Here is a 72,089-nt window from a genome sequence, read left to right on the forward strand (position 1 = left end):
GCCTCAGATGCTAGAGAGCACTTGATTGAACAGAAAATCTGATGAAAGCTGAAGATTATCCATATTGGAGGAAGTGAGACTTAGGTTTGAACGCTTATATCTTCTAAATGTGATTATTTAGACTCCGATCAATATTTCATTTCATAATATTTACTTATGTGTCAAGTAGCCGTGTAATAAGCAGGATAATGTACATCCAGCCGTTTGTTATCTCAGAATAAACCCCCTTCAGGATAATGCAAGACTCTGCTTTGGGGTCTTCATCACCCTGTCAGGGTTTATTCTGAGATAACAACCGTTATAATAAAAACACAACTGTTCATTGTTAGTTCATGTTATATGAGTTCCATTTAATAATGCTAACAGATAAATACAAATTTTAATTTGATTAATGTATTAGTAACTGTTGAAATTAACATGAACTAATATTAATATATACCTTGGAAGTATTCCTCATTCTTAGTTCATGTTAACTTATGTAATTAACTATTATGAACAAATGGAACCTTATTTAAGAATAGGGTATATAAATGTTTAAATATGCTTGTATTTAAGTATATTTGTAATTACACATTTGTAATGACGAAGTTGCAATTTAGTACATTTAAAGTATTCCAAGAACACAAAACAGATCGGCACTGATCCTCAACACACTCGTCTCCATACGCGCGTGATGACTGATCTTCAACAGATGAACTGGATAATATCCTGAATGTTCTGACCCAATCCTCCACCTGACCTGTAATGCCTGAATCATAATCATACACTGTTGGTTCGTTGGCCAGAGGAGAACTGAGCGACTGAGTCTGGTTTCTCCCGAGGTTTATTTCTCCATGCTGTCACTGATGGAGATTTGGGTTCTCGTCACTGTCGAGCCTTTGGCTTTTGACTTGCTTAGTTGGGGACACTTAATATTCAACAATATTATTGCTATTCCTGCATTGACACCATTATAGGAGAACTGAACTAATTTATATATTTATATATAATATATATATAAATTTATATTTATATATAAATTAACGAAATTAATAACTTTTTTACAACAGAAATGAACCATCACTGAACCTAAGCTGGACTGTGACACTTTTCTTCTGGAAACAAACTCTGTTGCATTATTTTTCAGTTATCTCTGTAAATCTGCTATTGAAACACTCTGTCCTGTAAATATAACTGTATATATAAATAAAGGTGACTTGACTACAGTTAAACATTCTATAATCAAATAGTTTACATGTGCTTCAGTATGGTAGTCAACACATTAAAATAATTGTACTTTTTTAAAGCACAACACAAGATTATTAAAAATGTTTTAAAAATATTTAAAAAGCACTTTGACTATTAAGTGGACTTAAGTGTTAAAACATGAAAGAGTGTCTCTTTAAGTGCACTTAATTGGCCTTTTATTTAGTTAAAAAAAAACTTTTCAAGGTTTTAAGTACAGTATATGGGACATTCAATACATTTAAGAGCACTTCTTTTTCACAAGAGACAAATGTCACTGAAATGGATAATAAATTGTTTATCCAAAGGTTTTTTCCCATTCCGGCTGGTAAAGACAAAGAACTGATTCATAAAGAAACACAGCTATACATCCATGCTAATAAACAATTTTATTCTTTTCCTTTTTTGATTTTACCGACAATTTTCGAGATTTCTTAGAGGTTACAACCACGTTTCTTACGTACAGTACACCGCCATCATATTTCTGTGGTACACTGTTTGTCTTCTGAGCTTTCCAGCATGTGACCAACGTTCTCACAAACCCTAATGCATGCTGAAGTGTTGAGCGCTACACAACTGGATCAACACATTACACTTCACCCCATTACACAGCCAAAAAAGTGTTCGGTTCCCACCCACTACTTTACAACTCTGTGGGAAATTGCATGATTCTGGTTTTGGAAAAGCAGTTTATATTATAGAAAATAGTTAAATCTTTAAAAGGTCCCTCTTGCAGAACTGGTCAAGACCAGCAGATCTCATCCTTAGTTGTCCAAAACTGAAGAAAGCGACCTCTGAATGATTCTCAAGGTCACTCGGGTTCGAGAACAGCTCGTATCGGCTCTTTCTGACCCGGGACTTAACCGTTCGGCCCTTATAAAGGACGTCATGAGCTCAGTTTGACCTACAGTTACTAAAACCCAAAATCTGCACAATCCACAAATCCAACACACTTTTCAATTCATAACCTGTCTATAAAGTAACCATACACAATAAAGAAGTCATGGTGAGGTGGGTCTACACACCCCCGATGCTATGAATATCAAACAGATCAAACATGCAATACAAAAATTAGACCTGTGTAGAAAAAAAAACATATTTATATGTTTATATATTGAACTGGATTTCAGCCAGGGTAATAAAATCAATAAAAAAACATGTCGGCCACAACGATCATTCGAATGAAGGCAAAATGATCCGAAAATACTTGATGCGCGATATTCCCTGAAAATATTGCGGGACTAGAGTAGTATTGCTGAATCCTTGGTGTATTTGTAGTGCTTCGAATTTTTAAATTCCTGAAAAGAAAATATCTAAAAACTATTTAAAAAGAAGTTCATACAGTGGCTCTTGATAAATACTAAACTGCAAACTAAGTAAATGCACCAGATGTCAAGAGCACAGAATAGAAAACAGGAATACTGTAGCAGTACAATAAAACATATATGATATGAAACGCTTGTCTACATGAGCATCGTGAGCTTGCACAATAGCTAAACTGGAATAAAAGTAAAACACATCTGTAATAGTTACTCGTTGGATATAATTCACAATGTAAAGCTTTGACAGGCACACTGCTGCTGATTTGGCAAAATGTGAATTATTAAAGCAGGGTGAATCTCATGAAAACCTAAGGACCATTATGATTTTTGAAGCATCTGAATCAGCTGGTTTTATACAAGCCAAAAATAGCATCACTCAATCCACCTAAATACATTAATTTATTCCAATAAAACTAGTTTTATGGTTTAAATAAGACAGAAAGAGCTTGTTAAGGTGGCAATTGCATGTTCCCAGTTTTTACAGTGCACATCTGTAATACTGTAACACATTTGAATCTCTCACTCTCGAGTTTGATTGTAATTCTCATTCTCAGTGATGATTCTTCTAATTAGTGTTTGGGGGAAACATGCTTATATATTAATCAAAAATTCCTAATGGTCCTAAAAATTGGCTTAATTTTCTTTAAGCATTTATTCTTATTTCTTATTATTGTTTTAGACATGTTCTTATGGAAGTTATTTCTGCTACAGAATAAAAATTGAAAAATTATAACTGTTTATATCACAATTCTGACTTTTTTCACGATTCTCATTTCCGCAATTCAGGTTTCAGTTTTTTTTGGGTACGTTTACACAACAATGTACCAAAAATTTACGATTTTATTTTCACGTTTTTCGCATACAGACGACAACATCATCAAAACGATCCCCATTCACACGGATCCGTGAAAACGACTAAAAACGCAGTATTTTTCATTCCAGGCCAGTAGGTGGCGACGTCACTTTATAAAGAAACACTATAGATTGAGCACAAAATACACATGCGCATGATGTCACCATTTTCACAAATTCACGTTTCTGTAGTTTAAATGGAGATGATAACGCTATCGTTTTCAAAAACTTGCACTTTGAAACCCGTTTTCAAAACTTTGCATTTTCAGGCCCCAAAACGCCATTGTCGTCTAAATGAACGGGCAAAACGGATAAAAGCTTTTCCGTTTTTAGTTGAAAACTGTGTCATGTAACCTGACCTGAATGCACACACATGCAGAATTTCAGAGAAAAAATCTGAATTGTGAGCTATAAACTCACAATTGAATTTGAAAAATACCCAATTATAAGACATGAAAGTCACGTTTACTCTTTTTTTTTTCCCCATGGCGGAAATAAGACTGCATGCATTATTTTCGTGAGATTCACCCAGACTCTCTCTCTGTGTTAAATGTACAAACACACAGCGCCTGTTAAACATGATCCGAGAGCCGGACTCACTTATACGACACTATTAATGCGTTTCCACTCTCAATGTGATCCTTCTGAACACAAACACAATCATAATCATAATCATATCTACCCAACATCAGTTACAATACAAACGCGTTTGTCTTCCTCTAATGCTTTGATTGACACATGCTTGCTCATTTGTTCACAGGCTAAACACTTTGGTATTGTTCTTAGACTCGTGGTGATTCTAACACCTAAAAAGTGAAACTAGAGGAAGAAGCTGATTGAATATATAATATAATATCTATATTTGTGTAAAACAGTCTTTAGTGTGCCGTATGGGCCTAAAGCCAGGTGAGGAAGGGCTCGCTCTTGTTCAGGACCGACTCCACGTCGTTGAGGATGGGCATGAGGTCGGCCCCCTCCAGGGTGCCCAGGTCCACGTTGGTGCCGGGCATGGAGTCCAGGAAATCTGGGAAGCGGCTCTGCTGGGGGACGTTCATACTGACCGGCACCATGTTCTCACCTGCACACGCAACACAGGAGCTCAGTCAGGAATACATATCACCCTTTAAACATACAGAAAACTAGCTGACAATGCTGAAAACAACATTGATAATAATAATAAATGTTGATTTGATGACAACAATTTGATGACTTGAGCATCCAATCATCATATTATACTGATTTCTGAAGGATCATGTGACACTGAAGACTGGAGTAATGATTCTGACAATTCAGCTTTGATCACAGGAATACATTACACTTTACTATATATTCACATAGAAAACAGTTATTTTAAATTGTAGTTATATTTCACAACATCATTTTTATTTTTAATCAAATAAATGCAGCCTTGGTGAGCAGAAGAGACGTCTTTTAAAAACATTAAAAATCGTACTGATCCCAAACTTTTGACCGGCAGTATATGTATATATATATATATATGTCCATGATCAGTGTATACAGGTGCTGGTCATATAATTAGAATATCATCAAAAAGTTGATTTATTTCAGTAATTCCATTCAAAAAGTGAAACTTGGATATTAAATTCATTCATTACACACAGACTGATATATTTCAAGTGTTCATTCCTTTTAATTTTGATGGTTATAACTGACAACTAATGAAAACCCCAAAATCGGTCTCTCCGAAAATTAGATTAGTGAAAAGGTTCAATAATGAAGACACCTGGTGCCACACTCTAATCAGCTAATTAACTCAAAACACCTGCAAAGGCCTTTAAATGGTCTCTCAGTCTAGTTCTGTAGGCTACACAATCATGTGGAAGACTGCTGACTTGAAAGCTGTCCAAAAGACGACCATTGACATCTTGCACAAGGAGGGCAAGACACAAAAGGTCATTGCTAAAGAGGCTGGCTGTTCACAGAGCTCTGTGTCCAAGCACATTAATAGAGGCGAAGGGAAGGAAAAGATGTGGTAGAAAAAAAGTGTACAAGTAAAAGGGATAACCGCACCCTGGAGAAGATTGTGAAACAAAACCGATTCAAAAATGTGGGGGAGATTCACAAAGAGTGGTCTGCAGCTGGAGTCAGTGCTTCAAGAACCACCACACACAGACGTATGCAAGACATGGGTTTCAGCTGTCGCATTCCTTGTGTCAAGCCACTCTTGAACAAGACAGCGTCAGAAGTGTCTCACCTGGGATAAAGACAAAAAGGACTGGACTGCTGCTGAGTGGTCCAAAGTTATGTTCTCTGATGAAAGTAAATTTTGCATTTCCTTTGGAAATCAAGGTCCCAGAGTCTGGAGGAAGAGAAGAGAGGCACAGAATCCACGTTGCTTGAAGTCCAGTGTAAAGTTTCCACAGTCAGTGATGATTTGGGGTGCCATGTCATGTGCTGGTGTTGGTCCACTGTGTTTTCTGCGGTCCAAGGCCAATGCAGCCGTCTACCAGGAAGTGTTAGAGCACTTCATGCTTCCTGCTGCTGACCAACTTTATGGAGATGCAGATTTCATTTTCCAACAGGACTTGGCACCTGCACACAGTGCCAAAGCTACCAGTACATGGTTTAAGGACCATGGTATCCCTGTTCTTAATTGGCCAGCAAACTCGCCTTCCCTTAACCCTATAGAAAATCGATGGGGTATTGTGAAGAGGAAGATGCGATACGCCAGACCCAACAATGCAGAAGAGCTGAAGGCCACTATCAGAGCAACCTGGACTCTCATAACACCTGAGCAATGCCACAGACTGATCAACTCCATGCCACGCCGCATTGCTGCAGTAATTCAGGCAAAAGGAGCCCAAACTAAGTATTGAGTGCTGTACATGCTCAAACCTTTCATGTTCATACTTTTCAGTTGACCAACATTTCTAAAAAATCCTTTTTTTGTATTGGTCTTAAGTAATATTCTAATTTTCGGAGATACTGAATTTGGGATTTTCATTAGTTGTCAGTTTTAATCATCACAATTAAATGAAATAAACATTTGAAATATATGTTTAATGAATGAATATAATATTCAAGTTTCACTTTTTGAATGGAATTACTGAAATAAATAAACTTTTTGATGATATTCTAATCATATGACCAGCATCTGTATATATATTGGTATGTCATCCGATCAGATACTGTGTAAGAATTTAGCAATGGCATGTAATAATAACATCGCAAAGCGTTGTGTGTGCGTCACCTGTGTCCATCTCCTCCATGTTGTTCAGGAAGTCCTCAGGAGTGGTGGGAATACTGTAGCATCCCAGTCCGAGTCCACTGTCTGTGCTCTGCTCTCGGGAGTGATACGGCCCACTGCACACACACACACAAACACACACTCTTTAGCACAGCTTCACACACTGGAAGTGAGAGGGTACGGAGGACACCTGCCTGTTGAGGAAGGGATCTGAGCTGTTGTTGGGCATGTTGGCCTGGGTCATGACTGGAGAGCTGATGGCTGGAGCCACGGGTGCCATGTTCTCAGAGTCCATGGGCAGCTGTCGGAGCGCCACCTCCTGGAGAAACACACACACACACTGTAACCCGGCCGCAGGCACATTGACAATCGTGAACAAGAGGAACTCAAACACTGAGAGGAAGAGCTAAAATAAACCTGACAATCTGTGCTGATAAAACTGCTTTACTAGCAGTATTATAATAAACTAAATATACCTTGTATTTCCAGTTATTAATGCTGATGTGAGTATCAGGAACATAGAAATGTTGATTATAAATTCTTTACATAATACATTCAACAACTCAGATTAAAACTAGTTAAATCTAAATAAAATAGCAGTTGTAAAGACATTTATATATATATATATATATATATATTTATATATACTAGTATATATATATATATATATATATATATATATATATATATATATATTTATATATACTAGTATATATATATATATATATATATATATATATATATATATATATATATATATATATATATATAGTCTTATCGAGTTGGGCTGGTGCTTTCTAGTGGTAGCTATATTGTGGAGCAACGAAGTCTTTAATATTTTCCTATTCATATGAAAATATGAATATGAGAATATTAAATACAATAGACAGTGTATCAATACATCCTACTAGAAATTGTATTTACACACAAACTCACTCGCGCTCAAACTACTAATTTAGTTTAGCCAATATTAGAATTTTTTTTGCATGCATAATTCTTTATTGTGAAAAACTAAGCAAAAGCTTAGCATACAGCTGCCGTGCCAAAAGCCAATAAAAAACAAGATGTAAGCAACATGTTATCATGATTTTTACCCTGACTTTACCATGAATTATCCAAATTTACAACTTTATTGCCATGACAATATAACACGTAAACCCATAAGGTGACTGGATTATTTGAGCTTTAAATTGTTTATTTCCTTTTTACAGTTTTAACAATGAGTTTTATCAGAAGAATTAGTGTAAATGCTTTTATAAAACGATAATCTTCACAGTGAAGCTTTTAAATGCACTGGTCAGAGCAGCTCAGGCTGTTATATATAGAGATTCAGGGTGGAGTGAAGAATCCAGTCCAGCAGAAACCGTGGAACACATCCAGCTCCAGAAACCAGTGAATGACTTACACACACACATGCAAAAACTGCATGTGTTCTCACACAGAAAAGCATGTCCATGATCAGAAACTGAGTGAACAGAGCCAGAACTGTTGAATGTAAACACAGTATGTGTTCTTGTCTGAATCATTCCTATAAACATGAGCTTGATTTATGTGTGTGGACCACTAGGGGGCGTCAAAGTTCACATCAGAGCTTCCCAGCCCTTTCCCTGAGCTGACCCTTGTGTTAAGTATGAGAGTCATATATTTCATTCCCCATTTCAAAGCACTGCTTATCAAAGACTATAGACATTAGCTTGATCCAGCCTGAAATATTTAGCTTTCTGTCATTATTTGAGCGTTTAGAAACAGAACTAATGAGAAACTTGTTGTCAGATTTCATTGGTGATTTAAAATATGAAATTTAATTGTAAGCTTGGTGAACAGTTTTGAAGAATTTGATGTTTCCCCACTCAAAAAGACAGAAGCTGCACTTGCATGACTGAGAGGCGTTTCAAAGTTGGCCGCCGAGGGAAATGACTTATCTTAAAAGGACTTTGCTTCTTATACTGTACACTGTAAAAAACGATATGATCAATTAGTCATGGCAACATATGTTTTTTTAATTACTTTACTGTCAAAATAATGTAAGAAATTTCACATTTTTATAGTAATACAAGATTCAACTCGATTTTTAAAGTCAGTTTAATATAATATAAGTTGAAACGACTTGTACAGGGAAATTGATTGTACTTGATTTAAGGCAGCAACTGATTTTTAGCAGTTCTTAAGTTTTACCCCCGGTTTCCAGACTAGGCTTAAGCTAGTCTCAGACTAAAATGCATGTTTAAGCTGTTTTACCTGAAAGCAACTTGTACTGATATATCTTAAAATATGCCATTGTTTTGTTTTAAGATTCACACCAGTAATGTTTTTTCTAAGAAGGGAAAGCCTAATCTGCCTAATCCTTGCTTAATCTAAACCCTGTCTGTGAAACAAGACCTTAAAGTTGAAATAGGTGGACTTTCTTTTTACATTGTACACATTTTATTCACATTTTTAAAATAATCTAAAAAAGTGAAATCCTAATCAGTTCCACTAAAAGCAACCCCTACGAGAGCTCTGGTGACACCTGGTGGGGTTTGAGGCATCCAGAAGAATAAACCGTTCTACACAGCACTGTGAAGAGAGGACTTTTCTCCCTGTCCAGTAGACACTCACCTGTCTAAGGAGCTCCTCCTGTCTCCTCTGGATGCGCTCTCGCTCCATCTGGATGCGCTGGAGCCTCATCTTCTGCTGGTGCTGCTGCGCGCTCATGTTCATCATGGGCTGAGAGCTCTGCTGCTGCTGGGAGCCCTGAGCCTGAGCCTGAGCCTGAGCCTGGGCCTGGGCCTGGGCCTGAGCCTGAGCCTGCTGCTGCTGGAGGTGCTGCTGATGGGCCTGCTGGCTGAGCACTGAAACACACACACACACACACACACACTTCACTGAGCATCTGACGCATACGGAGCAAAACGTTCTTCACTGGCAAGCTCTAAGCTGATCGTCGTTTACGCGTCTACAATGAGTGACTCTGTGAGGGAGCCTTTTTCGTCTTTGGCTTTTGTCTTGTTTAGTTGAAGACATTTAATTTAATATTCAACAATATTATTGATCTTCCTGCATTGACACCATTATATGAGAACTGAACTGAGCTGGACAATGATATCACGGTTTTCTCCAGAGAGGCTATATATATATATACACACATATATATATATATATATATATATATATATATATATATATATATATATATATATATATATATATATATATATATATAAATTAACTAAATTAATAACTTTCTACAAATGAACTATCCCTGAACTTAAGCTGGACTGTGATGCTATTTTCTTCTGGAAACAAACTTTGTTGCATTATTTTCCCGTTATCTCTGTAAAGCTGCTTTGAAACCATCTGTATTGTAAAAAGCGAGATATAAATAAAGGTGACTTGACTATATTCTTAGTTATAGTTATATAATAAGTACTAATAAGAAAAGTACTTACTACTTTTTCTTAAGTCTAGACACATTTTTAATAATTTCTTCTGTGTGGAGGAATTTAAACAATTAAACTGAAAAAAAACTGGCTTCACTGTAACGTCTCGGTTACATATGATAACCCCCGTTCCCCGAAGGAGGGAACGGAGGCGCACGTCATGACCGACTAATAGGAATCTCGGTAGAGAGGCAAATGTACTTTGAGTGAAACTAAACAAGCCAATGCACATATCAGCTGCGCAGCCTCACAGCGCGGGTATATAATGCGCAGCAGGTGCCATTGCACTTCAGCCTTTTGCTGAGGAGCCAAGCCTGATAAGCTGGCCGCCCAGGCGGGCGGCGGCAGTTGTGGCGACGGGACGAGGCGTCTGTTCCCTCCTTCAGGGAACGAGAGTTACCATATGTAACCGAGACGTTCCCTATCAGTCGGTCTCTTAACGTACGTAGTGACCGACTAATAGGAGTCCCTACCAAAGCACCACAGCTGCTGCACCCCATATAGCGCCCTGTGCAAGCCTCTACACCTTCTTGCCTGGAAGGACGATAGGAGGAAGCTTACACAGAGTGAATCTGTCACTATTGTTCCATGATAACCCATACAGTGAGACATTGGATAACACTGGGAAAGCATGCCCTTTCTGCTAGGAAGGAAAATGCTGCGGAAGCCACTTTTTTCAAGGAGTTATGTGGGAAATACATATGGACTAGCCCGAAGATTGTACTACATATGAATACTGGGTGACTAGTCCAGGGAAAGAAACGGGCTTCCGTTAGGAGCAGTCGTGGAAAAATATATACATATGGGATCCCCGTAGGTTCACACATATGGGACTCAGCCTAGACCCTGTTCTCAAAGATTTAGCGAATAAAGGCCTGGCACCGGACGCTCCACCATGTCCGGGCCGAGGGTGTTGGAGGACTCAATAGGTTTTTCACTCTGGAATAATAAGGGTGCACAGTAGGGTGCAGCAAGCCGACAGTGCCGGACCTCTCTGTGCTTCTGTCCGTTTAGGGTGAGAACACGGGAGGAGACCGGCTTTATACGTAGGTTATAATATCTATCGAACGTGTTAGGTGTCGCCAAGCCCGCTGCTCTACAGATATCTGTTAGCGAGGAGCCACATGCCAGCGCCCAGGAGGATGGAACGCCTCTCAGGGAGTGAGCATGCAACCTGAGCGGTCAGGGCTTGGCTTACCAAAAACAAGGCAATGGCATCCACTATCCAGTGGGCCATCATCTGCTTGTAGACAGCCCTTCCCTTCTGCTGGCCTCTGTAACAAACAAAGAGCTGGTCTGATGTCCTGAGACTTTGAGTTCTGTCCACATATAAACGCAGAGCGCGAACGGGACAGAGCAAAGTCCGGGCTGGGTCTGCCTCCTCCAAGGGCAGTGGTTGCATGTTCACTACCTGGTCCCTGAAGGGAGTGGTAGGAACCTTTGGGCACATAGCCAGGCCGCTGAACTACGTGGTTGTCAACCGGCCCGAACTCTAGGCACGATTCATCGACCGAAAATGCCTGCCGGTCCCATACCCTCTTGACAGAGGCCAGTGCAACCAGCAGCAAAGTCTTCATGGAAAGAAGTTTTAAGTCTACTGATTGCAAAGGCTCAAAGGGAGCATCCTGAAGTGCTCGAAGCACCAGGGAAAGATCCCAAGAGGGTTGAACGACCCCAAGGGGGCTCGAGGAGGATTTAATCGTCTCACCCCCCGAAGAAACCTGACGACCAGGTTGTGCTTTCCTACCGTTTTGCGATCTATGTGGTCGTGATATGCTGAAATAGCGGCAGCATGTTCTTTGAGGGTGGAGGGAGAAAGCCTTTGCTCCAACCCTTGCTGCAAGAAGGAAAGCAAAGACCCTATTGAACAACTTTAGGGGTCTTCTCGGCGAGAAGAACACCACCCGATGAACAGGTTCCACTTCAGGGCGTACACACGTCTCTTGGAGAACTGGGCCAGGGAGGAACTGTCACGAGGAGCATGAGTTCTGGGAAACAATTCCTGGTGCGCCAATAGGGAGTCACCAGAAGGACCTGCTCCTTGTCCTCCCTGACTTTGCACAGTCTGCGCAAGTAGGCTCACTGGGGGAAACGCATATTTTCTGAGGCCCCGGGGCCAGCTGTGTGCCAGGGCCGAGTGTTCCCTTGGTCGGAGTAAAACAGCTGGTAGTGGGAGGTCTTTGAGGAGGCAAACAGGTCTACCTGAGCCTCCTGAACTCTCTCCAGATCAGCTGAACCACCTGGGGGTGGAGTCGCCATTCTCCCGGGGGCACAGTTCGTGATAGGTCGTCGGCCACACGGTTGAGCACACACCGGGGACATACATGGCTCGAAGCATACTTCAGATTCTTCTGACTCCAGAGGAGGAGATGGTGACAGGAGTGTAGAACACCTTGTTGATTGATGTACGCAACGGTCGCAGTGTTGTCCGTACGGACCAGTACGTCCCTGTCTTGTATTGGCCTTTTCAAGTGGCTCAGAGTAAGACGTACTGCTAGCAACTCGAGGCAGTTCATGTGCCAATGCAGTTGGGGGTCAGTCCACACCCCTGACACTGCATACCTGTTGTACGTGGCACCCCAGCTGGTGGCAGAGGCATCTGTGAACAACACAGCATGCCTGAACACCTGTTCCAAGGGGACTCCTGCCCGCAGGAACGAGGGTCTGACCACGGGCTGAAGGTCTGGCAGCACTCCGGTGTGATTGCCACCCGGTGAGTGCCGCGATGCCAAGCCCATCTCGGGACTCGGCCATGAAGCCAGTGCTGAGGCGGTCTCATATTAAGCAGGCTGAGCGGGGTTACCGCTGCTGCCACTGCCACATGCCCCAGGAGCCTCTGAAATAATTGAACATGTTCAAGCTGTTCAGCACCGACTGAGCGCGTTCCTCTGTGAGGCGCGCTGTCTGTGCGACCGAATCGAACTCCATACTGAGAAAAGAGATCCTCTGCACAGGGGAGAGTTTGCTCTTTTCCCAGTTGACCTGAAGACCCAACTGGCTGAGGTGCCTGAGCACAAGGTCCCTGTGTTCGCATAGCTGATCTCGAGAGTGTGCTAGTATCAGCCAGTCGTCGAGATAGTTGAGGATGCGAACGCCCTGTTCTCTCATGGGAACAAGGGCACCCTCTGTGACTTTCGTGAAGACACGGGGGGACAGGGACAGCCCGAAGGGTAGAACTTTTTACTGATATGCTCGACCATCGAACGCAAAGCGCAGAAATGGCCTCGGTAGAAATTGATATCGAGGAAGAATCGAGACATCTGGGGAGGTATGGATCGAGGCAGATGTACGAGGACTCCGCCCCTTTGCAGGAACGAGAGTCTCGACCGTAGCTCCGCGATGGTCATCTTCCCACAATGGGTACATGACTCATCCCCGAACGCTGCCTCAGCGTGTTCGAGGCCCAGACAGCGACCGTGACCATCCCGTGACCCCAGGTAATAACCACATCCAGAAACACAAAGATAGAAAGTCATCTTGAAAAAAGACACGATCTATCTGTGTAAGCTCTTTTAGGGACTGCTCTCACTGGTGCTGAAACACGCAGGGTCTCTCTCTCACTGGTCTTACCAGCCATGAAAACGGCTGTTGAGCGCTCTCATTGCGCACCTTACCAGCTGTGACAACAGCTTTTTTGTTTTGCTCGCGCTGCTGTGCTATCACGCCCGCACCAGGGTGGAGAGGTCCGAGAAGAAGGCTTGAAGTTTTCACAATCTCCTGAGAGTTTATAGAGAGCATTGAAGTGCTTGGCTCCTCAGCAAAAGGTTGAAGTGCAATCGCACCTGCTGCTCATTATATACCCTCGCTGCGAAGCTGAGCAGCTGATCCAAATGCTTGGCTTCACTGTAACGTCTCGGTTACATATGATAACCCCCGTTCCCCGAAGGAGGGAACGGAGGCGCTGAAAGGGAACCACTGACTACAGGCAAGTCACATACATCCAATTATTATGTTTACTGTAAAAAAAAAACAAGGCAGAATTTGGTTCTCATGACATGAACTGTTGGATAGTGGTTTTCCAGAGTTACTAGCTACTCAGGATTTTAACTGGCCACAAATTTTGTTGTTAAGGAAATTATGTTTTATTAAGGGTGTGACGAAACACTTAGCTCATGAGACGATACTGGGTTCACAGGAACGAGACAAGAGGATATTTCAACATTGACGAAATATACAAATAGAAAAATATTCTTTCATTTGACTTAAAGTCACAAAATGCAGGTGCATTTTGAAATATACATTTTCAGCATCATTCCTCCAGTCTTCAGTGCCACATGATCCATCAGAAATCATTATAATATGATGATTTGAAGCTTAAGAAACATTTCTGAAAACAGTTGTGCTGATTCATATTATTCATATTATTTATTTGAAATTGAAATATTTTACAACATTATAAATGTCTTTACTGACACTTTTGGTCAATTTAAAGCATCTTTGCTGTATTTATTAAAAAAAGAATTTGACCCCAGACTTTTGATTGGTAGTGTATCTTTAAGATTTCAATAAATAAATGAGGTATGTTGTGATTGGCAAACCTACATGTACCAACTGATTATTAATGTGGGCCTCTTCTAGATGCTTATATCAACTCAAAAAGAAAGGTTTGCTTGGCAAAAGGCTTGATTGAGAAAAAAAAACAATTGTGAAATGACAGTCTGATTTTTTGTCAATTATTGTTTTGTTTTCACAATAAATGCTGTATTTTAGCGTGATTTCATTTGTCTATGTATTGTGAAAAGCTATTCTGTTTCAGAGTAAAGACCGCCTGCTGTTCTCAGAGGAACGGACAGATCGGACTCAATGTTTGCTTCAAGGATGCCACTGGCAGCGTTTCAGAACTGACCTTATGATCTTCTGCACATCAAGATTCACTTCACTGCTTTACTTCAAACTGAACCAGCTTCATTATCATAATCTTTTTTTAATTGTGAAGTGCACAAGGGTTCTTCATCCCACAGCTCCTCTGAAGAGTGTTTGCGACTTGTGACCGTTTGGAATATGCGTGTATCTCTGTGTGTGCGGTGTGTTTATCTGCTGGGTAAACCACTTTCACATGGAGAAAACATTCCTGTAAAAGCCAGATGTGGGCTTAAAGAGTTGTGAGATACGGCACAAACAGAGCACAGACTCAGTGCTTTCCGGATCACGGAGCGGCTTGTACCACTCATGGATTCATTACTGTGCAGCTTATTTCAAAATAAAACGACACAAGTGTCACCATGACTGATGATAAGGTGGCTGCAAGGGCCCTAACAACCTTTAGACTCAGTTTGTATTCTCTTTGCTTGGTGCAAACCTCAACAAGTGCATAGAGTCACACTTTATTTTAAGGTGACGTAGTTACATGCACTTACTATAGTAATAACAGAAAAGTATGCATAATTACAAGAAACTAACCTTAAAACAAACCTGAACCCTACAGTAAGTACATGTAGTTGATTAATACTACTCCGTACTTATTTGTGTAATTACACAGTAACAACGTCATCTTAATATAAAGTGTAACCGTGAAAGTGAAACTACCGTGGTCCACTTTAGGCATCTTTAACTTCAATGCGTCATGGAACAGAATGCAACAACAGGTAATATCCAAAACAAGGGGTTTATTGCAGGTGTACAGATAACACACGAAGTGAACAGGTGAGTCACTACGTTGAGTTGATGATAGCAGTGAATGACAGTTCTTATCTGTTTGAGATGAGAGATGACTGGATTGCTGGAGAAGACAGATGACTGAAGACAGGATCTCACAGGAAAGTCTCTCAGAGAAAGGTAGTCCAGTTAGTAGTTCTTGGTAGGAACAACAAGACCAGACAGATGGTGAAGTGACTGGTGAGCTTAAAGTAACACTATGTAGTTTTTCAACCTTCATAATATATTTCCAAGACCCTTGTGATGGTACATCGACTTACAATAGGTTGAATGACACGTCTGCCATAGCATGCCATAGTCTGCCATGGCTAAATTATTTACGACAGCGGTAATGGACAATTCCGATTCCAACCTGTAGGGCGACCGCAGAGGAAAAGTTCCTTGGTGTTGCATTAAACAGAAGGTGCTGATGAGGGTGATCGCAGGCGTGTGTGGTGTAGGGGTGGGGGGCAGACCGAACGGCAGAACTGTATTGATAAGCCTGCCCCTTGAAAGGGGAATCTCAAGAATGGCCTGCGATGGGGGGCTCTCTGGATGTGAAAGTATGTGTCTTTCAGATCCACAGTGAAACACTGCTATTATGAGGTATCACCATATGTCATCATTCTGTTTTCTTTAGATTAGAAGATTATATGATATCAAGGGCAATGTCTATATTTAACATCCTGGGTGTTGTGACACTGTTTTTGCTTTTAGATCAACTAATAATTACCCAAAATGATTGTCTTGATAATGTCATGCATACGACTTTTTTTTCCCTGTCCTGTACTTGGTCTTGACTCGGACTTGAACCTCTTTGGACTTGGTCTTGACTTGGACTCGACTAGTCCTGGTCTTGGACTCGACAAAGGTGGTCTTGACTACAGCCCTAAACCGATCTGTTATACGTACGTTATACATAGGTTTACTGTACTGCCCTCCACAGCACAGTGTGTATCAGTGCAATGCCAGTCACAAAACATTTTGACTGTGCTCTCTGCAGATGTTCATTCACTTTTTTTCTATAAGCTGTTTTAGATTGTGGTATTCAGCAAAAATTTAAAGTCATAATTCTTTATTATTTAGTTGTGTATAAGAGCGGCTTTGTATGTTACTAATTATTCAGAAAATGCGCAAGTCCACAAGCATTATTTTTGTATGAGAGCTGCTAGTACATAATTCCTTTCCCCAAATGTGCCTATATATTCCCACCCCTAGTGTGGTAATTGTGGACCAGCTAATTCAAGGGGTTTTCTCCATTCTGTCACTGATAAGAGTTTGGGTTCCTGCCGCTGTCGAGTTTGTCGCCATTGGCTTTTGGCTTGCTTAGTTGGGGACATTTAATTTTATATTTAACAATATTATTACAACATTATTTTCCTGTTATCTCTGTAAAGCTACTTTGAAACAATCTGTATTGTAAAAAGCGCAATATAAATAAAGGTGACTTGACTTAACTTAATTAAGGACTCCAGGATTACTAGAAACATCCAGGCATGTGTGTTTGGTCTGGCTGGAGCTAAAGCTGTCATGGGCAGGATTGGATCACCTGAGCTAGATTAAGTGCAATGAAATAAAACTTTCAGGTTTTTGTGGGTGGATGCCAGGCATTGCTATGTGGTTGCTAACATAGTCTGAGTGGTTGCTACTGTAAGTGGTTTGTAGGGTGTTGCTTGTTTAATTGAAGATCTCAAGAAAAATGTTGGGTTCCATTTTATGTAACTATGTACTCATGCTAGCAATGCCAAGGTCATGGGTTTCATTCCCAGGGAATGCAATAAATGTGTACCATCAATGCAATATAATTCACTATGGATAAAAGCATGAATGTAAAACTGCTGGCCCAAGTCAAAAGAGCCGAGACCCAAGAGCCCATCTCTATAATTTTCTTGTCTAAAGGTATGGCTTCCTCCTTTAAAGTAAAATAATTCAATAAGTAATAGAATAAGTGATAGCACACTTTTCATCAACAAATGGCTTGTTTGAAATATCATGTTCGAAGTCTGTTTGTTCAAATCCCCCAATCCTACATATCTCCACAGGACCCACATCTTCTTAAATGTGTAAAAGACTCAATCAAACTTACTGGGTGGAAAAGGTTGAAGCACATCACCCTCTGTGTCTCACAGTTCTACTATAAATGGATTTCTGTTGGAGAGGGTTACATAATGCACAAGAGAACGGCTTAAAACTGGCACTTAACCAATTTCCTTGTTAGACTACATGCAGTAATTCTTCAGACTTGCTATAGACATTTTCAGGCCATCAATTGTCCAGCGAACAGGAAGACATCACGTTAACCATCCAACTGGGTGTGGAATATGATAAACCAGGTCAAAATGTCAAGAGATACCATAAACAAATCTGCATCATGTACACAAACAAGCAACTGACCAAAAACTCGTAATAAACGCCACAGTCATAACTACGCAGGAGCTGAGGACGGTTTGCTTTATTTAAAAGATATACGAACATTTATTTACAAGGAAAAGATCTTCAAAAGGTATTTTTTTATGGATGGGGTGGAGGATTTGGCAATCGAGCAGATGAGGTGAAGCAAAGACGGCCTTATATGGTAAGATGAAGAGGAGACATTCGCTAGTTCAGACTTTACTTCTGTCACTGAAGTCATCAACTATTTTTACTGCCATCGAGATATTTTGCATTGTGATATTATTTTCCATGACAATTAAAGGGATAGTTCAACCAAACAGGAAAATTCTGTAATCTATTGCTACCCATCATGTTGTTCCAAACCTATTAGACTTTTGTTCATCTTAAAATCACAAATGACAATATTTTGAAACCTGAGAGATTTCTGTCTTTCCATTGAAAGCCCATTCCACCAAAACATGCTTGCTTGATGCAGGAGAACCAGTGAGGTTTGGGCTTCAGTCAACCTATGCATTTGCTCGATGTATGTTTGCTAATCATTGTTTGTGATGGGAATAAAAGCCTGTATAAAATCTGTTCATCATATAAAGTGACTGTATCTTCAGAAGACTTGGATTAAACCGCTCGATTCATGGGTTACTTTTATGATGGTTTCATGAACTTTTTGAGGCTTGAAAGTCTCGGTGGAATGGACTTTTAATGGAGGGACAGAAATCTCTCAGGTTTCATTAAAATAACTTGAAACTTGAAAGTGTTACATGGTTGGAACAAAATGAGGGTGAGTAAAAAATGACAGAATATTTGGTAACACTATTTTTAGGTGACGTAGTTACTTGTAACAACATGCACTTACTATAGTATTTAGAGTAAATTATGGGTAATTACGAGTAACTAACACTAAACCAAACCCTAACCCTATAGTTAGTACATGTAGTTAATTAATATTACTCAGTACTTATTTGAGTAAGTACAATGCAAATTGTAACACTCAAATTTTCTAACTTTCTTCAAATTTGTTTTCGTATAAAAAGGAATTATTCTGTTCGGTGTTGTCTGAGGTGTAGAAACTCAACCAATAATTGTGAGGAAAATGTAGTCTCAACGCAAATAATAAATAGTACTAAAAATAGGTTAAAAAATTTATTGCAAAATACAATTTCTTTTCTTTGATTTTAAGGTCAAATGTGACACGGACATTTACTTTTAAATGCCATTTATCTAGAGGTTACCACTGTAAAGCTGCTTTGAAACAATATGCATTGTGTAAAGCGCTATATAAATAAAGGTGTCTGAGTCCAACAGATGTGCCTGACTCTGGGTTACTCTCTGTTCCAGTGTGAGCTGCTGGTCCAGATGTGAACCGAGGCTCTGGAGGCGTCCGACATGCACTGCCTTCCAGACCACTGAGTGTCACAACAACCCCCATGATGGAAAACACATGCGGAGCGGACGAGGTCCGTGAACGAGAGGAGAGAGAGAGAGATCGGACAGAGTCGACTGAGTTGCTAAAGCCACACCACAAAGAACTTCTTGTTTCATTGATTTCCCAGAAACGGCATCAGCTGTCTAACAGGGTCAGCAAAAAACGACAAGGAAAAAGGAAAGGAAAAAACTTCCAGTCCCAAAAATCTGTGAGATTTAAAAGGACATCCTGTCTCAACAAGAGCTCGTAATCAATAGTCTTTGATAACAAACCCCATATCTCACTCCAATCACATTACTTTATATTAGAAGGTGTCTATTTTTATACTTTTTCTGCTTTGGTTTGGTGGTATGGGTAGGTTAAGGTTTAAGGGCGAGTTAAGGGTAGGTGTCGGGTCAACAGCATAATTACAAATGTCAATTCCAGAAAATAATTACATTCAGTTTTTTTATATATATAAGTACAATGTAAAAAAAAAAATATTTACACAATGAGTGCATCGTATCAAATTATTAATTTAAAAGTTACATAGTAATTAAAGACTGTAAAGTGGGTCCATATGTGTCACTATTGCTTCTTATGTTGAATATTTATATACCATATCATAAAGACACTGAAGGACATTTGTATATTTGTCTGAGCTCTATGTCCACTAGGGGTGTTGCATACCAGAATCGGCAATAACCGTGATACTACTCTTCTGATATCTTTTAAAAAAAGAACATTTATATGTAATTTTTTTTAGAGATAATATGCGATAATATCATTAATGTGAATTGTTTTGCTCACAATACTCATATAGTGAAAATCTAATATTTTGACAGTAACTAATGTCTAGAATTATGAACAAAAGTAGGTTGAAACTCGATGAAAATGTTCCCCAACTTTATGGGGTAAACTAAACAACATATTGAGCACAGGTTATTTCTAATATTTATTTTACAGGCTAAAGGAACATGACATGTCAGTCAGCCAGCCATAACTTTACATATATTTTCACCAAAAAAATACAAATGATTAGATTAGACATTCAGTTGTAGGTCATTCGCAAAAACAATACATTTAGTACCATCGAAAAATGAACATTTGGTCATCATTTACTCACGCTCATGTTGTTCCAAAACTAATTTTTGTCCACAATGAAAGTCAATGTGGTCCAATGTTGTTTTAGATCCCATTGGCTTCCATTATATGGAAGATAATAGTTTAAAAACTCTTCAAATTGTGCTTTGCAGAAGAATGAAAGTCACAAACGTTTGGAAAGACATGAGGGTGTGATGATAACAGAATTTTAATTGTCCCTGGAAATGGTCATCAAGGATCATTGAGTTTTTATAAGGGAAATGATCACTGATCAGACCAACAGACAATAATGACAATCAACGAGTATTAGCATGTTGTATTGCGCAAATCTCAGTATTAGCATTGAGTGTTAGCGCAAATCATCTGTGGATCATTACACTCAGCAGTGATGTCAACAACACATGCTAGTCACAGCACTAGAACAACACCCTCATGCCTTTTCATCATACTGTGGGTTTAGATTAGTGGCAGTATTGGAAACGGGGGTCAATGAATGGCACATAATTCTATATTTTTGAAGGAAAGCTGTTTTGTGAATGAGAATGAGACTGTGGGATTTGAGTGGGGCGGATGTGGAAGAATTAAACGACTGGATCAAGCTAATGGGCTGATTGGACTCCGGGAACTGGAGAAGGGAGTACTTACCCCGCCGCGGGTCCAGCCACGAGGTGCTCTGGGTTTTGTGGTCAATGAAGTAAGTTTCTCCCTGTTCCCAAGCCTCGGGCAACTGTCCTGTTCAGCAACAGCACAACAGCTCGAGATCAGCCGGCAGCCTGACCCAGTTCAGAGCGATGACCGCAGACGAGTAGCGCTTCATTAAGGGCACTACTTAAATGTGTCACTGGCGCAGGAGCCTTAAAGGAACATACTTGTACCTTATTTACCCCTAAAAGGGACATACACCTTAATGGTACATAATACAAATAAACACCTTTTATGGGTAAAAAAGTACAAAATTGTCCTTTTAAGGGTACTGGCCCAGCGCCAAACTGCTATGTGTCCTTTTTTCTGACAGTGTAGTGGTTTAAGGTTTACTTAGCCCTAAAATGAATTGGCTTTTCTGTTGATGTGGCCAGGGTCAAATAGCAGTGTCCAATATTATAAAATATAATACAGACCAGTTTTCAAGATCCAATCAAATCCAAATGAATAAAATCCAAGGATGTGAAAAAACTAATTATACAATTTTCAAGAAAAGTTTAAATGTACTAACTTTTTCAATAATGTCATGAGGTGTAACCAAGTAAAAAGTAATACAATTTATTTAAACATATTTTTCGAGACAAGTTTTTTAAAATTATTTTTAAATTATTATTCAATCAATCTCATTAAGTTTTTGGTAAGTTTTGGTGGCACATTTTACAACCTTGCTTTGTCATAAAAAAGTCAAATAAACAGAAACATCTCTATGACATAATTTATGTATCAAATTTAAAAACATCCTCATCGTTTAAGATGTATATTCACTGTATGAATGAACTGCATGTTTTAATGTACGTTTAAATACATTAAAAAATGGGCGTCACATCATTGACCCAAACCACACATTCATGCTGGGCTTAATTTCAGCTTAAGAGCTAAAAAAGCAGAACAGCTGCTTGTAAAACGAGTGTGATGCAATATGTCCATTGTTATCAACTGCAAGGAGAAAAAGATACGGAACAAACTATAGAGTTCTAATAAGAGTGGAAAAGACTGGGAAAAACAGGACCTTAGGCCCCGCATTAGAGTGTCAACTGTCAATTACCTATAATCCCTAAATTTTGAGGGGGGCCAACCGTGAATACACACAACAGGTGAAGGCTCGAGCTGGTCTAAACTAAGAATAGAGGAAATCTGTTGCCCCTCAAGTTCCCAGAGACTGAAAAAAGCCAGGGATAGAGGAAGAACAAGGCATTGTGGGATTGAAGGGGCCAGGTCTGAGTCACGGCTTTCTATTGTGAGTCCTCTGAACTTGTTCTAGTGAGCCAAAATGGATGACACAGCCATGTAAAAAAAAAAAAAAAAACACAGAAAAAAGACCGGTTGAGTCATCAGAAGATCGTGCAAGGCAGAAATGAATGGTTGAGATTACAGAAGATCAGGGAGGAAAACGGCCGTTTGAACGAGTGTAGCAGGTTGGCTGACACACACACACACACACGCACACGCACACGCACACGCACACGCACACGCACACGCACACGCACACGCACACGCACACGCACACGCACACGCACACGCACACACACACGCACACGCACACACACACGCACACACACGCACACACACACACACACACAGTTCATTATTTCAGGCTGAGCAGCTTTATTCACATCCAGTGCGGTGAGATGTCATCACCAGCGCTGCCTATAACTCATGATGCGTGCTACGGTCACACTGGAAACTTTTTGATATTTTTTATTGCAATACACACACTGGACATGTTCTTTTGGGAGGTCAGTTTTTGTTTGGGAGTCAAGTATTGTAACTTTTATTAAATATCTTTACTTCCTGTGACTGCAGACTAAACTTTGTCGTGTGTACTGTAACTCTATACGCTGAGATACTGTATGTGCTGGAAGGAGTCTTTCTCCCTCCAAACTCTTTCGTCTCGCTCTTATCCCCCCCACCCCCCTTCACTGGAATCTGTTTCTCGGCTGCCAACAAAGCAGAGGCACACCTTTTTTTCCATTTCATCACAAATCAGGATTTGGGGGGGGGGGGCAAACAAAGACAGCACATTTGGAAGTCATTTAGCGTACTGACAGAGTCAGAGCAGACACTGAACAAAGTGCCTCACATACAGTACGACAGCTTTAAAAGCTTTCAGATCTGTCAGCTGGGAGACTTTGAGCCCTCAAAAGGAGCAGTTACACATTCAGAGCCACTGCTCAACAGACAGATTGATGTGTGTGCTGTTATACACACATGACAAATAGTGTTCATGTCATAAACAAATACTTAAAGTAAGAAATTGCTGGATGAAACACTTTGTTTGGTACCTAGCCCAAAAAGCTGACTAGATTTGTATATTCTTGAAGTAAATGTGCATGACGAGGGGTGAGTTTGACACCCCTGGCTTATTACCTAGCAGCTGAGTGTACATCAGATACAGATACTTGTGGGATTGAATGAGTGCACTTAACTGTCCACCATGGTTTCAGCCACCACTACAAATGCCCTATAAAAGGGTAGAGGAGGCGATTTCGGAAAGCTTCTCATGGGTTTTTAGCAAGTTACTATGTGGTTTTATGGGTAATATGTGGTGTTATTCATGTATGGATTAAACTGCTTTATTCACATGGATTAATTTTTCAACACTTGGACTTTCAATGGGGGGACTGAAAGGAACCTCTAAAGTTTGATTCATTTGTCTTATGAAACAACATGAGAGTGAGTAAATGATGACAGAATTTACTTATGAAGAGAAAACCCTTTAAGACTCGGAGCTGTTTAAATCTCTAACCCTATGAGCGTAATAATAGAGATGCTTGCCTTAGCACACACCTCTAAAATCAAAAGAAGAAATATATGCTAGCACATCAGAGCTGTGATATTAGATGTGTGTGTGGATGTCATGGACCATCGAGCGTTGGAGCGAACACCATGCCAGCTGATTGAAACAGCTCAAGAGAACGAGTGTGTTTGCATGAGTAATAGGGATGGCGTTCACACTCACCGAGGTTGGGTTGAGAGAGGGCCATGGAGCGCTGCTGTATGTTGGCGTTAGTGGAGGCTTGATTGTGCAGACCCATCTGGGTCACCGAGGGGGTCAGGTTCTTCCTGGGGTCGTGCCATGTGGTGATCTTCTCAATGTGGCTGCACAAGAAAAACAGCAAATGTTCACATTAAACACACTTCTGCAGAAGGGCATTTACAGTGTTCAGGAGGTCAAGCAAATCAGAACTACTCTAGGAACACTTGGTGATTTTCCATGTTGGGCATTTTAGCCTAATCCTTCAATCTATTCTAAAACCCATTTAGAAGGAACCCAACTATCTTTCAGAGGAAATTTTGATTTCTTGGCCGTGTCGAACTACAGCGGCGTCAGTGTTGGGGAAGCTCGCCAGAGCAACTAAAAGGACATGGTTATGGGGTAAAAGTGAGATGGGAGAAAAATATATAATCAGTGCTTTGGAGCTCACAAAATGGTACCTAACCTACAATATTAGAGAGCTAGATTTTGGTGAATGATGCTTGCCTGTGCTAACCCTGAGACAATGCTAGATTCAAATATGCTCTGAAGGCAACCCGATCTCATGAGAAAAAGCAGTTATTTTTTGAGTCCAAACAACTTTGAGTTGTTTGGATTCTTACAATTTGTAATAAAAAAAAAAAAATCAACCAAAAAAATAAACTAAGCATGAAGGTCAACCCCTTACCCCACCCCTAAACCTAGCCTTCAGAGCAAGAGCAGATCATACAAATAAGATCGCTCATTCTTAAGAATTCACCAAAACATAGTAATGCATAACAGTAATAGTAAAATGTGATAATTGCAATTGGATTGTCGCTGGATCCGAACAACATCGGTCCTGGAGAGCCACAGTCCTGCAAAGTTTTGCTCCAACCCTGATATTAACCCGCCTGTATCTTTCTAGTGGTCCTTCAGACCTCGATTCGCTTGTTCAGGTGTGTTTGGGCACACCTGTCCTTTACCATCTTTCACTTTCCCTACAAAAATATTCAGCTCACAAAATTCTTGAGTTCTTTGGGAACAAACACAAAGTCCCTTGGGTGAATGCAAAGGTTTTGCGAACTTGCAAATGTTAACTTACTCGGGGGAACGCACACGTTTTACAATCAAAAACAAAAGTTTTACAACCATAAACAAAAGTTTAGCAAGCAAAGGCAAAAGTGTTGTGAGTGAGTGCAAAATTCATTGAGGAACGCAAAAACATTTGCAAGAAAATGCAAAATTTTGGATGTCAAACAATATTAGATGATGTCAATTTGGCTGACAGCATTTTGAACAGACAAATTTAAACTAAATACAACCAACAAAACTATATATGTTGCTACTTTAAGTCAGTTACTCCAAATAGCCAGATGCAAGAGTGTTTCTCTCCGGTGGTCTGATGTTTTTCTAACTCTTGTGCTAAAGATATAAGAATCTGACTTAAACCGTTCAACTCAAGCCATGGCTGGACTCAGCTCAGCTGTTTGACCTGCAGTTGTAACTAAACGTCACGCCTCCAAACGTCCAGCATGAACAAACGCTGCGATTCGTGAATCAAGGAACAGGTGTAGTGTGTTTCCTCAGCTCGACACTCCTCCAGCCTCAGTGAACCCTTCAAAGCTGCAGCTACATGAAATTCTGGCTCCTCTGCATTTTTTCTTGCAAGGCCACGAGCGCCAGCCAGGCGGTTGCTGAATGACAATCCCAGTGTTCCTCAGTCAGTGAACCAGTTTAACGTTTCTTTCATTATCAGGTGGGCTTTATTGTCTAGTTCAGGGGTGAGATCGGATCTCAACCTTGACTGACATTTTCAACCTCGATGAGCTGGTTCAGGTGTGTTTCATTAGAATCGGAAATGAGCTCTGCAGGAATGTAGATCTGCAGGACACGGTAAATGATGAATGAAATTCAAGTCTTGTACAGCATTGGTTATGCTCCAAAATGTGGTTATCAGGAGGCTTTTTATTGACCACCAGTTGATCACCTGCAAAGCTAAAGGGGAGGTCACACCATTTCGTTCAAATCTCATGTGAAAAAGTTTCACATTCTGCTCTGTATGAAATTTCAAGTTTGCTGAAATAAGACATGCGAATTGAAATGATGTGACCAATAGAAGATTGCTATGTTACACTATAAACACTTAGCTTTAAATTTGTTATATACACTGAATTTGAGCGTGAAGTCATATCACGTCAATTGCATTTTACATTTTAAATGCAACCCAAAATTAATTCCGTCCTTAATTTATCCTGGGAAGTTCTTAGTCACGTATTTAAAAAAAAAAAAGTATTTAAGTATTATTGCAATGTGAAAAATAATGAAGTTATTTCATCATTCTTAAGGTGCGGCTACATTAGCAACATTTTGGTGAAATTTTGTGGAAATTTTCCATTGTCAGTAGTGTAGTGACGTATGAAGCACAGCTCATACAGAAGTCACTTTCACACCGAGTAGTGTTCTGTTGGTCAACATAACGAATTTGTCCAGCTTGAACACAAACAAAATCAGCGTTGGGAATGTTTTTCGGCCTTGTGAAACTCCAGAACGAAATTACTGGATTCCACCCACAACATTTTACTGAGCAATGGAGTATATAAATGTGACCAGTCCTGCTGAAAATGTTTCTTCATGCAACACTGTTATAGTATTTTTGACAAACTTAATTGATTAATATAGTACAGAAAATATGTATAGTCAACAATCACACTTAAACCTTAATTATGACCAAGCAATCAATATAAAAATCTGGGCCTAAAAGATCTATAGATTCAATTACATAATTTTTATAGAATGAATGACTCGAGGGCAGCAACATGTCTACATTTTCACGCTGGTGACATGAAGACACATTTTCCCCTAATTAACGTATGCCTTGGTTGGTTACATTCTTTACGGATCTTTAAAAAAAAAAAAATTAATCTAAAATATGCGCCTCATCAACTACACCTGCTTGTTTGTACACTTGTAAACTGGACCAAACATGGCAGTTTGTGGCCAAATGAGTCACAAAATACACAAAGCCTCAATCAGAGAGTGACTCACTGGAAGTATTCATGCTCCGCTGGGAAGACTATCTACTTCTTGCTGATGTCAGGCCACGCAGTGGCAGAACAGGAAGAAATGTGTCCATGCGCTGCTCTGATCTCTCAGCACGAGTTGTGAGGGAGTTTAAGATACATGAGGAAGATATATGAGGAAGATTCTTTAATTAGGGGAACTTTTTAGTCCTGACAAGATTATTTTAAAGTGCTAAAGTTCAAAGTTTTGTCCTTAAAAATCCTTCTGATTAACTATAATTGTGTTTCTTTAATAAGCTGTTTGTAGAATTTTTTCCAAATGTTAAATTTCCCAGAATATAAACCTTGAAGTAAAATATTTTAACATAACTCGTGTTTTTTAAACCTAACTATCAGTTGTGGTTTAAGAGACCCCAGCTGCGTGAAACACATTAACAGTGGTGTTCATTAACAGAGATAGGCTAGTTGTTTTTAGATTTATGAAGGTCTTTGGGGTCTGAAGGAGAGAAGGAACGAGCCCTCGGGGTCTGAAGGAGAGAAGGAACGAGCCCTCGGGGTCTGAAGGAGAGAAGGAACGGGCCCTCGGGGTCTGAAGGAGAGAAGGAACAAGCCCTCGGGGTCTGAAGGAGAGAAGGAACGGGCCCTCGGGGTCTGAAGGAGAGAAGGAACGGGCCCTCGGGGTCTGAAGGAGAGAAGGAACGAGCCCTCGGGGGTCTTCGGGGTCTGAAGGATAGAAGGAACGAGCCCTCGGGGGTCTTCCGGGTCTGAAGGAGAGAAGGAACGAGCCCTCGGGGGTCTTCGGGGTCTGAAGGAGAGAAGGAACGGGCCCTCGGGGGTCTTCCGGGTCTGAAGGAGAGAAGGAACGAGCCCTCGGGGTCTTCGGGGTCTGAAGGAGAGAAGGAACGGGCCCTCAGGGGTCTTCGGGTTCTGAAGGAGAGAAGGAACGAGCCCTCGGGGGTCTTCGGGGTCTGAAGGAGAGAAGGAACGGGCCCTCAGGGGTCTTCGGGTTCTGAAGGAGAGAAGGAACGAGCCCTCGGGGGTCTTCGGGGTCTGGGTGGGGCAGCTGTCCTGCACCTGTGGGTTGGGCCCCTTAAATTTGAGGCCCATCTTCCCACATGCTAAAGCTAATATGTGCAGCAGAACAGCTGTTTAACAGCTTATTGTTAATGCAAACAAATTTATTTACAATTGGTCAATGGCAGTTTTTGCTTTCTCTCGTTTTGTAGAGTTTAACAGGACTAGCGGCATAACAAAAAATAAGCCACAAGTGGTTAAATAAATATAAGGGCTCCATGTTTCAAAAGTTTCAGAGGAGCTAGCAATCAGCGAATACAGCACATTTATGCCAAGCCTTTCTAGGTGTTTATATTGTAATATGTTGTAGATGGTTGAGTGCATATTTCATTTTTTTAAGTATGTTTTAGAATTAGCAGCCGGCAATAGTACAGCACAGACATTTCAAAATAAGATTCCCTGTCTTGTTTATAATTTAAAGTCTCACATTATGCTTTTTTCCCCCTGATTATTATTGGTATTTTGGTTGGAATTGTATCGATATCTTTAACTGTATGTGGCATTTCAACATTAACTCTAAGGTATTAAAAGTAGCTTCTCTCTGAGCCACATGTCACAGGAAGGAAAGACTAAGAACATCATTAACACATACTATTCATTGTATAGACTTGTATAGAAAAAAAGAGTCTATTATCATAATTAACAATCAAATCAAAACCCATTTCATAAAAATATTACGACCCGGGCGAGCCCCCATATTTGTACTTTTCCCTACCCAGTCTAAGGTTGAACGATACGGTTTATAGTTTTTCAGAAATTATTTTCTCAACTAGTTTGGAAAAATAAAGCAGAGATTATGAGGCACAGGGGTAGCTGACGCTTGGGTTCTCGCACGGCCATGTTTGTGTACGAGCCACATGCTGTCTGCAGAGGAAACACACACATCTCAAAGAAACAATGGCTTGGTGGTGGATTAGGGGTGACACACAGGCTGAAACAACACTGACACACACTCACAGTAGCCAGATGGACACAACATCTCTGAGCGGAGCTTCCCGCTCTTCCTGTTAGTGTGCTAGCGGTGGAAAATAACACACACACACACACACACACACACACACACACACACACACACACACACACACACACACACACACACACACACACACACACACACAAGTATAGTTCCAGCGCTTGTCATGGGCCAAGTCCACGTCAACAAACATGCTTACACTGCAACAGTGATTGATTTAGTCTCAGTCTTGATTTAATCTCATGTATATATCTAAAGAGGGGCAATCAAGGAGACTTCTGGGATTATTTTCCCCAGAAAATAATGCACTGGATGCAGTTTTAAGACCGCATCCAGTGCGATGAGCAAACGTCTGTGATGGGGTTTAGACAGAGGGTCTACACCAATGATCTCTGGAGCCTGTGAGTCACACACAAACAGCCTCAATTCATGCAGTATGAAAAAAATTATATTTTTTTACATTGCTATTTTAACATTTGACATAACATTTAAAATATTCAGTATTTTCTTTTTAAATAAAAAAAAAATGAGTGTAGAAGAAGAATCAGCTGTTGTGGCCACTGAGCTTACTGTAAACATCCCAGGTAATCTACATAAAACATTTATCTATTATCCTTTGAAATTGACTGATTTTCTGTTCCAAGAAAATGGCGCAAAACATATTGATGACTCATGTTGAACCACAGATTTTGTCCAATCAGATGCTCTCTAAAAAGAGTATGCCCCCCCTCCTAATACCACCTGAGGATGACTAGAAACAATCTGTGATGTTACTAAAACCTATTAATTATTAATAGAAAAACTGGGACGGTCTGTTTGATATGTCCTGTTTGAACAGATAACGACCCCTACCCAGATCACCTGGTCTGATGCTGTAATTACAGAGCACCTTTCACCCGCATGTGTTCAGCGTCCAGCAACACAACTCCAGGAATGTGAGTCTGTCTGTAGCCATAGTGATTTCAACACACTCCAGACGGAGCTGGCGCGGACACACACACACACACACACACACACACACACACACACACACACACACACACACACACACACACACACACACACACACACACACACACACGTACTTAAGAAAACAATCTGTGTTGGATATCTATAAGATTTGAATCTACCTGAGTGCTGACTTGTATAAGATAATACTTTTGTCAAATATGTTTTTTTTTATTTCGTCAACTATTATTCTGCATATTAATATATATACACTGCCCAGCCAAAAAGGTCTCTGTCCGGATTTAAATAGGCAAAATTTGAAGAGGCTATGATTGGCTTATTATTTTAGTGACTATTCTGTTTCTACTCTAGCATGTTAATATTCATCAGGTTCAAATTGTGAAAGAATGGTTGGGAGGAGCATGAAGAATTATTTTAACCTCTGAGTCCAGAGCTTAAACTCACTGAAAGTCTTTGGGATGTGCTGGAGGAGACTTTACAGAGTGCTGGACTCTTGCATTGGCAATACAAGATCTTGACCAAAAATGTATGCATGTTGTGATGTTATAGTTGTGATGTTATAGAGGTGAATACATTTTTGGTCAAGATCTTGTAGGATGTCTAAAGTGTTACCAAAACCTTTTGACTGATTGTTTTAACCTTTTGTGCAAACTGGAACTGAAACTCTCCACGGGATCAAGGGTGTTTATCTTTTCCACAAAACTCTTAAAAGTATCTCAAAGGTCATTTCATCTAAAGTCAAGTCACCTTTATTTATATAGCGCTTTTTACAATACAGAGTGTTTCAAAGCAGCTTTACAAAGATAACAGGAAAATAATGCAACAAATTTTTTTTCCAGAAGAAAATAGCGCCACAGTCCAGCTTAAGTAAGTTCAGTGATGGTTAATTTCTGTTGTAAAAAAAGCTATTAATTTAGTTAATTTATATTTTACATATATATAGCCGCTCTGGAGAAAACCGTGATGTCATCGTCCAGCTCAGTTCAGTTCTGATATAATGGTGTCAATGCAGGAGGATCAATAATATTGTAGAATATTAAATGAAATGTTAAAATGATCTGAAAGGTTATAATAAAAGCGGAGGACTGTAACTGCGTTTGAGTCGGTGTCCCAGCATGGCTCTGGGACGATCTCCACCCAGCTGTGCTAATTGAAAACAGGAACAAAAGAAAAAGATCCACTTTCCCAATTACTGTGAGCTCGGGTTACTGGGGAATTCCTGCACATCCAGCACAAAGGCGGCGACTCCCCAGAAGAGAAAAGCAGCGTGTGACGGAGGGCCTGTCCGAAAGACGGATCGCCAGAGGTCACATGTAGACTGGGGAAGGACACCAGCTGGATGTGCTGGAATCAGAAGTATTCAATTGAATGTGGAAATGTGAGGGAGGGGCGCGCAGGAAAGGGAATGCGCCACTAATTATAGTCATCCAGATTACAGGAATAAAGCTGAGCTCTGACATCTTCTGTGGAAACGGGGCAAGTCGTGGCTTGTGTTTGCAGGCATGGTCAGCCGTGAGGACAGTGTGACGTCAAACAGACACTCAATGCCTCGTGAAGATACAAGTACTTCAACTACAACTCAAGCTACTTGTACAATTAGTTGCTACACTACAAGCTAATAGAACGTTGATTAATATATACAGAAGAAACTATAGTAGTTATTTAAGAGGCGCAATATATATATATTTTTTAAATCAGATGATATGTACTTCTGTGCAATTGAAGTAGTTAACTATTATACAATTATTACATACTTATTACATGCTAAACTGTTATGAAATATTATGGTTTATTTTTTTTTTAATATTCTTACCTGTATATATATATATATAACTTTAAAGCCTCCAGGTAAAAAAAAATTTACATTTTATTTTAAGGTGTCCTTGTTACAGTGTAGTTATACATTTAAGTACTGAGTAATATTAATTAACAACATGTACTGATATAGGGTTAGGGTAGAGTTGTGGTTAAGGGTTAGTTTCATGTAATTATGCATAATTTACTGTTATTACTATAACAAGTACATGTAACAAAGTCACTGTAAAATAAAGTGTTAACAAAATTCACAGCAAAATCAAGTTTTACAGAAAGCAATGTAATAATGAGATAATAGGTAATTAATAAAAAAATTAGCACTGAATATATTCGCGGGGAGTGAGGAATAAATATATATATATATTTATTTTTTACAAACAGGTCGATATTTATTTGCTAAAATGGAAAAGTTTTGCATTTTTAAATACATTTTTATTTTAATAGTTTTCAAATTTCTTATAAATTTTAGTTTTGTTTTTATTAGTTTGATTTATGAGTTTTAATTCACTTTTTCTAGATTCTATTTCAGTTTTAGTTCTCTGGTTAACAGAATTCAAAGAAAACTAATTGCAAAAAATGGACATTTTGATGTAAGATTAGGGACGCAAACACAGCGACACAAACTTAAAGTCCCTGTGAACCAGAGGTTGCAACCAACTGAAACGGAATTTTGGAAACGGAATCTTGGAAACAAAATCTTGGAAACGGAATCTTGGAAACGGAATCTTGGAATTGGGATCTTGAAGAGAGGGCGGGGCTTGACTCTAGCGTACCTCCTCTCCATCTCTCGCTCACAGCAGACTGATGGTTGGAGGAGAGAAGTTCAGGATATTCAACCCAAGCCGTCAAACTGACGTCATCATAGAGGGAAAGTAGGGCTGGACAATAATTCAATATCAATATATATCGCGATATTTTTTTTCCGATAACGGTGATATGATTTTTAAACACATTTTCGATATTTCAATATACATAGCAGCATTTGTCACTGACTGACGTTAGGCGTGCAGCCGTCAGAAAGGGCAGAACAAAATTGGCTACTTTTGTGATGACGTACACCACAGACACGCAGCCACTGCTCAGAGCAGCGGTTCTCCAACACGGCAAGTTTCAGCCACAGAAGGAGCGCCCCTGACCGCAATGCAAATGTGACTGAACGAGCTTCCACAAGTGAGGAGAAAGCAGACGAAATAGTTGATAAGAGAGGAAAGACTTATTCAGTGGTATAAATTCAGTGGTGTTTCGGTGTTTCAGCGTGCTGCAAAATGTGCCGGAGTGTGACTGCCGAGTCCGACTAGCAGCGGGAACACATCAGACGAGGATCAGGAGATAGACTGTGTCGATGCGCGCGTCCGCGGCCAGGAACGTCGCTTCCACACTCTAAAAATAGCTCACCGAAAGTTCTAATGAGCAGGTATCGCTCCCTGTGAATGTCCTGACGCGCACACACACACGCACACGACGCGCAGAATCCAGTTCTCTTTCTTTAGCGCTTGAATAATAACACGCACATTTATGCCAAAATGTCTGTTTTGTATCCTCACAAGAACAGTCAAAATGAGTTAAATAAAATCTTAAATGAAAGTTAAGAGTAGCCTAAATGAGAAAATTAAATGCGTAAGATCCTCTCATCAGCGACAGATCTTAAAGGGACAGCAGCCAATTCTGTTTGTCAGTTAAGTTAACCAAAGAACAAAGGGGAACAGAGCAAATTACTTACTGATCTCGTCTAAAGAACGTTTGTAGCTTTAATAAGGATTAATCTATATTTAATTTACAATTTATGCAGTTCAGACTATTTGATAACCTTATTCAATTTCTGTATATTTCAGTTTTATTTACACATAAAACATTAATGGTGAACATTTTTGACTTTATAAAATGATTATCTCAAGTCTTGAAAAAAGTAAGACATATTTTTGTTATACATAGTTTAGTAGCCTACTTTTATTTTTGGCAGAATTTATCATTATAATCAACTTAATTATTTCCTGGATTTTGTAACACCATAGTCCCTAAATTTATGTAAATGCAGGAAATGGGATTTAAATCGGAAAAAAATTCCCCCATTTTGTGCACAAATGTAATGGCAAATGTAAATTTAAAAACAGAAATGCTTTGCCATTTTACATATTACATTGTCATTTTGCATATTACATTTCAAACTGAATATTGCTACCCATATGCTTTCATAGTCTTGTAGCAGGTATTGAGAAGAGAATATTATTGTTATGATGGGTTATTTCATTGCATCATGTAGTTTGTTATGGTGCAGTACCGAAAGACTCCAGCAGATTTCATAGACTTGGCAAATTCATTTTTCAGAAGATTGTTGGAACAGACATCTGTTATGAGCATTCTTGGCAGTTTTTCTGAGGCTTTTATATTGTTCATATCGATATCGGAATTATATCGTATCGACCGAAATTAAGAAATATATCGGGATATAAAATTTGGCCATATATCGTCCAGCCCTAAGGGAAAGCCATTCCAGAGCGGAAGCACATTTTCAGATTTTGATAAAAGATTTCCACGATTTTTTCTTTCTTCTGTGTATTAACTTGCACTGGTTAATTTTTCAACGCAAGACTAGTAATGTCTGCTAACAAAGTAAAAATAGGGTCCATTTTTCAGTAACTGTTGTTAGATTTGTTTCTTTTTAGCTTTTCGTTTATTTTGAAAATTGCATTTTATTTCCGTTTATGAAAATGTTTTTTGATCAATCGTTTCGTCTTAATTATAGATTTCATTTACGAAAATAACCTTGGTATAAGCTGATTTTTTAACTGTTGAAGTACTTTCTTCGATCTCAGCTTGTTCTGTGGTTTGAACATCGCAAACAGCCGCTTCTCCATCAGAAGTGTGTGTGAGTTTGGGCTGGGACGATGCCTTCATCTGACAGCGGATGGAGGAGCGCTCAAGAAACCTGTTCAAAAAGAGTCACTGCTTTTGAAAGTGATGTTAACAGCACAGAATTATAATTTTCTGTTAGCAGCATCAATAGATTTAGTTATTTACAACTCTAACACTAAAAACTATTTGAAACCCTTTTTTTGCTTCTCAAAAATAGGACTCAAACATCACAAAGTCTCAAGCGCTAACTTGACCACTGGATGGAAAGGCACGATAAATAGTTGCCGTGTTTGTGTGGAAACAGTCTCCAAAAATACTTATTCAGCAAGTGTAAAAGTGAAGCAGTCCCGCATCAGATCTTCCTCAGCTGTTGTGAAGGACTTCGGGCGGCTCGTCGTGTTACTGGTTTGGACAACTGGCCTGTGAGTGTGGGAGTGAGTGGCGCGGCAGCTGCCATTGGGTGCGCTAACTTTAGACCTGGCAGGGGTTTACTGGCTCTGTTCAGCCACTCAACTGTTTACCAGCCATACATACAGAGAGCCACGATGATCTATAGAAACAACAGTGTGCATTTATTGAGTGGACAGGTTGTGTTTGTGTAAGATCTACAGCTCAAGCTACGGGTCTGAATACAGAGATCATGGCAGCAATCCAGTGAGTCATGACTCCTGCCTTCCCGTCAGAGAAAAGCCTTATGGGAAGTTTGGGAGTTGCTTGACCCATAGCACAAATAAACGGTTTGTTCAGCTTCACAACAGGAGTTAAATACATGAGCGATACCGTTGAGTATTTTGATGATTGACTCCAGCCCATGCTGGTGTTGAGACTGATGATGTCATTAGGGCAGTGTGTTGAACAGCTCACACTGATCCATCTCTTACAGCGGAGAGATAGAGCCTCTCATCAACACACACAACTCAGGAGTACCGCTGGCCATCAAAGTCTGTGAGTGTGTGTGAGTGTGTGTGAGAGAGTATGCAGGTTTATATGACATAGGATAGTAAAACCTGAATTCACCTACACTGTGGGGACCAGCCACCGGATTAATAAACATACTCATTTTTTTTTTTTATATGTTAAAATGCAGAAAGTTCTGTGTGTGTGTGTGTGTGTGTGTGTGTGTGTGTGTGTGTGTGTGTGTGTGTGTGTGTGTGTGTGTGTGTGTGTGTGTGTGAAATAGGTAGGTTTAAGGGTCTGGTTAGTGTAAGGGGACAGATTACAGTTCATACCGTATAAAAATCATTACACCTATGGAAAGTCCCCACAAAGATAGCGAAATCTAGTATGTGTGCATGTGTGTGTCAGCGTGTGTTTGTGAGTGTGTGTGCATGAGTGAGTGTGTGTGTGTGTGAGTGTGTGTGTCAGCGTGTGTTTGTGTGTGTGTGTGCGTGCATGAGTGAGTGTGTGTGTAAGTGTGTGTTTGTGAATCTGTGTGTGTGTGTGTGTGTTTGTGAGTGCGTGTGCATGAGTGAGTATTCGTGTGTAAGTGAGTGTGTGTGCGCGTTTGTGAGTTGCGGCTTGTTTTCATTTAGTCAAATTTGATCAAATGTTTATAAAGGTGAATCCTAAAACAATATATTCTTGTCATAATTTACCACAATTATACTAATATATATATATATATATATATATATATATATACGCCTATATATATACACTGCCGTTCAAACGTTTAAAACAAAACAAAAATCTTAATAATGTTCTTTGTAAAATTCACCCATAAACCTCAGTGAATGTTAGTCGAAACGCCACTGAAACTCAACAGTTTTTACAAACCCTTTACAGATCACTATATTGATTAGCCACACACAGACAGTTTCCTCGTGTGTGTGTGTGTGTGTGTGGGTTGAAAGAATGCTGAGTTAAATTCTAGCTCAGCATCACCCTGACAACAACCTGTCACCCGTTCCCACATCACACATTAACATATAAACACCCTCAAACCTGCTGTAACATCCTTTCACACAGTTAATGTTTAACTTCATTCACTTCAGACAGGGTGTGTGTGTGTGTGTGTGTGTGTGTGTGTGTGTGTGTGTGTGTGTGTGTGTGTGTGTGTGTGTGTGTGTGTGTGTGTGTGTCTCCTCACTGGACTGAGGTACCAAAACATTTAGTTAAACATTGGTGATGATGATACGGTGAAATATAACGTGTCATAACTTGTTTAAGTGTGTCGGGTCACCGCACAGATCCAGCGGCAGACGCTGGCACACACTTTCAGATTATTGTAGAAAAGGAAACACTTTACAATATTTTCATTAGTTAACTAAAGTTAACATGAACTAACAATGAAACATACTTCTACAGCATTTATTAATCTTAATGTTAATCTCAACATCTCAAACAAACTAACATGAACATTTTTATTAACTAATAATAACAGATTAATGAATACTGTAAAATACTTTGCTTTAATATTTTGAGTTAATAGTACAATGCTCTAATAATAAATATAAGAAAATAATAATACACAACAAAATTAATTAATTTTAATGTAAGTAAATTAAAGTTTATTGTTATGAAAAATGCACAAAATACACGTTTCTATTTCTATATAAAAAAATTAATTATATATATATATATATATATATATATATATATATATATTTCTCAAATCATGTTTTACTCTAAAACTGAGAAAATCAAATCCAATCATCTAAACAAGTTGCGTTAAAAATGTGAGGTTGATATCTCTAGAGTGCCAAACACTTCCACTAGAGGAATGCGATTCCCATTCATTTCCAGGGCAGTGAACATTGACCACGAACAATACACGTGTGACTTTTTTTTTAATCAGGACCATTTAACCTTATCGAATCATGTCCATGATTGTGTTTTTGTGTTCACATAGCAAGAACCAAAACCTTTACCAAGTTTCATACCATTCCGATGAAGTTCAAAATATTCTACAAAAACAACACATTTTTCGGTTAAAAATAACCAAAGAGCACCAGACGGAGTTTAAAATTTTTTTGTAAAAATTTAAAAAAAAAAATAATTAACAAAAAATATTTTGTAAATAAAATATTTTATAATGAATAAAATTTAAAATAAATATTTTGAATTACAAAAAAAGGCACAAATTTTAATCTCACAATAATAGTAACACAAAATAAAAATATTTGGAAATACTTGGAAAAGACCAAAGTTCTTCATTAGGCTAAAGGTCATGTTTGGTAAGATATTTAAATTTATATAGAATTAAAAGATGTTAAAATCCGTGTTTTTTGTTTTTCTAATTCATTCCTCCATCTTGATAATCAGCTTCATCATGAAATTGAAGAGGTGTAACTGGTTGTAGGTGTAACACCACTGACAAAAGAGCATGTGAGTCAGTAACAACTGAACTTTACTAAACTGACTAAAATCCTACATTTATTTAAAGTGGCAAAATCATTCTAACCCAAATTAAACCGTCTTTGGTTTTAGTTCGTAATGCATTATGGGATTGCCTTGCCCATGAAGGATGCGTGCAATTTTAAATGTAACCAAAAGTATCTAAAAACTAGGACTTTGAACTGAGCTTATATGAAGTGAGAAAAAATAATGTTGCTTATTTTGTACTTTTTTTTTGTGGTTGCAATTGTTGAATGAACCAAATAAACGCCTTAGCATTTTTATTTAGTTTAACTTGAAGTTGTAAAAAAAGCAAACTAATAAATACAAATTTAAAACTAATAAAAGTTTACTAAATCATTAATAGAAATTTTAACTAAAAGTAAATTAAAAACAGAAAATATAAAAAATAAAATCGAATAAATATATGAAGTTATTTTTCAAGTTTTGACTGCAAATGTCACATCCATAACGCTGAAATTCCCCAATTTTAAATAATCTCAACTAGTTTTGTGGTGTAGGTCTACGTATTTTATAATGTTAACTTCAAAATTCAAATAATACTAATAGTAATTTAAAGATGTGGTAGTATTGGATCTGGACAGGAAGCATAACTCTTGGTGTGTCGCGATTCTGCAGGTTCGTGGATCTGAGTGTTTCATATCGCATATCGTTACAGCCTTAGAATGTTAAGTTCTACTTCTGTAAAGCTATTTTGGTGAAAGTAACTCAAAAGTAATAAAGCATTACAATTCTGATACAGTAATATTGTTAAATATTAAATTACAGTAACAAGTAATGTATAATGTATTACAGTTTGGAAGTAACTTGCGCAACACTGAACCCCAGCCGCGGGCCGACACTGGGCCAAACACACGTGTGTGTTCTCCCTGCAGGAGAAAGAGTGCAGTGTGTGATGTGTGTTCCTGATGCCGGAGCTGGAGGGGGAGATCAGCAGCCACGCCAGGCTCTCGACAGCTTTTGAAACCAGCACAGACCGTTGTGCATTATCTTGCTGCGAAAAACATGATTTTTTTTTTCTTTGATTCTCTAGAGCTCAATATTCTCAATATAAACTCGTAATCAAACTGCGCTTCGTTCTGAAACCCACAGCGCATGTTTTTATTTGTCGGCGACCCGTCATAATAAAAGATTGTTGCTTTACCGTTTAAAAATTATACAAATTAAAATGTAAATATTTGCGGAGAGAAAAAAAGAATCTATAACGAGACCACGAATGAAGAACGCGTTCCCATTGGTCGAAAACAGTGGGAATGGTATAAAAGCTTGTTTTTTTTATGCAATTATGACTTTTTTCCTCAGCGATATAAACCCACAATATCAAGTTATAAAGTCAGAATTACGAGATACTGTATAAACTCGCAATTGTGATCAAATTTATGAAATGCAAGTTTATATCTTAGAGTTGCGACTACATCGTAATTCAGACTTTATTTCTCTCACTGCGGACCCAGAGCGGGTGTGAGGAGTGTGTCCGTATGCCAGCCGGCTGAACCCGGGCCATTCACTGAGGACGCAGGGACACAAAAGAGCGTTTGACACAAACCCCCGTCAGCTCATGACGGCACACAGCCGTCTTTCTCTCGTCTCAGAGTAAGTACAAATATAAAGACTGGACACATATTAGCCTAATGTCTGCTGGACAAAGCGCTCATTGTGAATAATCCTACAGGAGACATGGGAATGAACCCTGGCTCTACACACACAGACCTTTACATTCGCTTCTCTCGCACTTGGCTCTCGACTGCTGAAAAACACAATCATCTTTTTTCATTTCTATTATTTTCTGTTCTTTTTTTTAAGTCACTAATAATACACATCATAATTAACTAATTAGTTACATTGGGCATTTAACAAAGTTACCCTCATTATCAAGAACATGATCGTCATTCAATTTAAAACGCTGTTAGCAACTCATTGTATTTCCGTAAATGTATTGGATTAGTTTGAATGTTTTGATTAAAGAATAAAAAACTAAACTTTCATTTGGAAAAATGTACTAATGCAACATTTACAATAATAAACTTTGATATTGGCTTGAGAAAGATCATTTTTTTGATATTGAAAAGAAGATAAATTGTTAAATAGCTGAGAGAGAGAGAGACAGAGAGAGAGAGAGAGAGAGAGAGAGGGAGAGAGAGAGAGAGAGAGAGAGAGAGAGAGGGAGACAGTGAGAGAGAGACAGAGAGAGAGAGAGAGAGAAAGAGAGAGAGAGAGACAGAGAGAGAGAGGGAGACAGTGAGAGAGAGACAGAGAGAGAGAGAGAGAGAGAGAGAGACAGAGAGAGAGAGACAGAGAGAGCGAGAGAGACAGAGAGAGAGAGAGAGAGAGAGAGAGAGAGAGAGAGAGAGAGAGAGAGAGAGAGAGAGAGAGAGAGAGAGAGAGAGAGACAGATGGGCGAGAGAGAGAATGAGACCACCATGAGAATGAGGTCACTTTTTGATTAACTTAATGCATCCTTGCTGAACAGAACTATTACGTTCTTCAAAACAAATAAAACAAATAAATCAAACACTTACTGACCACAAACTTTTGAACGGTACTGTATAATATATTGCTGTGGTGATGCAACAGTGGTACTGTAAACCAAACCACACTATAAAACCTCCACATATACACATTAGGGGTGGGCGATATAGCCTCAAAATTCTATCACGATATTTCAAGAATATTTGCGATAATGATATTTATGACGATATAGACATTTTTTTTGTTGTTGTTGAAAATTTTCTTATTATGTTTATCTCGCCTAAATGTTTGCTCACTCATTGCGTCTTTACAATGTGGTAATTTTGTTGTTAAGAGTTTACACAACTCAAGGAAGCTTGATTTCAATCTTTGAATTAAATGTTAAATGTGTGTAGGTCTAACACCAGTATTCAGAAATACTACAGAAACATAATAAAGTAATCAAATGTAAAATCTTTTAGTTCTGTTTCCTGATTAAATAAAATACATAGGCTAATAATTCTCATTCATTACAATTAAAGCTATCTTTTGTTGTTTTGACGACAACATTAATGACAGACGCATAGCCTATGGCTGCTGTCACTTTTACAGCTAGTGCACGGATCCATTGCTGTTTTCATTATACTGTCTGTCACACTGTCACATGCGTTTTATACATAACCGACTGTGTTTATGAGTATACTTACCAAGACCGGAAGTTTTACACAATTTTGCGTTTTCCCCCCCATTAAAGCGATATAATCCGCGAAAAATAACTCTAGTTTCTCGCGAACTGTACTCTATGTACTCTCAGAGAGTGCGCGAGTAGCTTAATGGATAGTTTAAAACCGCTTGAATGTTTAAACTGATAAGAATTAAGAAGACTTGACAATTATAAACTTTAGTTACGATGCACTGATGGCCCGATTGTGCAAGAGACCATTCAGTCATGTACCGACTCCTAAACGCGCGCGAGAGAAGACGCGCGTCAGCAGCCCCGCTGAACACTCAAGCTGTTTGTGAAATTGCTAAATCGTCATCGGAGGCTGACAGGCTGCTCTCGCGCTCAGACAGGTGTTGTTGTTGTGCGTGCTAGGGAACGTAAATGCGCCATACGTCATCGCGTCGCTATATCATTGATATCGCGATATGACACTTTTTTATCATGTAAAATGTATACCGGTATTATCGTGGACGGTATGATATGGCACACCCCTAACACACATACAGTAGTGGCCAAAGGTGATGTCCAGAGGGGAAATTTGGTTTTAATGACCCTACAATTTCAATTAAATCAACTAATTATTTTATATTTGAGGGAAGAAAAAAAAAACACTAAACTTGATTAAGGTATTTATCTGACAAAATGATTTGGTAAAAAAAGGCACAGTGTTTTGTTTTACTAGGCAAAAAAGAAAAAAAGAAAATAAATGCGGACAGGAAAAGGCTCACATTGACTACAACATAATCAGTTATTATTATTTGCTTGGTTGTTGTTGCATGCGTTTATAATTTATTTGTATGTCAGCCTGACCAAAAATGATGTCCGCACAATTTGTGATTTTTCATTGCGTTATCACAAATAAAACAACTGACTCCAAGAACAAATACGCAATATTACATACAATAATACAAAATGAACACATTTTTAATAATATTTGAATAAAGGGTGAAGATTTAAATTTTCCTAGGACAGACATCACCATTGGCCACTAATGTATGCGTATATAAAATGTTAAATATTCTCATTTGTAAGTGAAATGATGTGTAAAATGTGTAATATGATGTGTAAAAAATAAATAAAAGATAAATAAATAAAAGGGGCCAAAAACTAAATCCTGTAGGAAACACTGATTCCCACAATGCCAAATGTTGCCTCATTTATAAAACAGCAATGAGAGCTGCCATAGATCTCCAACTTTATCCCTAGTTACGGAGTTGATTAGGATCATAGAGCAGTAATGATGGATGAGGCTGTCAGAGCTGCGGTTATGAGTCTGCAATAAGACACTAAGTCTCCGCAGACGTGCGACACACAGCGACACACTGCTCAGCGCTGTACTGGTGTGTGGGATTACTTCACTCAGGTGTCTTTGTGCCTCAAGGATAATCTGTTCAGGCATCGGCCTTCATTGCACAGCTATGCAGCTTTACCTGTTTGACTCTCAACACCTGCTTGATCACACTCACAACGAGCAGGAGACGATTACATCTGCAGAACAACTACAGTTCTGCTGCGCTCACGAAGATTACAGGGTCAATACAACTAGTGCTCAATATACAGCATTTGTGGCATTTTATTTCACAAAGACAAATCATCATTGTTTAATAATCATTTTTATGGTTGTTTTAGGGATTATGTTGTCACTGTCATGGTAACAAAGTTGTAAAACTGGAAATACGTTAACACAGAAAAGATTATTAAGCATTTTTCAAACTTAACACACGTATTGTTTAGTTATGATCTTTCATTCAAAAAATCTGAAAAAATCTAATCTTTCATTGAAGTAAAATAATTGAAAGTGTGTGTATGTGTGTGTGTGATGAGTTTGGAGATCAGAGACCCATTCCTCCATACAGAATCTCTGCTTCAGATTGCCAGATCCATGTCAGGGAACTGGGACGGTCATGGCAGAAGTTTCATTTTGTGCCGTGACACATTTTTGTGTTGATTTTGATGTTTGGTTTGGATCATTGTCGTGATGGAGATCCAACAATGGCCCATTATCAGATTTCTAGATTTCTGTTGGTATTTGCTAGAATCCATGATACCATGCGCCTGAACAAGAGGTCCAGGACCTCCACCAAAAAAATAGGGCCACAACATTAAAGATCCAGCGGTATAGTTAACCGTGGGCATGGGGTACATTTATCCCTGTGTGCATCAAACACATCTAGTGGGTTTGCTGCCAAAAATCATTTTTTGTTTGTTTGGTCTGACCACAGAATCCGGTCGCTTGAAGCTCCAGTCGTGTCTGACAACTGAATACGCTGGAGTTTGATTTTGGAGGAGCGAGGAGGATTTTTCCTGAAACCCTCCCAAACAAATGATGGTGATGTAGCCTAGGGGTTGTTTGATTTTGGGCTTTCTGACCCCAAGACTCACGTAATCTCTGCAATTCTCCATCCTTGGAGAGTCTTAGGCCACTCAAACTTTCCTCCTCGTCGTGCATTCAGACAATATAGACACACGTCCTCTTCCTGGCAGACTCATAACATCTTTAGTTGATTGGAACTTCTTAATTATTGCCCTGATGGTTAAAATGGGGATTTTCAATGCTTTAGCTATTTTCTTACAGCCACTTTCCATTTTGTGAAGCTCACCAATATTTTGCTACACATCAGAACTATATTCTTTGGTTTTACTCATTGTGATGGATTATTAAGGGAATTTGGCTTTTGTGTTTCCTCATATTTATACTCCTGTAAAAAAAAGAAGTCATGGCTGGACAATTTCATGTTCATACTCACCCTGGTGTGCTAATTTTTTTTTAAATATTAATGGGAATATACTTCAGAGATATTTTACTCATAAAAAAATTCTAGGGCTGCCAATAATCGTGGCAAATGTGTTTTGGAGAAAAGCCTTCATTTCATAAAGTGATTTTCCCCCTACTTTCAATTATTTTACTTCAATGAAAGGTTTTTGTTAATTATTTGAATAAAAGATCAAAAAGGAAAAACAATGCAGATTTATTTTTACTGCATCTTTGATCATATTTACCAGGGGTGCCAATAATTCTGAACACAACTGTGTATTATGCTTTAGTATTTTAGTCAAAACATCAAAATAAGTGTACTTCTTTTAAACGCGACAAAAGATTATTAAAGCAATAAGCTAATATGTACTTTAAAGTTAAACTTTAAAAAAGTGCACTTTTTAAGTGTGTTAAGAATCGTATAAAAGAGTCTCTCTTTAAGTGGCCTTTAATTTCATTAATATATTATCTGCAAACAGTTTTCTAAAAACATACTTTTAAGATTTGAAGTACACTACAGGGCGCATTCAATCCAATCAAGCACACTTTCACAAGGGGTGTCTTCATATTTTGTCTCGAGTGTCTCAAGAGACACAATGACCTTGTTACAAATATGCAGGAAAAAAAACTATTTATTCCATTGTCATAAAAAAATCTTTCATGGCTGGAATGCCATAATATTTATGATTAATACATTTTTTCATTCACTTGCCATTGGTAGGTGTGGTAAAAAGCGTTAACGTTGGACCCTGATGCCACCTGACTCAAAACCAGTTTAGAAACTTTGACGGTTGCATGTTAAATGGTCTGTCAAATTCGATTAAACTCAAAGAAAATAAGCCATGGGAACGCTCTCGCTGCTCTTTATGATACAGATTCCTGGGCAGCAGCATAAAGGCATTGCTCTCCTGGAATGTGTATTCTTTGGAGGAGACACTTGGAGCTAATTTGACTCTTTTCTCTTCTCCTCTGGTCATACACCTTCTTGCTGGTGACGTGGAGAGAGGAATGCATGGCCGTCTATTGCGCTGCACAGATCAGACGCATGCCAGACTCTTCGTGAGTGCCTGTCCTGACAGACAATGAGCATCACGCTTAAGCTATCCTTCAGTGAAGTCCCATTAATGCATCACACGAGACGGGGCGACGCTGCTGTGAATCAGGGGCCGGCCCATGCTGATGTGGCCCTCCTCCCCGGGCCCCTGATCGACTCGAAAACAAATGCGACCACACCACCCCCCCCTCGCTGCTGAATGAAACGGCCCTGGTAGAGGAGTGCTGAAAACAATACATCCACATAACTGAGGGAGAGACAAAAACTCAGTGAGAGGGAGGACTCTGTCAACAAGCCCAGAAGGAGGTGGGGCCTATCTTAGCCCCGCCCCCTCGTGGGTGGATACGCCCACAACACAGTGGGTGGTGTTCGGATAGACTCGAACACACACAACACATTTTCCAAAGCTGTCAGCTCATGCAGATGCTTTGCGTCCAATATAACAGGGACTTTGTGACTATAAAAAGACAGACTTTCAGAAATTCTAACTGAATGTAAACAGCTTCTGAACACCAAACGCAAGCAACCATGGTCGTAATGACAGTCACCATAACTTATTCATAATACAATACTTAGCTTATACATAACTTATTTATATCCTGAGAGCAGAATATCACAGAGATATGGCGGTGGGTTCTTACTTACAAAGCTTTGCTAGATAAATGAGACTCTCACCCAGCCAACATTGCATGGGGCTATTAAAGTAGATATGTTTGTCCAAGGGTCGCATGTTGGCCCTGAATTGTTCTCAGTTTGGGCCTTAAATGGGTTTGTCCATGGGTTCAGATGTTTTATTTCAAGACATTTGGCAGGTTTTTGCCCTTTAAACACTCTTGTGTGTAGGACTAAGTTCTTAAGCATCTCAATGCAAGCCTCCATTGTTAATTTCAAAATGTCATTTTAGAGCTAGTAACAGAAACTTGACCCACTGACTAGTGCAGTTAATATGAGAGAGAAAGAGAGAGAGAGAGAGAGAGAGAGAGAGAGAGAGAAGAGATTGATTGATTGATTGACACTGTGTGTCTCTCAACAGTGTTCGCCAGCAGTGTCTCTACTAATAGCGAAGCTGTAAGTTTAACTGCTTCAAAAACAGCCATTTTACTAAACCGATATTGAGAAATGTAATGTAGCTTTTTATATGCAAATCTATTTCATTGATAAAGTCCCACTTATAGATTTGCATATAAAAAGTTACATTACATACACATTACACTACATATAAAAAGTTACAAGAAGTTTCTGAGTGCATATGTTTCCGTCTCCGAGTTTGTGTCTGTACTGTATGTGTGTGGGAGAGAGACCGGAAGAAACAAAGCATAAAACATGTGTTTTATTTTGTGTGAAAAACATGGAAATATGTTGTCATTTTACCCTATTGTTTGATATATTTATTTGCTTGGTCGGTGTCTGTGGCTTGGTCAGGATCTTTGAAATAAATGAAATCATTTGACGAAGTGATATGGAATCGTAATGCGGTCAAGACCTGCCAGGAACTACTTTAGCTGGAATTAATATGCAATCAAGTATCTAATATTATTTCAACATATTATTTCCACAATAAGTACTCTTTTTAGAAGTATGCTAAAGTGTATAGGGTTTAGAAGTATAAAGGGTATAGAAGAGAGTACGAACCAGAGGTCATGTTAGACTTTCACACTGCCGTCATTTTTATGGACATGATCGTAAACATTCTGTCATAATCTAACTATTAGCCTACCCACCATTTTCATTTTCATATTTGAATGATTATAAGGCATATAATAGCTTCTGTTTTCGTTCATATTTTCATTACAAACTTACAGGACAAGCTATAGGGTAGGCCTATGTTATATTATGAAATATTATTTCTTTTATTATGAATATTATTATATTCTTTTATTATGAAGAAACTTATTAAGAAACTTAATTATGTAAGTGTAAGTATTATGGCTGCTCAACTGTGATTGACACCTTCAGATTTGTCCGTCACTGCTCAAATAAACTCTGTCAATGACGGAAAGTTTTCGGTTAACGTGACTTCTGGTATAAACATTGCTAGACATCTGCTTTTGTCTTCCACAGTTTGGAATGTCACATGGGTGACTAACTAATGTGAAATATTGTAAGAAAAATATTTTTTTGTGTGTAATATAAGAAGTTTTGAGTGTCTACGCTGAGAACTGTGATTGCAGCTCAAGCAAAGATTTACAGGGATTTTCTGCTCTTATGGAAAGACACCGTCAGACAGCAGGTGTCAAAACTATAAACTTTAGTTTTTTTTAGGTACGTAATTCTTATTTGCCTTGTATTTCTTCTGAAATGCTCTTTGAAGTGCGTACCGTGTGTTTATTGTTTTTACTGTGCCCAGAGCGTCCCTCCAGCCATTATTCTCACGGACAAAAGGAAATGAGCAGCTCCATATCCTGCAGACAGAGCCATCGCTTTCAACTGCTTATTGGAAAGGGGGAGCGGAGACGAGGAAAACACTGGAAAATACCTCTCAGAGGGCAACAGTGCACTCAGACATAACATCCACGCCGAAACAATCACGGATAAGCACTACTAAAACACTTCAAGCGTAAAAGTAGAGGAATGGCTACAATAATAATTCAAAATCCTCTCAGGGAAACGGAATAAAATACAGGTTTTAAAATTGTGTGCTAATGATAAGAAAATATTTTTTTGGGGTGAACCATTCCTTTAAGTATGAGCAATAGTAAAAGTGGCGTTTGCCTTAGCAAGCAACACTACTGAAGAAACGGAAAACAGCTTTTGGGGCCGTAGTTTAGGTCACTATCTGTGAACTGACTGAGATATGAGGGCCGTGTGCACCGAAATCTCCCATCCTCCCCTGCTAAAGGGTTACAGATGTCTTCCCAGAAGGGGATGTCTGTTGACGGTCAGCAACACTGTGTACAAGAGCCACTGAAGGGCTACAAACCTGCTGCTTTATTTAAACGTCGTAAAACACTTTGGCATTGAGCTCAGAGGAGCGGCACTGTACACAAAGCAGTCTCTGTCCAAACACTTCCAGCCTCTATCTGGCATTAAACGCAAAATAAAACGCATCTGGATGATCGACTGATCTGTGCAGAAGAGCCTAGTTAAGTTAGTCACTTTCTTTGCTCTCTTGCCAGGCGAAATTTAATAAAATTAAAGCCCTGACTGCAGAAATACTCTCTTATCTATTTGATAAGACCGTCCATGGAGGGAATCAACCATTTAAAGAGGTTCTTTGTTTTCAAATGTTTAAAGTGATGGCATCGTGGCGTAAGTTACGTCTCTGCATCACTAAAAAAGGTAAATAAGCCTCTTCACCCTGAATGTGTTAACACATTAGTGAAATTTCATAGGCAAGAAAGGTCTGTTGTCTGTCGTCAATAGTGTAGAGAAGTATGAAGCTCACACACAACTCGCTTTCAAACCAAGCAGCTTTCTTTTGGTCAACTTGAACCTGTTGTGAAATCTGCGCGGGGAAATCTTTTAAAATGAACAACTGCATGGATTTCTATTGAAATGACTGGATTTCGCCCACAAGAACAAAGACGTGAACGCTTGTTGTAAATAGTTCCCGTGTGTTCTTGCACCTTCAAATGAAACTTGAACAGGTTATTACTCACACAACTAGCTATAAACATGTCAACAATGTATTTTAACTACTTCAGCTAGATTCTCCTCACACTGTAGTTGACCTTTTTAGAGGACACGAACATCCACAATAGTGTTCCAAGTGATAATATGGAGATTGTGTCAAATAATTTGAGTACTTGTGTTGCTTTATGAATTGCATAACACATTTTGGAATAGAACGATGTAAAATCAAGCTTTTTCGGCATGAAAATGCGATTTCCGCAAGTCATTTGCCTGTTCAGACCGAATGTGAAATAAACGGCGGATGGGCTGAATAAAAATGCAATCTTACTCTCTGACAGTAGGTGGCGCTTATAGAAAAGTAGACGTACAGAGATATATTTCATTCATTCAAATTTCCATTTCTGACAGCCTGTTCACACAAAGTGACAATTATTGTGTGTGACAAACATTTTACTTTGCAAGACTGCACCTGTTCACACTGAAACACGTGGCATCAATGTACCTGTTATTTTACAGATAGTTCTTCTAATCACTTTTCCAACCCAAATTAAACTGGTCAACCAATAAGCTTTGCACTTTTGCTCACATGCTGTTGAATAAAATTTTGACTTGATTGCAATCACAAACTATTTTGTTAAGCTACAGTGAATAGCAGAGGAAGAGTTTGAAACTTATTCTCTGTACTCTTGTATTTGGTGTTGTTTGATAAAAGCACCATTGCGAAAAGACACAAATACATTTGAAACCATGTAAACTGTTTGACTTCCTGTCTTCTCTTAGAAAAGAGGGTGTGAGAAATAGAAAGTTGCGCAGTGTTTTGTAGGGCTGTAGCGATACACTGATCTCACGATACGATACAATATTCGGCTGACGATACGATATATATCACGATATTCAGCCAATGATACGATTCGATATGATTAGATACACTTACATCATTTTCTGAAAGATTTAAAGGGGACAGAGTGATTTTGGTGACATCTTGTGAGTCTTCCATTTACTTGGAATGAATTAATTGAACTGAAAACATCAATTACACAATATATGTCTCTGACTGGACAGAGAGTACAGCTTGCAAATGCTCGACAAAATGAATCAAATATGTGTTGAGAAAATTAGTTCTATTTATTGAAACACAACTGTGCAAACTGTAGCTTACAAGCCTTTGAAAAGTAAATAAAGTGCAGTATTGCAATTAACAATGGAGAGTTAAAAAGTGCAGCAAGTGGCCTGTTCTGAACAGTTTCTTTGCACTGCATTTTCTTTGACAGCTTTTTTAGCTTGACACTGAACATGTGACATATGCTTCAGTTGTGCGCGAGGTCCAGCCGTCGCACGTCAGGGAAACTCTCTCCGCGCTGGCCAGGGAGGCGTTGACGTGTGCTCTTGTCTGAGTGTACAGCCTGGAAATGCAAACCTTGATGAGGTGTTCGCGGCTTGGAACAGGATAGCGGGGCTCCATTGCGTTCACCATGCGCCTAAAGCCGGCGTTTTCCACTACCGAATATGATTTTTTTTACATTTTTCTTTTTTTACTAAGCCTATTTAAAATCATATTTGATTGCAGAGCGCCGTAGCGCATTCGCGCAGCACTACCTCTCTCTCTCTCTCTCTCTCACACACCAATCCGTACCTCGCGCACTTTCTCACTCACGGAACACCGCTGCACAAATCTTTCCAACACAGCGCTGTCAATTTCGGAGACACAGCTTTTAAAAAAGCTACTAGCCAGCATGCAATGAGCCTAGCCAACAAGGAGAGCTAAGTTATTGTTTGAATACAGCTGGATTTTCGTCAATATCGATGCACGCGCGCAGCTGGCCACTAGCGGCAGGTTGACCAAATCACTCTTCATGCAACGCGAACAGGGGTTAACACGGAGGATTTGAATGGGACTTATGTACCGATACTCGCGGCCTAAAAAAATCGATACTTTCTTGGGAAAAAAATATCGATTTATATCGCAGAATCGATAAAATCGCTCAGCCCTAGTGTTTTGTTAGATTGGGTAATTCTGCTTTTCTATAAACGCCACCTACTGTCAGTGCGTAACTTTGCATTTTCAGTCAGTTTGTTATTTTTTACGCATTTGTCTGAACAGAAAAATGGCATATGAAAAAGAATCTGACTGAATTTTTTATACCAACTTCCACATTGGTCTGACCAGGCCAAGTCCATAAAAAAAGAAAAAATGTTGTGAACGTTCATATTATTCTAAAGTGCTTTAACAAAAGTTCGTTCTTATTAAGATGTTAATCGCATCTAATTTTCACACCAAACTTTAGCCTTGGAGTGAACAGGCCTTCAGAGCGTGCAGAAACACATACTGTGTACTGTCTTTATAAACAGTCAGAAAAGATCATGCTTCAAACAAAGGCAGAAGAACACAGTCTAGTCCTGAGGACCATAAATAACAGATGTTTTTATGTATTGGATACGTGTGTGAGCGCAGAAGCCCCATCAGCTGCTGCCGTGTGTGAAGCGCAGATCCAGTGTTATTGTAGACGTCAACCAGCTTACTGAGCACTTCATAACACTGGCCTTTGTCTGAAAACACCACAATACCACCGACTGTTTCAATGGAGCACCATGTGATTGAGTTACTAAGTTACAAATAAAACGCATTATAACACAGAGTGTAGTATGTGTAAAAGGCTAATTACATTTTCTGCATAAAACATGAGTGCTGCATGTTGCTGGGGTGTTTTGAGTGGGTTCCAGTTGTGAGGTGGTTACTTCATAGTCCAAGTCAACTTTTATGAAAAGTGGACACTTTAGCGTACTTATTACGAGGGATGCATCGATAAAAAGAATTTGGTCAATACTGATATTTCTTTAAATATTTGAAAGCGGATAACCGATATATTGTCTGATAAATCTAAATCCAGATTTTTAAATAATATTTTAGAGCCTGATTAAAAAAACACCATTCACCATTGAATCCATGCCCCGAACACACAATTATGTTCTCATGATTGATGATGTTTAATGTAGCCGATATGACAGACTTGCGCTGCACATGTTGCCTTTTCCTGTATTTAGTGATTTCAATCATATTTCAAGCAGTTCAAAAGCATCACTCTGAACAGTGCACATCTGAAGTGTTAATATATCGGCCAAATCTTCTTATCATGCCGATAACGATAACATTAAAAAATTAACATTTATCGGCCGATACCGATATAGTGGCTGATATATCGTGCATCCCTACTTATTACAGCAATGACATACTTTAGAAGAATGTATTTCAGACACATAACTGCATGTTAATTGCAATTCAATTAAAATGTATTATAGTTTAAATTTATATTACATAAAACTTGAGAGTGTTTTTTACCAACTTAAGTAGGACTCTTTCTCTTTATATGTAATTTCATAATTCTGTCTGTGAAATGTTGTTAAAGTTACTGATGAATGTACTGACAAGCCTACTTTAACGTCATTTCCATTGAAAATTGTAAGTTGTGTATTTAACTTAATCTGTAATTACACATTTGTAATGAGGGAGTTGCAATTAAGCACATTTAAAATATATTAACATCAAATGTAATATCTAATAACACCACAGTTAAAATTAAAAGCGAGTACAAAATGAGTGTACGACTTTAAAGCATGAGAAAAGATCATTAAAACAATGATTTAAAATGTATTTTAAAGTAAATCTTTCAATGTGACTGCAGCAAAGTGCACTTTTTAAAAGTGTACTTAAGTGTGTTAAGAAAAATAGTCATGAAGGTTTGCTCTGTAAGTACACTTAATATTATACTATCTAACATTAAAGTTTTGAAAAATATATACTTTAAAGATTTGAAGTAATACACAAGTGTACATTCAATATAGTTAAGTGCACTTCTTTCTCATGAGGGAAAGATGCCCATCTCAGAAGTCTTCATGACGTTCTGTATAAAAACTGTAAGTTTGATCACTCAGATAAGAATTTTGTGATGTATCATTCATCATTTATTTTGCTAGAATCCAGCCAGTAAAGATAATATTCGTTATGCTGATGTCCAGATACTAAAAATGTCCTTTAAATCTAGATGTGTCTGAGTGAACTGACATTTCACTGCAGTTAGAGACTCATTTGTTTACAGCAGACAAGTTTATAAAGTCTCTTTTATCTTCATTTATTTATTTCAGTTCTGCCCATCTCTACAAAGACACTGGTGTTCAGCGCTCAAAACACACCATTTCCTTCCAGTTTAATAGCTTTTATACAGTTTATATCAGCGAGTCACGCAAGGCCCTGAAGTGTTTCTGGAAAAAAATCAGTGCTACAAAGAGACTTTTGTGTTTGTATGGCAGCTTTCGGCGGAGAAGAAAGAGCCAGCATCAGACGACTGGATCTTCAAGCCTCGGACTCACGCGCCGGACAGGAAAACCCTCCGGCCTCGAGCGGCTCCCGTCCCGTGCCACGAGAGTCCACTCTCAGTCTCCAGGAACCCATCTGTTGCATTTAATGGCATCTTTGGTACACATTTCCTGCAGACTGGGCCCAGACCTAACTCTGCTAACAGCTCCAGTGTAAAGTAGAGCTGAGATTCAGACGTTACCTCTGCTTGACACAGCACATCTGGACTTCAATAACGGCAGAAGGGGATTGTGTTTAATAAACCAACCAGTTGCTACAGCAGAAGCGTTTAGTTTACAGATTGAGTTGGATCGAGCGAAATGTTCCTCCCGCTCATTTCAAACGCTTCTACAGCGACTATTATACATCACACCCACTGCTATGAGTTTATTTACAGCAATATCAGCGTCATCGGCCAGCCAGATCAAACGCTAGACAAACTCCTAATCATTACCTCAGCGTGTTATTTAAAGACCCGCTGGGTTTAAAGACGCGCAGCTTTGTTTGATGCGTTGACGTGATTTCCACTGAAACAGGAAGCTGAGGTGAGTTTCCCTCACACTGCGAGTCGTACTTGACGGCAGCGAATCAGAGCGCGGATGATGCGCTGGATTCAATAGTAGAGCTGTGAATAAATTCTACCCATTTCATTTTTAACCAACGTACAGTTGGAAAATGGGATAAAACTCGAGCGTTTGAGCAACCGAACACACACACTCCCACCCATATTGCTCCGTGACGTGTCAACGCACGCATCGGCCAGGTGCTGTTTATAGCAGAGGGGGCGGAGCTTTAGATTCTAAAGAGCATTTGATTGGACTGAAGATGTGATGAGAAGCTGAAGTCCGCGGTGATGTCATAAAAATCCCTGATCTATTTTAGCGGAAGTGAGAGACTCAATGCGGATGTTGTCATTATTTTGAAACACACCAGCTTATTCATAACCTTAAGGCTAACATATTCATTCTAAAAGCTAAAAAGCTTAAGTTATGGTTTCAGGGGGTCTTTAAGTCTATCTGTTATGTGCCATTTTCATTTACATGGGTCAATCTCACCAAACCTGTCAAGAACATGGATAAATTCCACTCCAAAAAAATTAAATTAAAAGAATTATAGTTATTAGAGATTAAATGAGATTTAAAAAAATAAATATTGGTGCAGAAATAACATTTTGGGTGAAGAAGGCATGTTTCCATTTAAAGTTGCAAATTTAACTTGGCATAAAACATTTGTGAATAAGGCAGCGTTTCCTTCCAATGTGTTCAAGAGAACACAATCGTCAATTCCTGGGAAACGGAACAAAATATCAGTAATAAAACAGTAAGTTTTCTCTTTTCCCTCCATCATAAACGAGTGTGTCTCAGAGCGTCAGACGAAACTCAATAAACGCTGTCATGATCTCTAGCGTTGGGATGCTGGTGTTTGTGAACACACTCGTGTGAGACGCTTCTGGAGGGAATTAAACCAAATCATTCTGATCACACACTTCGACTCCGGCGTTTCAGAAACACCAAACCAACATCTGAGATGCTGCGATGTGATTGGTCCCTATTTTATTCTATGAAATTTTTTTTAAAAGTCTTTTGTTTTGAGGGGATACTATGTGCTGCAGGGAGGTTTTCTGACATCATGTATCTCTCATGAATCCAGGATTCCAGGCAAAGAAAGCAAGTATTACAGAAAGATGTGAGCTGGCAGTGATAACTTATTCACAGCTTATCTTCAACATAATGGAGGAAACTGGCCAGCAAAAAGCCTGAAGGGAAGACATTCTCCTGCTTTGCATGGCATCAAAAGAAAGCATAATTACAGACTTAAATTCTTTCGCCTCACTTCACTTTAGATCAAAGCTGCGTTGGTGTATTTGTTTTAGAGCAATAACGGTAAAAAAATAAACCACATGCTGAAAGATCCTTTATTTTCTCCCTGTATAGTGAAGTTGGGCAAAGAAACAGTTAACAAATAGTTAAAGTCTCCCTGTAGTCAATAATTTTATCTCTTAAAACTCTTTGATCACCAAAATTACATATTTAAAAGTTTTCTTCCTTTCAAAAATAAACTATTCACGCCTTAAAATATATTGAATGTAACTCGACACCCTTGCCTCATTTAGTATATGCGGTTCTATGAATATGCAAATGAGCCCCGCCTCCACTCACTTACTCAGTTTAGAGATCCACTCGTTGACGATCACACGTTGATCTGATTGGTTACAAGGTAGTTTGTGATGTCAGAAACACCAGCGATTTCAAACCGTGTTTTTGAGACTGTCTTTAGTTCACTGCAGTTTTAAGCAGAAAATACTCAGCAATGCTGTCGACTTATGAATTTACACATGGTTTGTCTTATAGAATATTAAAAACTCCACATAGACACATTAACAACATTAAAAGCTGTATTTCACCACAGGGGGACTTTAACCGTTCTAGAATTTGCACACTTATTTTTTTCCCAGTATTTTTTAATGACTATTTTCCACGAATAGACTGTGAAGTAAATCTTTTTTAATTAAATTAGTTTGATTGGTGCTGATACTCAAAACTGTATGAGAAAACTAGCAAGTTAGTGTCATTTCGTATGAATTTGTACTATACAATTACAAAAAATAAAATAAAAAGTAAGACCGTCAGTGGGACGTAAGCAGATCGTACGAAAAAGTACATGATATGTACGAATTTCATACGAATTAGCCACCAACTCAGCAAAATGTTCAATAGTTACGAGATTTGGTTATAGAAATGTGCTGCTTCTCTTTACTATCAAACAACAAACTCAATAATCTCTGCACTGAGACGTTCAAGCTGTAGCGTCTTGAATTGCAAGTCGTAACAAAGATATCCAGAAAAATGTTTAGGCAGAAATAAGGGGGGTCATGTGACGCTGGAAAGAGATACGCGTTCCCTAATAGTGGGGGTGAACGACAACCAACAGCTGCAACAATCCAGAGAAGAAGAAGACATATCAGTCTCTCACACTGACAACAATGCTCACGTCCCGAGCCTCAACACATCATCTGTGAAGCTGCACATGTACTGACACTCACAGTTCAGACGCTCATCACCCACAGGTTGGATTGGTGTAATTGCAGGGTGTGTGTGTGTGTGTGTGTGTCTGTCTGTCCGCTCACTGAATGTGTGGCAAGCCCTGGCACGCTTTATCACGAGTCTCACACAGAGTTTCAGGTGAAACACAGACGGAAACTCAGAGAGAAGAGCCCAACACTATCTGAAGTCATTTGTAAGTCGCTTTGGATAAAAGTGTCTGCTAATCAGAGCATCTAAAGTTACGTAACCGCATTTATACGTATTTCCAAATTTCTAATCTTTAAACTTCAGTGAATGTATCACGGTTTCTACAAAAATATGAAGCAGCACAACTGTTTTCAACACTGATAATAATCATAAATGTTTCTTGAGCAAGAATGAATCATATTATACTGATTTCTGAAGGATCATGTGACACTGAAGACTGGAGTAATGCTGAAAATAGAGATTTGATCACAGGAATAAATTACACTTTACTATATATTCACATAGAAAACAGATATTTTAAATTGTAATAATATTTCACAATATTACTGTTTTTAATGTATTTTTAATCAAATAGATGCAGCCTTAGTGAGCAGAAGAGACTTCTTTCAAAAACGTAAAATAAAAAAAACTTAATTACACCACACTTTTGACCGGTTTTGTATATAAACCCAAAAATGGCTTGCATACAGCAATGAAAAATGCTAAATGCGAATAAAAAAGTACTAACCATTGCAATAGAATCAGTCACTTGGTAATACGGCTAATACTCAGGGCCAATCTGCTGTAATTTATGCATTTACAAAACTGTCAATATTCCTCTTCAGCATATGTCATATTATTTTGGGCCTACGCACAGTTAATAGTATACATGTCTTGTTTATTTTGCCACATTGTTTCCAGTGTAAAATCTGGATGCTAAGGCAAAAGCAATGGAGAAGCACTGATTTAACAGCCATAAATCCACAAACAGGACCAATACAACACAGAGAACAGACGAACACGACTATTGGAGGACAGAGGAGGCTTACTAACTGTTTTAACATGTAGGTGAGAATTGATGTTGCTCTCTAGTGTCAGCAAATAAGATTTAGACGCATTAAAGCGTGTTTGTCTCCTGAACACGGTGTGATCCTGAGTTAATCTCAGCGAGTCGACGTCCCACCGGGCCGATCACAGCCCTGCTGACTGAATCAGATAAGACCAGTGTCCCCAGGGCCACAGAAGAATAGCTGTCTCATTCCTGAAGAGACGCAAGTCAAAACACACATTTACATTGAGACACACTGAGATATGCTAAACACATCCTTATCAAGGTGAGAAAAGGCCTTGATCATAGGCTTGCAGTGTGAAGCATGCGTTACACACGACAGTATACGCAGGACCGGGTGTTTTTGTCTTTCTGATCCACGCCCAGATACCGTTGTGTGTGTTTCAGACCCACGCCTTCAGCATTAGTGTGTTCACAGGTCAAAATGAAAGCTTGAACGCGACTGCAGAGATTTCACCAGTGTGAACGCGCGCACTGATGCGGATCAGAAACCGGTTTAGAGATCACAACCTATTGCCCTTTAAATGACACACAGTGATGATGTTTCGAGATGAATCATCAACATCAAATGTAAATAAAGTGAAATTGAGCAATTTTATAAATAAACCAAGTAAATGAAGTACTTGGTTTTTTTTATAAAATTGCAATTTTGCCTTTATTTTGAAATTGTAACCCCCCAACAGTTGTGTTTATCCATATTTGACAATTGAAACAACCCATATTTTTTGTGTATGGTAATATATATATATACTTCATTTACTTGGTTTATTTATAAAATTGTTATATTAACATTTGTTGTGGATATGGATAAACACAACTGTTTGTAAAATGTTTTAAATATTACTTAAAATATTTGACCGTTGAAACAACCCAGTATTTTGGTACTTCGTTTATTTATAAAATTGCTTTATATCACTTTATTTACATTTGGGTTTGCTCTAGAAACATCATCACTGTTGTTGTTTTGATTTTTTTCTCAAACATGAGTTGAAACAACCCAGTATTTTTTTGTTTTGTTTTTTTGAGTGTAACGTTAACTGATTTATGTGTCAGTTAATGTAAACTGTGTGTGCTGGAATCTCGTGAGAGCCGTGAATAATTAATATGGCACTCACTTGAGAAAGTACTTCTGTCCGTTGGGGGTGTAGGCCATCTCCCAGCCCGGGGGTAGCGGCAGCTCCTCGGCCACGTCGAAGGACTGGTGTCGGATGTGCGAGTGGTGTCGAGCGGGGTTCGGGACGCCCAGCGCGCCCGCGGGCAGCTGCAGCGACGCCGGGGAGGAGTGCGAGCGGACATGCGTCGCCTGGAGCCGCGGGGGGAGGCCGCCCGAGTCCGTGCTGGACTGCCGAGAGTGCGAGCCCGAGTCCGGCTCCTTGAAGAACGACTCGGGCAGATGCTTGTTCCTCCAGGAGCTGCTGATCTTGGGGTTCATGACGGAGTTGAAGAGAGCCTCCAGGTCCGTGTCAAGGTCTTTGGCGACATGGATGACCTGCTGGCCCGGTAACGGCTGGAGAGGGTTGCCGCTCATCGTGTGTCAAACAATAACAAACAAGCCGAAGTTATTCGATTAAAAATGGCCCGTGAAAATCCTGTAGGAACTTCTTTGGTTAGGCCTGCTTTTTTTCTTTTCTTTTCTTTCTTTGGTAAAAGTTGTTTCGCTCGACTTTAAAAGCTTTTAAAAGTCATTAAAAAAGTTGTCATAAAGCTAAAGGAGTGTATGTCATGTTGTCCCGCATTAAGTTTTTTTCCCCGGAGATTATTCCTCCTGCGCTCCGTAACTTTCCTGCGTCCGCTGGCGGAGTTTCTGTCCCGATGGAAAGTTTGTAAACTCAAGCTTTTCTCTCTCTCTCTCTCTCTCTCTCTCTCTCTCTCTCTCTCTCTCTCTCTCTCTCTCTCTCTCCGCGAATCCTGTATCAGCTCATGAATATTCAACGACTCTGGAACTCATGAATATTTAATTATCACTGTATCGTTCATAACAGAAACAATGGACTATAAATGGATTATGAAATTAACAACTCCACAAATAAACTCTTTTTTTAATTGTATTGTTGCTATTGAATGATATTCGAAACCAGCTTTTTAGTTATTTATTTATTTTTTAAAAAGTATCATAATTATCTAAATATTTTATTGTAATCCATTAAATTCGTTTATAATTTCAATGTACTGCTTTTCTACTATGTTATATTAAAAATGTAAATATATGTATTAATATTATATGTTAAATATTAATCATATGTTTTAATTAAATTTTAAACAACACACTGGGTATAAATAATACATAAGTTTATTATAAATTCGACATATTATGCATTTAATCATCAACTTGTTAGTTCAAAGCAATTTAAAATATTACAAAACACCTAACATTTTTATCCGGAATTCCCAAATACAATGTATTCAATATTGTAATGTGTTAATGTATGTTATTTAATCTATTAACTCATACCTTAAATAATTTGTGTTATTGTATTAAATTGCATGTGTTTTTAATGAGTGAAGTGATAATGAAGCTGAAATAAAATCAAATATTATGCCTTGGCAAAAAAAATATACCTTAGCAACTTATAATATAAGTTAAAGTGCTGAAGTTACTAAAACTGAAATAAAAATAAAGCAAAATAGAAAGCACATGAAAATCGAATAAAAATGACTGAAGAACATAAAATAAATTAAAACATATAAAATATTTAAAATAAATAAATAAAATGTTTATAATTTTGAATAGAAAAAATATTAAAGTTTATTGAACAAATTATTTAATTTGTTTTTGTAATTATAATGTTTATTAGTAATAACAATGTTTTTATTGCATTGTCACATTCAGTAATGTATTAAATAATGTAATAACTAATGTGATATACTTAATGTATAAGTTATATAATGTATTAAATATTTTGTGTTACAATAATAATACTTTTATTTATAGGTTTCTTTTAGAACACGCATAAAGCAGTAATAAAGTCAATAACAATTAATCAATCAAAATTAATTTGATTCAAATTAATAAAAGCTATTCGAAACCAATGAGTTTTAAACTGGGAAATAGAATAGAACTAGTGATTATTCCATTATTCCGGTGCAGAACCACTGAAAACCCTCATGCAATTGCTTTTTTTTTGTTTGTTTGTTTCTGAATAATGACAGAAGTGATATTCTTTCAAGGATGAAGACTATAGAAAATTCATATTTCCACCGCTTGCTAGTGTTTTATGCTGTGGAGTCATGGGTGCTGTTGAGGGATGTTGTCATTTGCAGATTGCAGGCTAAAAAATGTGTGTCAAATGTGTTGATTCATCAGGTCAACTGTAAACCCCAGCACACACCTCATCATCACTGTACATGTTCTATTAGGAGACCCAATGATTCATTTCATTGTCACAGTATAATCAGTCATTGTGACTTAATGTGGCCCAGTCAAAGTTACTGAGGAAGACTCCAGTGTTTGTGAAGAGGAAGAGTCCATCTGTGAGGAGGACCCGTTGTGTTGAGCTAATGCTAGCTCTGAAACTCAGAGTTCAGAAACACACCTGTCCCGAGCAGACCGAGCCTCCAAAAGTGCACTCAAAACAGCTTTACTATAGGAGCTGTATGAGAATGTTCATGTATTAATCTCTTTTTTATTGCCAATGTGAGACCAGCTTGTGACCAAACTTAAAAAATGAGACCTTCCCAGACATAGATTGCCTGTAGTCTGATTATAAGGCTGTGTGAAGGACTCGGGTCATTTTCCCCGGGAAAATCCAAAAGGTTTGTTTATAGTCAAAGTATCGTAACCGTGTAAATGAACTAACTTCATCTGTCCACATGACGGCTGCGTTTGAAATCTAGAAGCTTGTTTCCGCCACAGAATAAAGCTTTTTAAATGATAATTGTGACTTTTTATCTCACAATGGCGAGTTTATATCTCAAACTTTCTCAGAATTTCGAGGGGAAAAAAACCTGCCGTTTTTTCACAATTCTGACTTTAGATCACGCAATTCTGACTTTATATCTCGCAAATCTGACTTTATAACTCGAAATTCTGACTTTATATCTCGCAAATCTGACTTTATAACTTGCGATTCTGACTTTATAACTCGCGATTCTGACTTTACAACTCGCAATTCTGACTTTATAACTCGCAAATCTGACTTTATAACTCGCGATTCTGACTTTATAACTCGCGATTCTGACTTTATATCTCGCAATTCTGACTTTATAACTCACAATTCTGACTTTATATCTTGCAATTCTGACTTTATAACTCGCAAATCTAACTTTATATCTCGCAATTCTGACTTCATAACTCACAATTCTGACTTTATATCTCGCAAATCTGACTTTTTAACTCGCGATTCTGACTTTACAACTCGCGATTCTGACTTTATAACTCGCGATTCTGACTTTATATCTCGCAATTCTGACTTTATAACTCACAATTCTGACTTTAGATCACGCAATTCTGACTTTATATCTCGCAAATCTGACTTTATATCATGCAATTCTGACTTTATATCTCACAATTCTGACTTTATATCATGCAATTCTGACTTTATAACTTGCGATTCTGACTTTATAACTCGCGATTCTGACTTTACAACTCGCAAATCTGACTTTATATCTCGCAATTCTGACTTTATAACTCACAATTCTGACTTTATATAATGCAATTCTGATTTATATCTCGCAATTCTGACTTTATATCTTCCAATTCTGACTTTATATCATGCAATTCTGACTTTATAACATGCAATTTTGACTTTATATCTTCCAATTCTGACTTTATATCACGCAATTCTGATTTTATAACACGCAATTTTGACTTTATATCACGCAAATCTGACTTTATATCACGCAATTCTGACTTTATATCTTACAATTCTTACTTTATAACTCGCAATTCTGACTTTATATCATGCAATTCTGATTTTATATCTCGCAATTCTGACTTTATATCATGCAATTCTGACTTTATCTTGCAATTCTGACTTTATGTCTTCCAATTCTGACTTTATATCTTCCAATTCTGATTTTATATCTCGCAATTCTGACTTTATATCTTCCAATTCTGACTTTATATCTTCCAATTCTGACTTTATAACACAATTCTGACTTTATAACACAATTCTGACTTTATAACTCGCAATTCTGACTTCATAACACACAATTCTGACTTTATAACACACAATTCTGACTTTATAACACAATTCTGACTTTATAACTCGCAATTCTGACTTCATAACACACAATTCTGATTTTATAACTCGCAATTCTTACTTTATAACTCGCAATTCTGACTTCATAACACACAATTCTGACTTTATAACACACAATTCTGACTTTATAACACAATTCTGACTTTATAACACAATTCTGACTTTATAACACGCAATTCTGATTTTATAACTCGCAATTCTTACTTTATAACTCGCAATTCTTACTTTATAACTCGCAATTCTGACTTTATATCTTCCAATTCTGACTTTATATCTTGCAATTCTTACTTTATAACTCGCAATTCTTACTTTATAACTCGCAATTCTGACTTTATATCTTCCAATTCTGACTTTATATCTTGCAATTCTTGCTTTATAACTCGCAATTCTTACTTTATGACTCGCAATTCTGACTTTATATCTCGCAATTCTGATTTTATAACACGCAATTCTGATTTTATAACACGCAATTCTGACTTTATATCTTGCAATTCTGACTTTATATCTTGCAATTCTGACTTTATATCATGCAATTTTGATTTTATGTTTCGCAATTCTGACTTTATATCTTCCAATTTTGACTTTATATCTTCCAATTCTGACTTTATATCATGCAATTCTGACTTTATATCATGCAATTCTGACTTTATAACACAATTCTGACTTTATAACACGCAATTCTGATTTTATAACACAATTCTGACTTTATAACACGCAATTCTGATTTTATAACTCGCAATTCTTACTTTATAACTCGCAATTCTTACTTTATAACTCGCAATTCTTACTTTATAACTCGCAATTCTGACTTTATATCTTCCAATTCTGACTTTATATCTTGCAATTCTGACTTTATATCTTGCAATTCTGACTTTATATCTTGCAATTCTGACTTTATATCATGCAATTTTGATTTTATGTTTCGCAATTCTGACTTTATATCTTCCAATTTTGACTTTATATCTTCCAATTCTGACTTTATATCATGCAATTCTGACTTTATATCATGCAATTCTGACTTTATATCTTGCAATTCTGACTTTATAACTCGCAATTCTGACTGTATATCATGCAATTCTGACTTTATAACTCGCAATTCTGACTTTATATCTTGCAATTCTGACTTTATATCTTGCAATTCTTACTTTATAACTCGCAATTCTGACTTTATATCATCCAATTCTGACTTTATATCACGCAATTCTGATTTTATAACACGCAATTTTGACTTTATATCACGCAATTCTGACTTTATATCTTGCAATTCTTACTTTATAACTCGCAATTCTGACTTTATATCTTCCAATTCTGATTTTATATCTTCCAATTCTGACTTTATATCATCCAATTCTGACTTTATAACACAATTCTGACTTTATAACTCGCAATTCTGACTTTATATCACGCAATTCTGATTTTATAACACGCAATTCTGACTTTATATCTTGCAATTCTTACTTAATAACTCGCAATTCTGACTTTATATCTCGCAATTCTGATTTTATAACACGCAATTCTGATTTTATAACATGCAATTCTGACTTTATATCTTGCAATTCTGACTTTATATCTTGCAATTCTTACTTTATAACTCGCAATTCTGACTTTATATCATGCAATTCTGATTTTATATTTCGCAATTCTGACTTTATATCTTGCAATTCTGACATTATATCTTGCAATTCTTACTTTATATCTTCCAATTCTGACTTTATATCATCCAATTTTGATTTTATATCTCGCAATTCTGACTTTATATCATGCAATCTCGACTTTATATCTCGCAATTCTGACTTTATATCTCGCAATTCTGACTTTATATCTTCCAATTCTGACTTTATATCTTCCAATTCTGATTTTATATCTCTCAATTCTGACTTTATATCTTCCAATTCTGACTTTATATCATGCAATTCTGATTTTATATCTCGCAATTCTGACTTTATATCATGCAATTCTGATTTTATATCTTCCAATTCTGACTTTATATCTTCCAATTCTGACTTTATATCTTCCAATTCTGACTTTATATCATCCAATTCTGACTTTATAACACAATTCTGACTTTATAACTCGCAATTCTGACTTTATAACACACAATTCTGACTTTATAACACGCAATTCTGATTTTATAACTCGCAATTCTTACTTTATATCTCGCAATTCTGACTTTATATCTCGCAATTCTGATTTTATAACATGCAATTCTGACTTTATATTTTGCAATTCTGACTTTATATTTTGCAATTCTGACTTTATATCTTGCAATTCTTACTTTATAACTCGCAATTCTGACTTTATATCATGCAATTCTGATTTTATATTTCGCAATTCTGACTTTATATCTTCCAATTTTGACTTTATATCATGCAATTCTGACTTTATATCTTGCAATTCTTACTTTATAACTCGCAATGCTGACTTTATATCTTCCAATTCTGACTTTATATCATCCAATTCTGACTTTATATCATCCAATTCTGACTTTATAACACAATTCTGACTTTATAACTCGCAATTCTGACTTTATATCATGCAATTCTGACTTTATATCTTGCAATTCTTACTTTATAACTCGCAATTCTGACTTTATATCTTCCAATTCTGACTTTATATCTTCCAATTCTGACTTTATATCATCCAATTCTGACTTTATAACACAATTCTGACTTTATAACTCGCAATTCTGACTTTATAACACACAATTCTGACTTTATAACACGCAATTCTGATTTTATAACTCGCAATTCTTACTTTATAACTCGCTATTCTGACTTTATATCTCGCAATTCTGATTTTATAACACGCAATTCTGATTTTATAACATGCAATTCTGACTTTATATCTTGCAATTCTGACTTTATATCTTGCAATTCTTACTTTATAACTCGCAATTCTGACTTTATATCATGCAATTCTGATTTTATATTTCGCAATTCTGACTTTATATCTTGCAATTCTGACATTATATCTTGCAATTCTTACTTTATAACTCGCAATTCTGACTTTATATCATGCAATTCTGATTTTATATTTCGCAATTCTGACTTTATATCTTCCAATTCTGACTTTATATCTTGCAATTCTTACTTTATAACTCGCAATTCTGACTTTATATCACGCAATTCTGATTTTATATCTTCCAATTCTGACTTTATATCATGCAATTCTGACTTTATATCATGCAATTCTGACTTTATATCACGCAATTCTGACTTTATATCTTCCAATTCTGACTTTATATCATGCAATTCTGATTTTATATCTCGCAATTCTGACTTTATATCATGCAATTCTTACTTCATAACTCGCAATTCTGACTTTATATCATCCAATTCTGATTTTATATCTCGCAATTCTGACTTTATATCATGCAATTCTGACTTTATCTTGCAATTCTGACTTTATATCTTCCAATTCTGACTTTATATCTTCCAATTCTGATTTTATATCTCTCAATTCTGACTTTATATCTTCCAATTCTGATTTTATATCTTCCAATTCTGACTTTATATCTCGCAATTCTGACTTTATATCTTCCAATTCTGACTTTTATATCTTCCAATTCTGACTTTATATCTTCCAATTCTGACTTTATATCATGCAATTCTGACTTTATATCTTCCAATTCTAACTTTATATCTTCCAATTCTGACTTTATATCTTCCAATTCTGACTTTATATCTCTCAATTCTGACTTTATATCTTCCAATTCTGACTTTATATCTTCCAATTCTGACTTTATATCTCGCAATTCTGACTTTATATCTTCCAATTCTGACTTTTATATCTTCCAATTCTGACTTTATATCTTCCAATTCTGACTTTATATCTTCCAATTCTGACTTTATATCTTCCAATTCTGACTTTATATCATGCAATTCTGATTTTATATCTCGCAATTCTGACTTTATATCATGCAATTCTGATTTTATATCTTCCAATTCTGACTTTATATCATCCAATTCTGACTTTATAACACAATTCTGACTTTATGACTCGCAATTCTGACTTTATAACACACAATTCTGACTTTATAACACGCAATTCTGATTTTATAACTCGCAATTCTTACTTTATAACTCGCGATTCTGACTTTATATCTCGCAATTCTGATTTTATAACACGCAATTCTGATTTTATAACATGCAATTCTGACTTTATATCTTGCAATTCTGACTTTATATCTTGCAATTCTTACTTTATAACTCGCAATTCTGACTTTATATCATGCAATTCTGATTTTATATTTCGCAATTCTGACTTTATATCTTCCAATTTTGACTTTATATCATGCAATTCTGACTTTATATCTTGCAATTCTTACTTTATAACTCGCAATTCTGACTTTATATCTTCCAATTCTAACTTTATATCTTCCAATTCTGACTTTATATCATCCAATTCTGACTTCATAACTCGCAATTCTGACTTCACAACACACAATTCTGACTTTATAACACGCAATTCTGATTTTATAACTCGCAATTCTTACTTTATAACTCGCAATTCTGACTTTATATCTCGCAATTCTGATTTTATAACACGCAATTCTGATTTTATAACATGCAATTCTGACTTTATATCTTGCAATTCTGACTTTATATCTTGCAATTCTTACTTAATAACTCGCAATTCTGACTTTATATCATGCAATTCTGATTTTATATTTCGCAATTCTGACTTTATATCTTGCAATTCTGACATTATATCTTGCAATTCTTACTTTATAACTCGCAATTCTGACTTTATATCATCCAATTTTGATTTTATATCTCGCAATTCTTACTTTATATCATGCAATTCTGACTTTATCTTGCAATTCTGACTTTATATCTTCCAATTCTGACTTTATATCTTCCAATTCTGATTTTATATCTTCCAATTCTGGCTTTATATCATGCAATTCTGACTTTATCTTGCAATTCTGACTTTATATCTTCCAATTCTGACTTTATATCTTCCAATTCTGACTTTATATCATCCAATTCTGACTTTATAACACAATTCTGACTTTATAACTCGCAATTCTGACTTTATAACACACAATTCTGACTTTATAACACGCAATTCTGATTTTATAACTCGCAATTCTTACTTTATATCTCGCAATTCTGACTTTATATCTCGCAATTCTGATTTTATAACATGCAATTCTGATTTTATAACATGCAATTCTGACTTTATATTTTGCAATTCTGACTTTATATCTTGCAATTCTTACTTTATAACTCGCAATTCTGACTTTATATCATGCAATTCTGATTTTATAATTCGCAATTCTGACTTTATATCTTCCAATTTTGACTTTATATCATGCAATTCTGACTTTATATCTTGCAATTCTTACTTTATAACTCGCAATTCTGACTTTATATCTTCCAATTCTGACTTTATATCTTCCAATTCTGACTTTATATCATCCAATTCTGACTTTATAACACAATTCTGACTTTATAACTCGCAATTCTGACTTTATATCATGCAATTCTGACTTTATATCTTGCAATTCTTACTTTATAACTCGCAATTCTGACTTTATATCTTCCAATTCTGACTTTATATCTTCCAATTCTGACTTTATATCATCCAATTCTGACTTTATAACACAATTCTGACTTTATAACTCGCAATTCTGACTTTATAACACACAATTCTGACTTTATAACACGCAATTCTGATTTTATAACTCGCAATTCTTACTTTATAACTCGCAATTCTGATTTTATAACACGCAATTCTGATTTTATAACATGCAATTCTGACTTTATATCTTGCAATTCTGACTTTATATCTTGCAATTCTTACTTTATAACTCGCAATTCTGACTTTATATCATGCAATTCTGATTTTATATTTCGCAATTCTGACTTTATATCTTGCAATTCTGACATTATATCTTGCAATTCTTACTTTATAACTCGCAATTCTGACTTTATATCATGCAATTCTGATTTTATATTTCGCAATTCTGACTTTATATCTTCCAATTCTGACTTTATATCTTGCAATTCTTACTTTATAACTCGCAATTCTTACTTTATAACTCGCAATTCTGACTTTATATCACGCAATTCTGATTTTATATTTCGCAATTCTGACTTTATATCTTCCAATTCTGACTTTATATCTTGCAATTCTTACTTTATAACTCGCAATTCTGACTTTATATCATGCAATTCTGATTTTATATTTCGCAATTCTGACTTTATATCTTCCAATTCTGACTTTATATCTTGCAATTCTTACTTTATAACTCGCAATTCTGACTTTATATCATGCAATTCTGACTTTATATCATGCAATTCTGACTTTATATCACGCAATTCTGACTTTATATCTTCCAATTCTGACTTTATATCATGCAATTCTGACTTTATATCACGCAATTCTGACTTTATATCATGCAATTCTGACTTTATATCACGCAATTCTGACTTTATATCATGCAATTCTGACTTTATATCACGGAATTCTGACTTTGTATCATGCAATTCTGACTTTATATCACGCAATTCTGACTTTAAATCATGCAATTCTGACTTTATATCTTCCAATTCTGACTTTACATCATGCAATTCTGACTTTATATCTTCCAATTCTGACTTTATATCATGCAATTCTGACTTTATATCTTCCAATTCTGACTTTATATCATGCAATTCTGACTTTATATCACGCAATTCTGACTTTATATCTCGCAATTCTGATTTTATATCTCGGAATTCTGACTTTATATCTTCCAATTCTGACTTTATACCATGCAATTCTGACTTTATAACTCGCAATTCTGACTTTATATCATGCAATTCTGATTTTATATCTCGCAATTCTGACTTTATATCATGCAATTCTGACTTTATATCTCGCAATTCTGACTTTATATCATGCAATTCTGACTTTATATCATCCAATTCTGACTTTATATCACGCAATTCTGATTTTATAACACGCAATTTTGACTTTATATCATCCAATTCTGACTTTATATCACGCAATTTTGATTTTATAACACGCAATTTTGACTTTATATCTTCCAATTCTGACTTTATATCTTGCAATTCTTACTTTATAACTCGCAATTCTGACTTTATATCTTCCAATTCTGACTTTATATCATGCAATTCTGACTTTATATCTTGCAATTCTGACTTTATATCACGCAATTCTGACTTTATATCTTGCAATTCTGACTTTATATCACGCAATTCTGACTTTATATCTTCCAATTCTGACTTTATATCTTCCAATTTTGACTTCATATCTTGCAATTCTTACTTTATAACTCGCAATTCTGACTTTATATCTTCCAATTCTGACTTTATATCATGCAATTCTGACTTTATATCTTGCAATTCTGACTTTATATCACGCAATTCTGACTTTATATCTTCCAATTCTGACTTTATAACTCGCAATTCTGACTTTATATCTTCCAATTCTAACTTTATATCTTCCAATTCTGACTTTATATCATCCAATTCTGACTTCATAACACACAATTCTGACTTTATAACACACAATTCTGACTTTATAACACAATTCTGACTTTATAACTCGCAATTCTGACTTCATAACACACAATTCTGACTTTATAACACGCAATTCTGATTTTATAACTTGCAATTCTTACTTTATAACTCGCAATTCTTACTTTATAACTCGCAATTCTGACTTTATATCTTCCAATTCTGACTTTATATCTTGCAATTCTTACTTTATAACTCGCAATTCTTACTTTATAACTCGCAATTCTGACTTTATATCTTCCAATTCTGACTTTATATCTTGCAATTCTTGCTTTATAACTCGCAATTCTTACTTTATAACTCGCAATTCTGACTTTATATCTCGCAATTCTGATTTTATAACACGCAATTCTGATTTTATAACACGCAATTCTGACTTTATATCTTGCAATTCTGACTTTATATCTTGCAATTCTGACTTTATATCATGCAATTCTGATTTTATGTTTCGCAATTCTGACTTTATATCTTCCAATTTTGACTTTATATCTTCCAATTCTGACTTTATATCATGCAATTCTGACTTTATATCATGCAATTCTGACTTTATATCTTGCAATTCTGACTTTATATCATGCAATTCTGACTTTATATCTTGCAATTCTGACTTTATATCACGCAATTCTGATTTTGTATCACGGAATTCTGACTTTATATCTTCCAATTCTGACTTTATATCATGCAATTCTGACTTTATATCATGCAATTCTGACTTTATATCATGCAATTCTGACTTTATATCTTGCAATTCTTACTTTATAACTCGCAATTCTGACTTTATATCTCGCAATTCTGATTTTATATCTCGCAATTCTGACTTTATATCTTCCAATTCTGACTTTATATCATGCAATTCTGACTTTATATCATGCAATTCTGACTTTATATCTTGCAATTCTGACTTTATAACTCGCAATTCTGACTTTATGACTCGCAATTCTGACTTTATAACACACAATTCTGACTTTATAACACGCAATTCTGATTTTATAACTCGCAATTCTTACTTTATAACTCGCGATTCTGACTTTATATCTCGCAATTCTGATTTTATAACACGCAATTCTGATTTTATAACATGCAATTCTGACTTTATATCTTGCAATTCTGACTTTATATCTTGCAATTCTTACTTTATAACTCGCAATTCTGACTTTATATCATGCAATTCTGATTTTATATTTCGCAATTCTGACTTTATATCTTCCAATTTTGACTTTATATCATGCAATTCTGACTTTATATCTTGCAATTCTTACTTTATAACTCGCAATTCTGACTTTATATCTTCCAATTCTAACTTTATATCTTCCAATTCTGACTTTATATCATCCAATTCTGACTTCATAACTCGCAATTCTGACTTCATAACACACAATTCTGACTTTATAACACGCAATTCTGATTTTATAACTCGCAATTCTTACTTTATAACTCGCAATTCTGACTTTATATCTCGCAATTCTGATTTTATAACACGCAATTCTGATTTTATAACATGCAATTCTGACTTTATATCTTGCAATTCTGACTTTATATCTTGCAATTCTTACTTTATAACTCGCAATTCTGACTTTATATCATGCAATTCTGATTTTATATTTCGCAATTCTGACTTTATATCTTGCAATTCTGACATTATATCTTGCAATTCTTACTTTATAACTCGCAATTCTGACTTTATATCATCCAATTTTGATTTTATATCTCGCAATTCTGACTTTATATCATGCAATTCTGACTTTATCTTGCAATTCTGACTTTATATCTTCCAATTCTGACTTTATATCTTCCAATTCTGGCTTTATATCATGCAATTCTGACTTTATCTTGCAATTCTGACTTTATATCTTCCAATTCTGACTTTATATCTTCCAATTCTGACTTTATATCATCCAATTCTGACTTTATAACACAATTCTGACTCTATAACTCGCAATTCTGACTTTATAACACACAATTCTGACTTTATAACACGCAATTCTGATTTTATAACTCGCAATTCTTACTTTATATCTCGCAATTCTGACTTTATATCTCGCAATTCTGATTTTATAACATGCAATTCTGATTTTATAACATGCAATTCTGACTTT

General features: G+C 37.3%; 1 protein-coding gene across 2 annotated transcripts; it reads right to left on the minus strand.

Annotated features, from left to right (window-relative positions):
• Positions 1–1,598: 1,598 nt before the first annotated feature.
• Positions 1,599–59,145, minus strand: LOC143724279 (WW domain-containing transcription regulator protein 1-like). 2 transcript variants are annotated; one of them, XM_077217256.1, is made up of 6 exons: positions 58,379–59,145; positions 24,221–24,360; positions 9,205–9,437; positions 6,801–6,922; positions 6,610–6,722; positions 1,599–4,476 (listed from the first exon to the last, which is right to left on the minus strand). In XM_077217256.1, exons 1-6 carry the CDS (start codon positions 58,789–58,791, stop codon positions 4,295–4,297), a joined length of 1,203 nt encoding a protein of 400 aa, XP_077073371.1. In that variant the 5' UTR covers positions 58,792–59,145; the 3' UTR covers positions 1,599–4,294. The 2 variants fall into 2 exon arrangements, with proteins under 2 accessions (XP_077073371.1, XP_077073370.1); XM_077217255.1 differs by having other exon boundaries at positions 6,801–6,925.
• Between the last annotated feature and the right edge of the window lie 12,944 nt (positions 59,146–72,089).

Source organism: Siphateles boraxobius, unplaced genomic scaffold, assembly GCF_051911475.1.
Source record: "Siphateles boraxobius isolate OS27281-9 unplaced genomic scaffold, OSU_SipBor_1 71, whole genome shotgun sequence".
NCBI lineage: Eukaryota > Metazoa > Chordata > Actinopteri > Cypriniformes > Leuciscidae > Siphateles > Siphateles boraxobius.

Coding starts and splice junctions, on each gene's coding strand:
- LOC143724279 (XM_077217255.1), bottom strand. CDS start 58,791: ATGAGCGGCAACCCTCTCCAGCCGTTACCGGGCCAGCAGGTCATCCAT. Junction 24,361..58,378: donor GGACAGAAGTACTTTCTCAA/GTGAGTGCCATA, acceptor TTTCTTGTGCAG/CCACATTGAGAAGATCACCA. Junction 6,926..9,204: donor AGGAGGAGCTCCTTAGACAG/GTGAGTGTCTAC, acceptor GTGTTTCTCCAG/GAGGTGGCGCTCCGACAGCT.